This window comes from Scyliorhinus torazame, chromosome X (assembly GCF_047496885.1).
Source record: "Scyliorhinus torazame isolate Kashiwa2021f chromosome X, sScyTor2.1, whole genome shotgun sequence".
In the NCBI taxonomy this organism is placed as follows: domain Eukaryota; kingdom Metazoa; phylum Chordata; class Chondrichthyes; order Carcharhiniformes; family Scyliorhinidae; genus Scyliorhinus; species Scyliorhinus torazame.
In genome coordinates this window covers 10,501,160-10,572,271 of record NC_092738.1, presented here as the reverse complement: position 1 = coordinate 10,572,271, position 71,112 = coordinate 10,501,160, and the positions used below count along the sequence as shown (strand labels likewise).

Genomic DNA, 71,112 nt, shown 5'->3' with positions numbered 1-71,112 from the left:
GTGGGTGGGAAATCTGCCCACACTCCCCACCAGCAGAACTGAAAGGGTCTATCAAGCAGGGTGGTACCACCAGATAACCAGTCCCATCCATGAATCCCTTGCCCTCTCAGTTTGCATCTTCTCTGACCCCAGGTGACCCCATCTCTATTTTTTTTCCAGACATTTGATGCAATGTAGACCAATTTGGATTTGTCACGATCAAAAGGAAGAAACTGGAAATGGCAAATAAGAGAAATTGTGAAGTCATTTCCCAGTCACTATCAATCAGGTAAATAGCCTGCTCGGACTCCACTACAGGAAGCAGTGAGATTCCTACTGCTCTCTTTTAAAAAAAACATTCCCACATCTCATCTGTGACTAAATCTGTATCCCAGATGCTTGGTTCCCTCTCTAATGCCTTTCGCCTGAACAGTTGCTCACTCTCTATGAAGTCCACGTCCTGCCTAAGACTTGAACTCTGCCCCCATATCTGGGAGGCTGGTGCAGCATCACTCTCACTGTATTTCAGCGTAAGCCAGTGTGGGTAACATTCTTGTCTTTTAGCCATTGTACAACGATAGAGAAAAATGTGGAGTCATATATGGAAATATTGGATTTTTAAAAGGACCTGAGTTGTATATTTTTGAACATGGACATGAGATACGGTAGCACAGTGGTTGGCACTGCTGACTCACAGCTCCAGGGTCTCAGGTTCGATTCCGGCTTGGGTCACTGTCTGTGCGGAGTGATGCACCGTCAATTACCACAAAGACGAGAGCAGTGGAATAATCGAGGCTTTATTGAGCAAAGATGTTGTGCCTCCTGTAGCTGGAACCAGAATGGCTGCAGCACCGGCGAGCACACACATTTATACGCCGCCTAGTGGGCGGAGCTAGCAGGCAGGGATTTACCCTTGTACCTCTACTATACGGGCAGTGCCGTAATACATGTAATATACTACTAGTGGTGACTACCACACGGAGTCTGCACGTTCTGCGTGGGTTTCCTCCGGGTGCTCCGGTTTCCTCCCACAGTCCAAAGGTGTGCAGGTTAGGTGGATTGACCATGATAAATTGCCCTTAGTGTCCAAAGATGTGTCTGCAGAAGTCAACTATACTGGAAAGAATCACATCAGACGTAACATGTCATTAGACAATTCCTACAGTTTGCCCTAACCCTCCAAAAGTGCACCCTAGGCCCACGCCCCCACCCCATCCTCGCAACCCCACCTAACCTTTTCGACACTAAGGGACAATTTAGTTCCAGTATGCTGATGATCTCTTACTTTACATGATGGACCCGGTCCCCACCATAGGTAGTGTAATGGGACTACTGGGGCACTTTTTTTTTTTTTAAATCGCTTATTGTCACAAGCAGGCTTCAAATGAAGTTACTGTGAAAAGCCCCTAGTCGTCACATTCCGGCACCTGTTCGGGGAGGCTGGTACGGGAATTGAACCGTGCTGCTGGCCTGCCTTGGTCTGCCTTAACAGCCAACCCTGTGTGCTAAACCAGCTCCTTTTCCAAATATAAGCTAAATTTGGAAGAGTGAGTGTTTTCCATTAAACACCAGTAGGGAAGGGAGCCAATCACAGGGTGCTACCGTTTCGCATGCTGGTTCCAGCTTTAGATATCTGGGGGTCCAAGTGGCTTGGGATTGGGCCTGACTTTGTAAACTGAATTATACCAGTCAGGTAGATAGAGTCAAGACTGACCTGAAAAGGCGGGATAACCTTTCCCTGTCCTTGTTGGGCAGGGTCCAGTCGATCAAGGTGAATATTCTGCCATAATTTTTGTTTTTGCTCCTGTGTCTGCCGGCTTTCCTTCCTAAGGAAGGTCAAGAAGTTAATATCATCCTTTATATGGGCGGGCAAGACCTCGAGGATTGGTAGGGAAATCCGTCAAAGGGATAGGTAGTCAGGGGCCTAATGTTGCCAAACCTGGGCAGCTAATGCAGAGAAAGTGTTGGGTTGGTGTAATGATCCGGGGGCTACGTGGGTACAGATAGAATCCAGGTCATGTAGAGGGTCTGGTCTGGGGGCATTAGTGACGGCCTCATTCCCGTTCTCACTGACAAAATATTTGTCAAATCCAGTGGCTGTTTGGACTTTGAAGATATGGAGACAATTTCGCCAACATTTTAAATTGGGGTCAGTGTGAAGCTGGCTCCCATCTGTGCCAATCATCTGTTCGCGCACGCGAGATTAGATGCCACGTTCGCGTAAAGGGCTGGAGAGAGTGGGCGATTTGTTCCTGGAGGGACGGTTTGCCAGTCTGAAGGAATTGACGGGAGAGTTTGGACTCTCGTCCTCAGATTCATTCAGATATCTTCAAGCTCACAACCCTGCGAAACGGATTTTCCCAACATTCCCCGTGGCCCCGCCAACCTCTCTAATGGACAGGGTCCTTTCCCTCACAGAGTGGGAGGAAGGGGGCACGTGCACTATTTGTGTGCGGATTATGTCGTAGGATTCGGTGTCAGTGGAGGGGGTTAAGGCCAGCTGGGAGAGGTGTTGGGGTCCATAGTGGATGATGAGGTGTGGAGTGAGACCCTTCGCAGAGAAGCTCCATGTCCTCGAGGCTTGGTTTGATCCGACTTAAGGTCGTTTTTCGGGTGCACTTGACCAAGTCCAGAATGAGTTGTTTCTTTCAGGGGTGAAGGACAGGTGCGAGCACTGTTCAAGTGGCCTGGCTAACCACATGCACATGTTCTGGTCTTGTCCCAAGCTCGTGGGTTTCTGACTCTCCTTCTTTAACACCATGTCGACTTCAGAGGTCTGGTGAAAGGTCATTGACCTGAAACATTAACTCTCTCTCTGCACAGGTGCAACCAGTCTCGCTGAATATTTCCAGCATTACACAACGCATCACACAAGCTCGCCACCCTCCCATTGATTCTGTCTACACCTCCTACTGCCTCAGGAAGGCAGACAGAATTGTCAGAGACCCCTCCCACCCAGGCATTGCGTTCTTCCAGACCCTTCCATCAGGCAGAAGGTACAGAAGTCTGAAGACCCGCACATCCAGACACAGGAACAGCTTCTTCCCCACAGCTACAAGACTCCTCAACGACTCCCCCTCGGACTGATCTGTTCCCTGTAAGAACACTATTCACGACGCCCTATGCTGCTCTTGTTTGGCCCCTTGTTTCGCACTGGAACCAATCACTGTTTGTTGATGTCGCATTTGTCAATGTTCTCTGTTTCCTTGGCCGCAGAAAAATACTTTTCACTGTACTTCGGTACATGTGACAATAAATATCAATCAATCAATAAATATCTATCAATCAATCATTATCTGCCCTTATTTCAGAGTTCCACAATCTGCAGTATTTGGCTTTTGTGTTGGCACGGGATTCTCCTGCTCTAACACTCCTTTTGAATCAGGATATTTTTATCTGTTTTAATCGGGGCATTCGAGAGGGCACTCGATGATTACTTGAACAGAAACAATGTGCAGGGGTATCGGGAAAAGGCAAGGGAATGGCACTGAGTCATGATGCTAGTATGGAGAGCTGGTGTGGACACGAGGGGCTGAATGGTCTCCTCCTGCACCGTATTAATTCTGAGATTTATATATTTGAGGTTATCCCAAAGGCCTTTACAGCCAAGGAATACTTTGGAAGAGCCATCACTGTTGTAATATAGGAATATGTAGTAATAGGTTGTGTAACCAGCCCAATACACAAAGATATTAAATATTCTTTCTCTGATATTGCGGGGTAATTTCAAGGTTCTTGTGAAACCGACAGGCAGATTTTTCACCCAATTAACACCCACTCCTGCGGAGAGTAACTCACCTCCTGACCCCCCCAAAGCCTGTCCACCATATACAAGGCACAATTCAGGAGTGTAACGGAATACTCTCCACTTGCCTGGATGAGTGATAGGGTGGAGGCGTGGGCTTAAGCAGGATGCTCTTTCCAAGGGCAGGTGCAGACTTGATGGGCAGAATGGCCTCCTTCTGCACTGTAAATTCTATGATTCTCTGAGGATGCTCGACACCATCCAGGTCAAGGCAGCCCCGCTTGATTGGCACCCCTTCCACAAACATTCAAACCCTCCACCAGCATCTACAAGATGCACTCCAGCAACTCCCCAAGGCTCCTTAGGCAGCACCTTCCAAAGCCACGACCACTATCATCTAAAAAGACAAGGGCAGCAGATACCTGGGAACACCACCACCTGCAAGTTCCCCCAAAGTCACTCACCATCCTGACTTCAAAAGAACAAAGAACGACACAGCACAGGAACAGGCCCTTCGGCCCTCCATGTCTGTACTGGTCATGATACCAACCTTGACCAAAACCCTCAGCACTTCCTTGTGCCGTATCCCTCTGTACCCATCCTATCCGTGTGTTTGTCAAGATGCCTTTTGAACACCGTTAATGTCTTTGCTTCCACAACCTCCCCTGGCAACGCGTTCCAGGCACTCACCACCCTCTGTGTAAACCTGCCTCGCGCATCTCCTCTAAACTTTGCCCCACGGACCTTAAACCTATGTCCCCTGGTGACTGACCCCTCCACCCTGGAGTGCCTGTCCATCCACTCTATCCATGCCCCTCATAATCAAAAGAACAATAAAAGTGGAAATATATCGGCCGTTCCTTCACAGTAGCTGGGCCAAAATCCTGGAGCTCCCTCCCTAACAGCACTGTGGGTGTACCTACACCACATGGACTGCAGCGGCTCAAGAAGGCAGCTCAACATCACCTGCTCAAGAGGAGTTCACAGAAATGTTGCAGTGCAGAAGGAGGCCATTCAGCCCATCGAGTGTGCACGGACCCTCCGAAAGAGTACACAACCTAGGCCCACTCTCCCATCCAATCCCCGTAACCCCACCCAACCCGCTTGTGGTAAACCACTGTGTTCTTATATTAAGGGTTGTACGGTAGAACCTGCTCTACAGGTTCACCTGGGCCCCTGCATGCTAGCTCCGCCCAGGAGCCGGGTTATAAATAGGCGTGGCCTCCAGCTAGCAGTCTGTGCGGAGTCTGCACATCCTCCCCGTGTGTGCGTGGGTTTCCTCCGGGCGCTCCGGTTTCCTCCCACAGTCCAAAGATGTGCAGGTTAGGTGGATCGGTCATGCTAAATTGCCCTTAGTGTCCAAAATTGCCCTTAGTGTTGGGTGGGGTTACTGGGTTATGGGGATAGGGTGGAGGTGTTGACCTTGGGTAGGGTGCTCTTTCCAAGAGCCGGTGCAGACTCGATGGGCCGAATGGCCTCCTTCTGCACTGTAAATTCTATGATTTTGTCAGCTGCTGTGGGAGGCCACACTTCAGATACTAATAAAGCCTCAGTTTGAATTCAACTTCGTCTCCAGCCAAATTGATCGTGCCTCAATTTATTAGTATCTGATTCAGAAGATGGACCTCTGGATGAAACCAGATCGCCTGCAGCTGGATCCACACGCAAGCGACGCCAGAAAGGACTTCCAGCACTGGCTAGCTTGTTTTGAAGCGTATATCAACGCGGCGCCGACCCCTGTTCCAGAGGCTCAGAAGATTCAAATCTTGTACTCCAGACTCAGCTCTAAAGTCTTCCCGCTGATCCAGGATGCGCCCAATTACGCTGATGCTATGACTCGACTCAAAGAAAATTATGAGCAGAAGATGAACACGCTCTTCGCCAGACACGCGCTCGCAACGCAGACTCAACTACCTGGTGAGTCACTCGAGGACTTCTGGAGGGCCCTGATCCCACTAGTTCGGGACTGTGACTGCCAGGACGCTACAGCTAAGGAGCACTCAGATCTCCTTATGAGGGACGCTTTTGTAACTGGAATTGGGTCCGATGTTATCAGGCAGCAGCTCCTAGAAGGGGCCACGCGCGACCTCGCAGAGACTAAAACACGAGCGCTTTCCATGACGGTCGCCCTGCGCAATGCCCAACCGCGCGGCCCACTCCTCCTACGCGTCATGGACCCCACAGGCAGCCGCCCCAGCGGGGGCACTACCCACCCAATACGCCTGCGCTATGCGCCAGCCAGTGATCACGGACAATGGGCGCCGCTATCCTCCCCAGGCCATGTGCGAGCAATGGGCGGCGCCATCTTCTCCCCTGCACAACACGTGCGTTTCATGAGCGCCGCCATTTTGCTCCACCCCCGCAACGTGCGTTCCATGGGCGCCGCCATTTTGTGACCCCCAGGACCTCCGGGCGCCGCCATCTTGTCCACCCCACAGCACATGGAGACCAACGGCGTTTCAGGACCCCGACGTGGCGGCCGCCTCATTGCCCGACGATCAACCACGACTCACATCCATTTCAATCGACCAGTCCCGACCACACACTCTGACCAACGCATCCACCAGCGTGAAAGTCAACGGCCATGTGACCTCCTGCCAACTGGACTCCGGGAGCACCGAGAGCTTTGTACATCCAAATTCGGTAAGGCGCTGCTCCCTTAAAGTACACCCTACCAATCAAAGTATCTCCCTGGCCTCCGGATCCCATCGCGTAGCGATCCGGGGTACTGCACGGTCACGCTCACAGTTCAAGGCCTAGAGTTCCACGGTTTTCGCCTCTACGTCCTCCCTAACCTCTGCGCTGCACTTATCCTTGGCCTGGATTTTCAGTGCAACCTCCAGAGCCTGACCCTTAAATTTGGCGGACCCTTACCACCCCTCACTGTGTGCGGCCTCGCGACCTTAAAGGTCGATCCTCCTTCCCTCTTTGCCAATCTAACTCCAGATTGCAAACCCGTCGCCACCAGGAGCAGACGGTACAGCACCCAGGATAAGGCCTGCATCAGGTCCGAGGTCCAGCGGTTGCTTCAGGAGGGAGTCATCGAGGCCAGCAACAGCCCCTGGAGAGCTCAAGTGATAGTGGTTAAGTCTGGGGAGAAAAATCGAATGGTCGTGGACTACAGCCAGACCATCAACAGGTACACGCAGCTCGACGCGTACCCCCTCCCACGCATATCTGACATGGTTAACCAGATTGCACAGTACTGGGTCTTCTCAACGGTGGACCTGAAATCCGCCGACTACCAGCTCCCCATCCGTAAATCGGACCGTCCATACACGGCCTTCGAGGCAGATATCATTTCCTTAGGGTCCCCTTCGGCGTCACCAATGGGGTTTCGGTCTTCCAAAGGGACATGGACCGAATGGTCGACCGGTACGGCTTGCGGGCCACGTTTCCGTACCTAGACAATGTGACCATCTGCGGCCATGATCAGCAGGACCACAACGCCAACCTCGCTAAATTTCTCCGCACCGCCGCTCTCCTCAACCTCACGTATAACAAGGAGAAGTGCGTGTTCCGTACAAACCGTTTAGCCATCCTCGGCTACGTGGTCCAGAACGGAGTTCTGGGGCCCGATCCCGACCGCATGCGCCCCCTCATGGGGCTCCCCCTCCCCCACTGCCCCAAGGCCCTCAAACGCTGCCTGGGGTTCTTCTCGTATTACGCTCAGTGGGTCCCGAACTATGCGGACAAGGCCTGCCCACTCATACAGTCCACTCATTTCCCCCTGACAGCAGAGGCCCAACAGGCTTTCGCCCGGATCAGAGCTGATATTGCCAAAGCTGGAATGCACGCTGTAGACGAAACATTTCCTTTCCAAGTAGAAAGCGACGCATCGGACGTCGCCCTTGCTGCCACCCTCAACCAGGCAGGCCCGTGGCATTCTTTTCCCGCACCCTCCATGCCTCCGAAATTCGGCACTCATCCGTCGAAAAGGAGGCCCAGGCTATCGTTGAGGCTGTGCGATATTGGAGGCATTACCTGGCCGGCAGGAGATTCACTCTCCTCACTGACCAACGGTCGGTAGCCTTCATGTTCAACAGCACACAGCGGGGCAAGATAAAAAATGACAAAATCTTGTGGTGGAGAATCAAGCTCTCCACCTATAACTACGAGATTAAGTATCGCCCCGGTAAACTCAACGAGCCCCCAGACGCCCTATCCCGAGGTACATGTGCCAGCGCACAGGTAGACTGACTCCGGACCCTGCACGACAGCCTTTGTCACCCAGGGGTCACTCGGTTGTACCACTTCATTAAGGCACAAAATCTGCCCTACTCCGTCGAGGAAGTAAGGACGATCACCAGGGACTGCCAGGTCTGTGTGGAGTGCAAACCGCACTTCTACTGGCTGGACCGCGCGCACCTGGTGAGGGCCTCCCGCCCCTTTGAACGCCTCAGCGTGGATTTCAAAGGCCCCCTCCCCTCCTCCGACCGACACACGTATTTCCTCAGTGTGATCGATGAATACTCCCGGTTTCCCTTCGCCATCCCATGCCCCGACATGACGTCTGCCACCGTCATTAAAGCCCTTAATTCTATCTTCACTCTGTTCGGCTTCCCCGCCTCCATCCACAGTGACAGGGGATCCTCATTCATGAGCGATGAGCTACGCCAGTTCCTGCTCAGCAGGGGTATCGCCTCCAGCAGAACGACGAGCTACAAACCCCGGGGAAACGGACAGGTAGAAAGGGAGAATGGGACAGTATGGAGGGCCGTCCAGCTGGCCCTACAGTCCACAAATCTCCCGGCCTCCCGCTGGCAAGAGGTCCTCCTTGATGCACGACATTCCATTCGCTCATTACTTTGCACTGCTACTAACAGTACACCGCATGAACGGCTATTTGCCTTCCCCAGGAAGTCCACGTCCGGGGTATCACTCCCAACTTGGCTCACAGCTCCGGGAGCCGTGCTTCTCCGTAAACATGTGCGGCTCCACAAGGCGGATCCGTTGGTGGAAAGGGTGCACCTGCTCCACGCAAACCCACAGTACGCCTACGTGGCGTTCCCCGACGGCCGCCAGGATACCGTCTCCCTTAGAGACCTGGCACCAGCAGGTTCCCCCCCCACACCACCCCCGCTGCCCCCGTCGCCCCCCTCCCCTCCCCCGCCGCTCCCATCACCCCCCCTAGGACCGTCCGTCCTCCCCCTGCCCACCCCCGTTGATGAAGAGGATTCTGGCACGCTCCTGGAGTCAACTTCGACCACGACAGCACCAACATCGCCGTCACCACTTTGTCGATCCCAGAGGACGATCAAGGCTCCGGACCGGCTGAACCTCTGACCGGCCCGCCGGATGGCCAGAGACATTTTTTTACCGTTCTGTAAATATTAAAGATTGCGAATTGTATATAGTTATCCACCACCCCCGCCGGACTCAATTTTAACAGGGGGTGAATGTGGTAAACCACTGTGTTCTTATATTAGAGGTTGTACGATAGAACCTGCTCTACAGGTTCACCTGGGCCCCTGCATGCTAGCTCCGCCCAGGAGCCGGGTTATAAATATGCGTGGCCTCCAGCTCGCAGCCATTTCGTCAGCTGCTGTAGGAGGCCACACTTCAGATACTAAGGGAGCCTCAAGCTGTGCGTGGACCCCCGGTATGCAAACACCAAGTGTCACTACATACTGAGGTTCTACCTGTCCCTGATGTTACGAAGGATGGGCCTGGCCTCATTGCCGCGGAATGCTCCAAGTAGTTGGACCGTACCGTACCACCTGTCTCTCATGGAAAAGGTTTTGAAGAAAAACACCTTTGAGCACAAGGCAATGAAGCAGTGGTTAGCACGTAATGTCCTCGAGGCCCTCGGGGAAAAGGAGACTGTGGAGGACGTTGGACGGTTCCCTGAGCAGACTGTCAGAGTCATCTGGCAGAGCGCCTCATCACCAGAACTTACAAACAAGCACCAAGACCTAGCTTGGCTGGTGGTGAGAAGGGCCCTCCCTGTCAGATTCTTCATGCACACCCGAAGGCTCTGCGCCAATGCACGCTGCCCTCGGAGTGGCTGTGGGGGAAATGAGACGGTCACACACCTCCTTGTGGAATGTGCCTTTGCAAAGAAGGTCTGGAGAGAGATGCAGTGGTATTTGTCAAGGTTCATCCCGAGCAGCTCTGTGACACAGGACTCTGTGCTCTACGGACTGTTTCCAGGGGGACACACCGAGACAAATATCAACTGCTGCTGGAAGGTCATCAACTTGGTGAAAGACTCTCTTTGGTCTGCCCGAAACTTGCTGATCTTCCAGTGCAAAGAATTGTCCTCGACTGAGTGTTGCAGACTGGCACATTCCAAGGTCCAGGACTACGTGCTGAGGGGCGCACTCCAGCTTGGGGCAGCCGCCGCCAAGGCGCAATGGGTAAAGGCCACTGTGTAAGGTCTTTCCAGCAAATGTACACCGAGGGGCGGGTAACAGTGTAAACCCCCCTCGGTCTGGGTCATTAACACTCCAATGTATAAAAGAAACATGACAATGTAAATATTTAAGAAGGAATTGTAACGTAAAGAGCGATATGTGTATAATATTATCAAAATTGAATGAAAGAAAGTCAAGGGAATGTGTAACTCTGATGGAAATGTACAGTCAAGACAATTCGAAATGTTCTGTAATGTTTATTTATGATAGATTTTAGGAATAAAGTATATTTTTTGAAAAAAAAAAGCCTCAGTTTGAATTCAACTTCGTCTCCAGCCAAATTGATCGTGCCTCACCTGCTCATCTTTGGACTGTGGGAAGAAACCGGAGCACCCGGAGGAAACCCACGCACACACGGAGAGAACGTGCAGACTCCGCACAGTCACCCAAGGCTGGAATTGAACCCGGGTCCCTGGCGCTGTTAGGCAGCAGTGCTAACCACTGTGCTACAGTGCCGCCCTTTTCAGCGAACCCACAAAAAGGTAGTCCTGTGTAAATGCACTGGGTATTCAGGGCAATAGGACGGATATGGGGGCAAGGTTTATTTTCTGTTGGGGAAGGGGGGGATAATAAAATAAATAGTTCAACGTTTTTCGTTGTTTGTTTCTTCTCAATGTGGAGGGAAGTGGAACTTTAACCACACCTCGACAACGTGCGGGGGGGTGGAACTGCAACATCCGTCTAGACTTAAATGCTTTTGTGAGTGCAACTCTCCCACTTTGGTCCTCCGGAGATCAGGCTCTCGCCGTCATTTCAACTCCATCCGCTCACAGGAACACAGTAGGATGAGAACTGTATAAGGGGGGGAAATGACTTTACGAAGAGTGAAAAAGTTAAGCCGCAAGGAAGATTACGGTAGCGCGGACCCCGGGGCGGACAGCAGCGAAATTTACAAAACGGACACTGCCAGGAACTCCGAACTTTACAAGACCCTCGCCTACTCGGGGGGCACCTTACCTCGCAGTCACAAGCAGGTAGGTAACCAGAGCAATGCAACCCCACAACACACAGCCTCCGCCAGAAGGATACCTCAAATGTTGCTGAGGAACTGAGATTATTCTGACAGTCTCCACATGCAAGGGAGCTTCTGGTCAAAAGTGAAGCCTTTTGTAGTCAAATAACGGGACTTGAGGTGTCTCGATGTGTAAATAGAGGCTCCTATTGCAGGCAAGGAAGCTTCTGGTCAAAAGGGAAGCCTTTTGTAGTCAAATAGCAGGTAGTTACGGTGTCTCGATGTGTAAATATTGCTCTTATTGCAGGACACCAGGAACATCTTCTAATTGAACCCGCCTGTTTTGGATCCCTATTTCCTCTCCAAATGCTTATTTATTTTGTTGTAGTTGTTGCTGATGACCAGAACCATTTACATCACTTCAAACCGATCACTTTTTTGGAGTGATTGGAGAAAAGGCTGCTGACTGGAGAAGGGGGCTCAGCCCGTACCAGCCTCCCCGAACAGGCGCCGGAATGTGGCGACTAGGGGCTTTTCACAGTAACTTCATTTGAAGTCTACTCGTGACAATAAGCGATTTTCATTTCATTTCACTGCTTTGTGAAGAACACCAGGCGTGTGACACACATCCCCTTGTTCAGGCTGACACACAATAGGTGGAACTGCCAAACAAGGATACACGGGTGGAGCAATTTTGATTTGGGAATGTATCGGTTTTCAATTTGTTTTATCTGAAGTTGGGGCCATTTAGGGTTTTGAGAACAAGATTTCCCTGTCATTCGAAGTATTATTTCATTGGGGGAGGGTGGGTGGGGGTGGGGGGGTGGGGGGAGAGCAAGTCACCTCTAGGTAGTCCAGACTCTTAACATTTTCCATTTAGCAGTTTGAGAGCCTGAATGGGAGTCCATGGGTTAAAATAGATTTTCTTTGGGGGGAGCACGACGTGACATCAATGTGAAGTGAAACTTTTCGATGATTCAGTGGATACAGTGAGCTACTGAGAGACGTCTGTTTTTGATGGCGTGAAGATTAGCCACACGATTCATTTAAGACGCAGTTCCCCTTTTCCAGAGTCACTGTTCCTATTTTGTTCCATTCAGTTCCCCCCCACCCCTTAGTACAATGTGTCATCGAATCCCCACAGTGCAGAAGGAGGCTCTTTGGCCCAGTAACTCTGTGCTCACCCTCTGAAAGAGCATTCTATCCAGGACCACTCCTCCGCCCTATCCCCGTAACCCTGTGCATAAATCACGGCCAATCCATCTAACCTGCACATCTTTGGACTGTGGGAGGAAACCCACGCAGGCACGGGGAGAACGTGCAAACTCCACACAGACACCCGAGGCCGGAATCGAACCTAGTCCCTGGTGCTGTGAGGCAGCAGTGCTAACCACTGCACTGGCCCATTGCACAGTGGAAGATGTTAGGGACATATAAACAAGTGGAGGGGGGGGGGGGGATTTATACCTTTTTTAATATAAATTTAGAGTACCCAATTCTTTTTTTCCAATGAAGGGGCAATTTAGCGCGGCCAATCCACCTACCCTGCACATCTTTGGTTTGTGAGGGTGAAACCCACGCAAACACGGGGAGAATGTGCAAACTCCACACGGACAGTGACCCAGAGCCGGGATCGAACCTGGATCCTCAGCGCTGTAAAGCAGCAGTGCTAACCACTGTGCCACCGTGCCGCTCAAAATGGTTTTACACCGTATCAGACCATGATCTAATCAAATGGCGAAACAGATTTAGAGAGGGACTGAATGGCCTCCACTGTTTCTATGGTCGGCTGGACGACAAGAGATTAAATGACCATTTCCAACCACTTGCCTCACCACATTTTGGGAGTTGGGGCCGGGGTGCATTAGTGGATCCCACCCTTCCCCAGAACCACGTTTTAATTTAAGGTTCAGTAAATTTCCTTTTTGATCTGTGTTTTGTTTGCTGTGCTCCTTTTAGGGAAATACCCCATTCAATTTGTTAAATTGTTTAATTTGACAATTTCTTCACATTTACTCTGTTGATGTGGCCCTGAGTTTTCACGGGTCTATTTAAAATACGCACATCCGAGGAGTGGCGAGGGAGGAGGGTTGGGGGGCAGGGGGAGTGGTGAGGGAGGAGGGTTGGGGGGGCAGGGGGAGTGGTGAGGGAGGAGGGTTGGGGGGGCAGGGGGAGTGGTGAGGGGGAGGGTTGGGGGGGCAGGGGGAGTGGTGAGGGAGGAGGGTTGGGGGGGCAGGGGGAGTGGTGAGGGGGAGGGTTGGGGGCAGGGGGAGTGGTGAGGGAGGAGGGTTGGGGGGCAGGGGGAGTGGTGAGGGAGGAGGGTTGGGGGGCAGGGGGAGTGGCGAGGGAGGAGGGTTGGGGGGACAGGGGGAGTGGTGAGGAGGAGGGTTGGGGGGGCAGGAGGAGTGGTGAGGGAGGAGGGTTGGGGGGGCAGGGGGAGTGGTGAGGGGGAGGGTTGGGGGGGCAGGGGGAGTGGTGAGGGGGAGGGTTGGGGGGGCAGGGGGAGTGGTGAGGGAGGAGGGTTGGGGGGGCAGGGGGAGTGGTGAGGGGGAGGGTTGGGGGGCAGGGGGAGTGGTGAGGGGGAGGGTTGGGGGGGCAGGGGGAGTGGTGAGGGAGGAGGGTTGGGGGGGCAGGGGGAGTGGTGAGGGAGGAGGGTTGGGGGGCAGGGGGAGTGGTGAGGGAGGAGGGTTGGGGGGGCAGGGGGAGTGGTGAGGGGGAGGGTTGGGGGGCAGGGGGAGTGGTGAGGGAGGGTTGGGGGGCAGGGGGAGTGGTGAGGGAGGAAGGTTGGGGGGCAGGGGGAGTGGTGAGGGAGGAGGGTTGGGGGGGCAGGGGGAGTGGTGAGGGGGAGGGTTGGGGGTGCAGGGGGAGTGGTGAGGGGGAGGGTTGGGGGGGCAGGGGGAGTGGTGAGGGAGGAGGGTTGGGGGGGGCAGGGGGAGTGGTGAGGGGGAGGGTTGGGGGGCAGGGGGAGTGGTGAGGGGGAGGGTTGGGGGGGCAGGGGGAGTGGTGAGGGGGAGGGTTGGGGGGGCAGGGGGGGTGGTGAGGGGGAGGGTTGGGGGGCAGGGGGAGTGGTGAGGGGGAGGGTTGGGGGGGCAGGGGGAGTGGTGAGGGAGGAGGGTTGGGGGGCAGGGGGAGTGGTGAGGGGGAGGGTTGGGGGGGCAGGGGGAGTGGTGAGGGGGAGGGTTGGGGGGGCAGGGGGAGTGGTGAGGGGGAGGGTTGGGGGGCAGGGGGAGTGGTGAGGGGGAGGGTTGGGGGGGCAGGGGGAGTGGTGAGGGGGAGGGTTGGGGGGCAGGGGGAGTGGTGAGGGAGGAGGGTTGGGGGGGCAGGGGGAGTGGTGAGGGGGAGGGTTGGGGGGCAGGGGGAGTGGTGAGGGGGAGGGTTGGGGGGGCAGGGGGAGTGGTGAGGGAGGAGGGTTGGGGGGGCAGGGGGAGTGGTGAGGGAGGAGGGTTGGGGGGCAGGGGGAGTGGTGAGGGAGGAGGGTTGGGGGGGCATGGGGAGTGGTGAGGGGGAGGGTTGGGGGGCAGGGGGAGTGGTGAGGGAGGAGGGTTGGGGGGCAGGGGGAGTGGTGAGGGAGGAGGGTTGGGGGGGCAGGGGGAGTGGTGAGGGAGGAAGGTTGGGGGGCAGGGGGAGTGGTGAGGGGGGAGGGTTGGGGGCAGGGGGAGTGGCGAGGGAGGAGGGTTGGGGGTGCAGGGGGAGTGGTGAGGGAGGAGCGTTGGGTGTGTAGGGGGAGTGGTGAGGGGGAGGGTTGGGGGGCAGGGGGAGTGGTGGGGGTCAGGGGGAGTGGTGAGGGGGAGGGTTGGGGGGGCAGGGGGAGTGGTGAGGGGGAGGGTTGGGGGGCAGGGGGAGTTGGGGGGGCAAGGGGAGTTGGGGTGGTTGGGGGGGCAGGGGGAGTTGGGGGGGCAGGCGGAGTGGTGGGGGGAGGGTTGGGGGGGCAGGGGGAGTGGTGGGGGGGAGGGTTTGGGGCAGGGGGAGTGGTGGGGGGCAGGGGGAGTGGTTGGGGGCAGGGGAGTGGTGGGGGGAAGGGGGCAGGGTGTGGTGGGGGAGGGTTGGGGAGGGCAGGGCGAATGGTGAGGGAGGAGGGTTGGGGAGGCAGGGAGAGTGGTGGGGGGCAGGGTTGGGGGGGCAGGGAGAGTGGTGGGGGACGGGGGGATGGTGGGGGAGGGTTGGGGGCAGGGGACGTCGTGGGGGGCAGGGTTGTGGGGGCAGGGGGAGTGGTGGGGGAGGGTTTGGGGGGCAGGGGGAGTGGTGGGGGAGGGTTGGGGGGCAGGGGGAGTGGTGGGGGAGGGTTGGGGGGACAGGGGGAATGGTGGGAGGGTTGGGGGGACAGGAGGAGTGGGAGGGTTGGGGGGACGGGGGAATGGTGGGGGAGGGTTGGGGGGACAGGGGGAGTGGTGCGGGAGAGTTGGGGGGCAGGAGGAGTGGTGGGGGAGGGTTGGGGGGCAGGGGGAGTGGTGGGGGAGGGTTGGGGGGACAGGGGGAATGGTGGGGAGGGTTGGGGGGACAGGAGGAGTGGGAGGGTTGGGGGGACAGGGGGAATGGTGGGGGAGGGTTGGGGGGACAGGGGGAGTGGTGGGGGGCAGGGTGAGTGGTGGGGGGGTTGGGGGGCAGGGGGAGTGGTGGGGGGGTTGGGGCGGCAGGTGGAGTGGTGGGGGGTGGGTTGGGGGGGCAGGGGGAATGGTGGGGAGGGTTGGGGGCCAGGAGGAGTGGGGGAGGGTTGGGGGGACTGGGGAATGGTGGGGGAGGGTTGGGGAGACAGGAGGAGTGGGGGGAAGGTTGGGGGGACAGGGGGAGTGGTGGGGTGGCGAGGTTGGGGGGGCAGGGAGAGTGGTGGGGAGGATTGGGGGGCCAGGAGGAGTGGGGGAGTGTTGGGGGGACAGGGGGAATGGTGGAGAGGGTTGGGGGGACAGGGGGTGGTGGGGGGGGCAGGAGGAGTGGGGGAGGGTTGGGGGGACAGGGGGAATGCTGGGGGAGGGTTGGGGGGACAGGGGGAGTGGTGGGGGGGGGGTTGGGGGGCAGGGGGAGTGGTGGGGGGGGTGTTGGGGGGGCAGGGGGAATGGTAGGGAGGGTTACGGGGGCCAGGAGGAGTGGGGGAGGGTTGGGGGAGTGGGGGGGGGAGATGGTTGGGGGGACGGGGGAGTGGTGGGAGAGAGTTGGGGGGCAGGGGGAGTGGTGGGGGGGGGTTGTGGGGGCAGGGGTAGTGGTGGGGGAGGGTTGGGGGGACAGGAGGAGTGGGGGAGGGTTGGGGGGACAGGAGGAGTGGGGGGACAGGAGGAGTGGGGGGGGGGGTTGGGGGGCAGGGGGAGTGGTGGGGGGGGCAGGGGGAATGGTGGGAGGGTTGGGGGGCCAGGTGGAGTGGGGGAGGGTTGGGGGGACAGGGGGAATGGTGGGTGAGGGTTGGGGGAACAGGAGGAGTGGGGGAGGGTTGGGGGGACAGGGGGAGTGGTGGGAGAGAGTTGGGGGGCAGGGGGAGTGGTGGGAGAGAGTTGGGGGGCAGGGGGAGTGGTGGGGGGGTTGGGGGGGCAGGGGGAGTGGTGGGGGGGGGGGGTTGGGGTAGTGGTGTGGGAGGGTTGGGGGGACAGGAGGAGTGGGGGGAGAGTTGGGGGGACAGGAGGAGTGGTGGGGGGGTTGGGGGAGTGGGGGGGAGAGGGTTGGGGGGGACAGGGGGAATGGTGGGGGGGCTGGGGGAGTTTGGTTGGGGGAGGAGGTTGGGGGAATGGTGGGTAGTGAATGGTTTTGGTTTTGTCCTACACGTTAATAAGTTGGGGAGAGGGTTGGTGAACGACATTTGGGGAGAGAGAGCCTGCTTGTGTTTGGGGACCAGGTGGTTGATGTTTGTTTGAGAGCAGAGGGATTTCAACACTAACAACCTGCATTTGTAAGGTGCCGTTGAGCAAGTAAAACACCCCAGGGTGCTTCACAGGAGCAGTATCGAGTCACGCGAGGATTTGACCAAAAGCTTAGGTTTTAAGGGATGTCTGAGGTGAGGCTGGGACAGGTGCATGGCGGGAATTCCAGAGAACAATGGAACCCGGAGCCGCCAATGGTGGAATTGGGAATGTGCGAGAGGCCAGAACTGGAGGAACACACCGAGGTCTTGGAGGGTCGTGGGGCTGAAGGAGGCGGTGGAGAAGCGATTCATTATAACAGCGGCCTTCACTTTCTTTTCGTGCCCCGTAAGCTCCAGCGAAAGAAAACATGAGGAGGGAGGAGCCCAGCTCAGCAACGTCTCGCGTTTGGACAGGCCTGTAAATGGAAACATGCACACAGGGCCCAAGGGGTCCGGAGGTCACAAAGTGAAGGGGACGTGCCCCCACTCACCCCTAACCCACCCTCGGGCCTTGTCCATTGCCTTTACCAACTCCTGCTGCCAGTAAATGATTTTTCTCCCACAGATAATAAATTATGTGGAGGAGACTCCCCAGTGACAGGTCACTGAATTGGTGCCAACTGCCATCTTTAGAAAGGAAATGAGATTCATATCTGCTGAAAAGAGGATTGAGAGTTAACAGCCACACTTCATCTCTTGCTTTTACCCAGAGGAGCAACTTTAAAGCCAGAAGTTACACTTGGTGTTCTGTAATCAGAACACACTTCTTCACACAAAGCAGAATGGAAATCTCGCCCTCGACAAGATATTGAGGTTGGGGACGCCATTGAAAATACCCAAACTGGTATTGTTCATGAGGCAAAGGGGGTTAAGGGTTCGGGAGCCAAGTTTAAGGAGTCAAAATACCGAAGGGCCTAATCAAACTGAATTGGCGGAACAGATTCGATGAGCTGAATGGCCTCCTCCTTGTTCCAATCATCAGTGCTGTTTGAACCCTCCTGAGACCCCGAACGTTGCCAACTGGCCTGAGCTGGTGCACCATGCTGCACCTTTCCCAGTCATTCCCGAATTCTGAACCCATGTGGTATGTTCTTTATATTTAAGAGGAGCTTGCCAAAACAGTCCGTTACATCCAATCATGTAAAGCCTTGATGCCCATATCTAACGGCGCCCCGGGGTATAAATTTGTGAGCTGAGTTTTCCTGCAATACTAATGAATGATTGGAGGTGCTGCTCTTTGTATGAGACTGAATCCTCTATCCACGTGGGTGTATGTTAAGAGAGTTCTGTTCCACAAAGCTCCAGCTATTAATCTTTGAAGCTGACACGGCCAAATATTTTGCTCAGCCAATTGCTATAGAACCTTGGAATGCTGCAGCACACAAGGCCATTCTGGCAGCCCTTTGAATGAGTTATCCAATTCATCCCACTACCACGGTACACATTGGTTAGCACTGTTGCTTCACAGCGCAGGGGTCCCAGGTTCGATTCCCGGCTTGGGTCACTGTCTGTGCGGAGTCTGCACGTTCTCCCCGTGTCTGCGTGGGTTTCCTCCGGGTGCTCCGGTTTCCTCCCACAAGTCCCGAAAGACGTGCTGTTAGGTGAATTGGACATTCTGAATTCTCCCTCTGTGACCCGAACAGGCGCCGGAATGTGGCGACTAGGGGCTTTTCACAGTAACTTCATTGCAGTGTTAGTGTAAGCCTACTTGTGACACTAAAGATTATTATTATTATTGTAAAGAATTGTCACTGTGAGGATAGATTGGAGAGGTTGGGACTGTTTTCTTTGGGGAGAAGACGGCTGAGAGGAGATTTGTTTGAGGTGCTCAAGATTCTGAGGGGAGTGGACAGGGTTAACAGTCAGAAATTGTTCCCTCTCAAGAGAGCATCCAGAACGAGAGGGTGCATATTCAAATGATGGGTAAAAGGAGACAAAGTGATTGAGGAAAAACATTTTAATCCAGAGGGCAGTTGGAGTCTGTATGGAACTTCCCGAGGGTAGTTGAGGCTGGTTCGATCGAGGCATTCAAAAGGGAACTGGATTGCTAGCTGAAAAGAGAGAATGTGCAAGGTTACAGGGATGAGGCAGGGGAGGGAGTTTCAGACTCGATAGGCCGAATGTTTGCCTTCTGCACTGTAAAGGATCACCTTAAATCTGTGCCCTCTGAATGTTAACTTCTGACATGAGGAATAGTTTATCCTTATTTACTCTATCAAATCCTTCCCCCCCCCGCCACCCCTCGTTCAAATCTCCCTTTAACCTTCTCTGCCCTAGCTGTGCCAAAGATATTTTCCCCTATGGCTCTTTTCTCAACCACCTTTAATCGGTCATCTTTGGTTCCTGACTATGTTTCACCTTGTCGACTCTCGATCAAAAGCCTTCAGAATTCGGAAGACCTTGATCAAACTTAACCTTCCCTGCTCCAAGGAGAACAATCCCAGTTTCTTCCGCCTTTCTCCACATCAACTGATGTTCCCCCCTGTCTGGAGTCATTCTGGTCAATCTCTTGCGCACTCTCTCGAAGAGCTTGCTATCTCCGATCTGGAATGCATTCTGTACAAGGATGCTGGGAGCAGGTTCAACAGTAGCTTTCAAAGGGGAAAGTGGACAGCTACTTAAAACGTCAAATATTGTAGGGCTGTAGGGGAAAGAACGGCGGGCGTGGGGCGGATTGGTCGCTCTTTCTCAGAGATCGATCGGCGACACGATGGGCCGAATAGCCTCCTCCTGTGATGCCTCATTCCATGAATGATCCTCCTTCCATTGAGAGTTCTCCGCTGGCTGTGGGAGGCTGCTGACTTGTATGATGCCCACATGACAGTTCTGGCACTTCATTGTGTGGAGCTGGTTTGAGATTCTCTGACGTGATAAGGCAACGTGAAGGTGGGCACCTTCTATTAATGGATTGGCAATGGGGGGGTGGGGGGTGGTCTGCTTTTTCTCGAGAGTGAGCTGCATCGAAACCAAAAGATTGTGCGGTTTTACTGAAGAACTTGGCGCCTGCAACAGGTATTGTTTTCAACAGAAAACACACGAGTTCCTAGAATTAGTACCAGACTACCCCAGAGATCAATGCATTCCTACAATTCTGGCTGCCTGTGTAATCCCATTTCCATTGCTTCACAGTTGGTGCAGTACCTTCAGTTGCCCTACACCCTGGGATATCCTCCTTAAAGATCCCCACCTCGCTACCTCTCCTTGTACCTCCCTGTTTGGCCCAGCGACCAGCTTTGTTGAAGCATTGTGGCGCATTTTACTTTGTTGTAGGTGCTATGTGGATTCGAGGTGTTCCAGCAGTTCGCCAGTGGAGATGTGCCTGACCTCCCATGGTACAACGGGCCACAGTGTTAGAATTGAAACCAAGAGTTGACAGGCCCAGATTAATGTCCCATCAACTGTGGTGTGATGTTTTGAAAGTAGCCCTTCGATCGAGACACTGCTTGGTTAAAAACACTCATGAATAATGTTGAGTTAACATTAATGCATTCTGTTAAAGGGTCAGTGTCTTAAAAGCTCTTAGCTGGTGTAGATCATCCAATCAGTGATTGAAAAAAACAACTATTATGGTTACCACTGCCATTAAAATAATGTGGTCGAAGAGCAGCACGGAGGCGCAGTGGTTAGCACTGCAGCCTCACGGTGCCGAGGTCCCAGGTTCGATCCCGGCTCTGGGTCACTGTCCGTGTGGAGTTTGCACATTCTCCCCGTGTCTGTGTGGGTTTCACCCCCACAACCCAAAGATGTGCAGGTGAGGTGAATTGGCCACGCTAAATTGCCCCGAAATTGGAAAAAAAAGAATTGGGTACTCTGAATTTATTTTTAGAAAAAATAATGTAGTGGTAAAACCTAAGTTACATGTCATTTATAAATATCGGCCAGAATTCTCCGGCCGTTGGGATTCCCTATTCCCGCTGGCAGCGCAGGTTTCCTGGTGACATGGGGGGGGGGGCTTCATTGGGAAATCCCATTGACAAGTGGATGGGGGTAGAGAATCGTGCCGTCAGCAAAGGCGTGCCACCGAGAGACACGCGGCTGGGGGACCGGAGAATCCAGCCCATAATATTGGCGTCTATTGCCCATCTCTAATTCAGAAAATCATTGAATTCCTACAGTGCAGAAAAAGGCCATTCGCCCCATTGATTCTGCAGCGACCCTCTGGAAGAGAACCCTAGCTACGCCCATGCTTCTATGTAATTGGACTGCAACTATACGCCTGACATGTAGAAAGATCAATGTCTGAACGCAGTGGTGGTGCCAGACTCTGTCCAATATTCCAACTTTGAAGCTGCTCCTTCAGACCCTCAGAAGAGGACTATCACTGAACCATTGAAAATGCTGCTGTTCGTGTGTGCAGGGGGATGCGCTCTACACATGTGCAGGGGAGATGCGCTGCACACGTGTGCAGGGGGATGCGCTCTACACGTGTGCAGGGGAGATGCGCTGCACACATGTGCAGGGGGATGCGCTCTACTTGTGTGCATGGGAGAGGCGCTGCACACGTGTGCAGGGGGATGCGCTCTACTTGTGTGCATGGGAGATGCGCTGCACACGTGTGCAGGGGGATGCGCTCTACACGTGTGCAGGGGGATGCGCTCTACTTGTGTGCATGGAAGATGCGCTGCACACGTGTGTAGGGGGATGCGCTCTACTTACGTGCATGGGAGATGCGCTGCACACGTGTGCAGGGGGATGCGCTCTACACGTGTGCAGGGGGATGCGCTCTACATATGTGCAGGGGGATGCGTTCTACACGTGTGCAGGGGGATGCGCTCTACACATGTGCAGGGGATGCGCTCTACACGTGTGCAGGGGGATGCGCTCTACACGTGTGCAGGGGATGCGCTCTACACATGTGCAGCGGGTGCGCTCTACACGTGTGCAGGGGGATGCGCTCTACACATGTGCAGGGGATGCGCTTTACACGTGTGCAGGGGGGGGGTGCTCTACACATGTGCAGGGGATGCGCTCTACATGTGTGCAGGGGGATGCGCTCTACACGTGTGCAGGGGGGATGCGCTCTACACGTGTGCAGGGGGATGCGCTCTACACGTGTGCAGGGGATGCGCTCTACATGTGTGCAGGGGGATGCGCTCTACACGTGTGCAGGGGGGATGCGCTCTACACGTGTGCAGGGGGATGCGCTCTACACGTGTGCAGGGGATGCGCTCTACACGTGTGCAGGGGAATGCGCTCTACACGTGTGCAGGGGGATGCGCTCTACACGTGTGCAGGGGGATGCGCTCTACACGTGTGCAGGGGATGCGCTCTACACGTGTGCATGGGGGATGCACTCTACATGTGTGCATGGGGGATACACGGTACATGTGTGCAGGAGGATGCGCTCTCCACGTGTGCAGGGGAATGCGCTCTACACGTGTGCAGGGGGATGCGCTCTACACGTGTGCAGGGGATGCGCTCTACACGTGTGCATGGGGGATGCGCTCTACATGTGTGCATGGAGGATACACTGTACATGTGTGCAGGAGGATGCGCTCTACACGTGTGCATGGGGGATGTGCTCTACATGTGTGCAGGAGGATGTGCTCTACATGTGTGCAGGGGAATGCGCTCTACACATGTGCAGGGGATGCGCTCTACACGTGTGCATGGGGGATGCGCTCTACATGTGTGCATGGGGGGATGCGCTGTACACGTGTGCATGGGGGAATGCTCTGTACACGTGTGCATGGGGGATGCGCTCTACATGTGTGCATGGGGGGGATGCGCTGTACACGTGTGCATGGGGGATGTGCTCTACACGTGTGCAGGAGGATGCGCTCTACACGTGTGCAGGGGAATGCGCTGTACACATGTGCAGGGGATGCGCTCTACACATGTGCATGGGGATGCGCTCTACATGTGTGCATGGGGAGATGCGCTGTACACGTGTGCATGGGGGGATGCTCTGTACACGTGTGCATGGGGGATGCGCTCTACATGTGTGCATGGGGGGGATGCGCTGTACACGTGTGCATGGGGGGATGCGCTGTACACGTGTGCATGGGGATGTGCTCTACACGTGTGCATGGGGATGCGCTCTACACGTGTGCATGGGGGGATACACTGTACATGTGTGCATGGAGGATGCGCTGTACACGTGTGCATGGAGGATGCGCTGTACACGTGTGCATGGGAGGATGCACTGTACATGTGTGCATGGAGGATGCGCTGTACACATGTGCATGGGGGATGATGCACAGCCGAACTACATGAGCAGGACATCATACAGATTCACCCTTTTTTGTCTCTGGTCACAAAGAAAAAGGAAGCATCCGTAAGGTCTAGAATGCTGAGAACAGACAAAGCCCTTGAAGAATAGAACAAAAGTAGGAAGGAACTTAAGCAAGGAGTTCAGAGGGTTAAAAAGGGTAATGAAACGTCCTTGGCAAACAGGATTAAGGAGAATCCCAAGGCATTTTTGTACATATATAAAGAGCAAGAGGGTAGGGAAAGGGTTGGCCAACTCAAGGACAGAGGAGGGAATCTATGTGTGGAGCCAGAGGAAATGGGCGAGGTACTAAATGAATACTTTGCATCAGTATTCACCAAAGAGAAGAAATTGGTGGATGAGAAGTCTGGGGAAGGGGGTGTAGATATTCTGGGTCATATAGGTATCAAAACGGAGATGGTGTTGGGCGCCTTAAAAACATTAAGACGGATAAGTCAGGATCTGCTTTAAACGCCAGCTATTTAGCCCAGTGTGCTAAACCAGCCTTGGGTTATCAAGCCTAGTGGCGCCCTCCGGGCCGACCTGCGGCAGCTCCTCCCACAAAACTCTGCAAGCATCCTCGCTGGACGGATCTGGAGAGGAGAGAGCGCTGCAGAAGCTTCGAATTTGGGCCTGAACCTCCTCGAGATCCGAGACGATGGCCCCGTCGTTGGCCAGCAGCGTGAGGAGCTGCTGACGGACCCCGAGCCTTTATTCCAGCGAGTAGAAGAAGGGGGAGCCGCGGTCCATGTCCGTAAGGATCTGGATCCGCGACCTCACATACGCACCCTAGGACCCGACAAGTTGCAGGTCCCGCAGCGCGTCCTTCTTCCCTCCGTACACCAGCCGCAGGGCCGGGTCTTCATCGGGCTGACCGAGACCTGACTCCAGGTCGAGCACCTCGTTTTCCAACTCCTTGACCCTGCATTTCCGTCTCTTTGTCGACCCCCTCACGTACTCCTGACAGAAGGTACGCACGTGGGTCTTGCCCACGTCCCACCCATAGCCTCAAGGAGGGGGAGCCTCCCCGCTTCCTTCTCCAGCCGGGCCAGAAGTGACGAAACGAGCCCAGGAACTGCTTGTCCTCCAGCAGCAGGTTGTTAAAATGCCAGTACGCGGACCGCGACTTAGCACGAGATAGGGCGAGCCCCGCCCACACGAGACGGTGGTCCGAGCACAGAGGCCGTCGGGACACGGGGCGGGTACGCCCTTGCAATGTAGAGGCCGTCGATTCTGGACGCTCCAACCCCAGGCCTCACAAAGGTGAGGACGCTGGAGTCAGGATGGAGAGTCCGCCAGACGTCCACCAAGTCAAAGAACCCGACCAGGTTCCTTAACTTTGCCATCGCACAAGAGCTGCACTGGGTACCAAGGCGGTCCTTTGTCCCGAGGGTGCAATTAAACCACCCCTCCAGGACGATGCATTCGCCGCGGCGATGGTGCCAAGATGAGTGGCCACTTGTTTGAAGAAAGCCGTCTGCTGCTGGCCAGCCTGGGGAGCGTGGACATTCACAAAGTGACGTACCTCGTCCCCTCGCGGACCGTCAGGTGCAGCAACCGGCCTGGCACTGGCTCCTTGACCCCCAAGATCTCCGCTGAAAATGTGGGGCCAACAAGATAGCCACCCCGCCTAAACGTGAGGTTAGGTGACTCATGTAGACACCCCCCCCCCCCCCCCCCCCCCCCCCCCCCCCCCCCCCCCGGCCACTCCAGGCGCCATGTGACTTTGTCTCCCGGAGCGTTGTGGGTTTCTCGCAGGTCGCACGCCGCATACGTCCCGTCCCGGAGGGACCGAGAAGTTCTGGAACCTGCGGAGCGCGTCCCTGCTGCCGTTAATGTTGAGGCTGGCTATGGTCACCTCCATGTCAGTAGTAAAGTGCTACCTTCACCTTTTCAGTGCTCGGAAGGAGCAGAGGAGCGCAGGCCCTGCTCCCTCAGGAGTCCGGCGAGGAAAGATTTCTGCCAGCGCTGTTCAGAAGCGTCCGCGTCTCTCGCCTCTTTAACGTAGGCGCGGGAAGACCGGATAAGCAGCGCTACGTCCGACCACCGGTCGAGGGCTAGCTGCGCTTGGTTTCGGCGACCGCGGTTTGACCGTGGTAATGCCAATGGAGGGGGAGGGGCCGGCGGTGCCACTCGCAGCCACCTTGGTGTCAGTGGTAGCTTTGGAAGCGGGGCAGTTCTTCCGCACGTGCCCCACCTTCTTGCAGGCGTGGCACCGCACGCCATCTGCAGACCAGAAGATGCGGAAGGTCTCCCCTAGATGGGAGAACTCTAATCCCCCCCTAATACATCCTCCCAGGCCAAGCGGGTGAAAGCCTGGCGCCGGAAGGAGTAGGTGTGCCTGAGGGGGGCGTCCTTCAGGCCGAGAGGGAGCGGCCCTACCTCAGAACGAACCTCCCCCAGTAGTTGGAGGTGGGGGATGAGGAGCTCGGTAGGGAGGTAGGGTGGGACATTGGACAATATGACCCGCTCGGCAGTGGCCTCAAGAGGGTCCGCCCACCGCGAGCCCCTTTTCAAGGACGAGGTGAACCGCCCTCCCGGCCCTCAGAAAGAACACGACTTTCCCGTACATTCGCGAGGCGGCCGCAAAGGCCGAGGGGCCGAGGACCTGGTGACGGTGGGGTGAGCGTAGCACTTTACGCCCAGCTTTCGGGTCAGCAACCGGAAAGGTGGCAGGGCTGCGGGAGCAGTAGAGGCCGAGGACGCTACCACCCCCGCATAGGAGGCTCTGGTTGACCCCACCACAGGCGTAGGTGGAGGGGCCACAGGGCAAGTGCCAAGCCCACCCCAATGTGGCCTTTGTCGCGTTGGAATTTAATTGACGAAATAGATAGTGGAGAGGGGGTGTTAGGGGAAGAGCGAGGTGGAAGGACGTACTCTCTCCCCTGGAAGGTATACAGGGGAGCAAAGCAGGGAAGAGAAGAGAGAACAAGGAGCACTGTTGGAGGAGGTCAGCAACACAGGAGGGTGGGGCACCGTAGATGGAACTCCTGAGACTCCGGGTGAAGCTGGAGGGTGGGAGGATTGGGGATCTTCAGCCCAGGATGGGGCCCAGCAACGACTCAATGTCCCTGTCCCGGAACAAGCTCACCAAATGGAATGAGGAAGGCCTGACAGTTGGGAGAACTGGGCAGGGCCGGGCCCTCAGCCCGGGAGGGGCCCAGCTGGACAGGGCCGAGCCCTCAGCCCGGGAGGGGCCCAGCTGGGCAGGGGCTCAGCCCGGGAGGGGCCCAGCTGGACAGGGCCGAGCCCTCAGCCCGGGAGGGGCCCAGCTGGACAGGGCCAGGCCCTCAGCCTGGGAGGGGCCCAGCAAACAAACAATACAAAGGGGCTTTACTCCCACCTTGTTTTGCAGCCACCTTCTGTTGTTCTTGTGTTTCTTCTCTCCTTCCTCCCTCCTTCGTCTCTCCCTCATCTCTCCCTCGTCTCTCCTTCTTGCAGGCAAGTCAGCAACAGCCAGCACTGGAAACGGCACTCAGCAACAGAGACAGAGAGCTTGAGTGGCCACTCAAGATGGATTGGCCATGCTAAATTGCCCCTTAATTGCAAACAAATGAATTAGGCACTCTTAAAATTTAAAATAAATAAATAAATAAATAAAAAGGTAGAAGGGATAATCCAGGAAATTATAGGCTGGTGAGCTCTATGTCAGTGGTAGGGAAATTATTGGAAGGCGATCTTAGGGACAGGATTTACTCACATTTGGAAACACGGTTTTGTGAAGGGGAGGTCGTGTCTCACTAACTTGATCAAGATTTTTTGAGAAAGTGATGAAGATGATTGATGCAGGTAGGGCAGTGGATGTTGTCTACATGGACTTCAGTAAGGCCTTTGACAAGGTCCCTCATGGGAGACAGAAGGTGAAGTCACGCGGGATCAGGGGTGAGCTGGCAAGGTGGATACAGAACTGGCTCGGCCATAGAAGACAGAAGGTGCTTTTCTGAATGGAAGGTAGTGACCAGTGGCCTTCCACAGGGATCAGTGCTGGGACCTTTGTTTGTACTCTATATAAATGATTTGGAGGAAAATGACGCTGGTCTGATTAATACGTTTGTGGACAACACAAAGATTGGTGGAGTTGTGGATAGTGAAAACAACCGTCAGAGAGGGCAGCACGGTGGCACAGTGGTTAGCACTGCTGCCTCACGGCGCCGAGGTCCCAGGTTCGATCCCGGCTCTGGGTCACTGTCTGTGTGGAGTTTGCACATTCTCCCCGTGTCTGCGTGGGTCCCACCCCCACAACCCAAAGATGTGCAGGGTAGGTGGATTGGCCACGCTAAATAGCCCCTTAATTGGAAAAAATGAATTGGGTACTCTAAATTTATAGAAAAAAAAAGGACTGTCAGAGGATACAGCAGGATATAGGTCGGTTGGAGACTTGGGTGGAGAGATGGCAGATGGAGCTTAATCCGGACAGATGTGAGGTAATGCATTTTGGAAGGTCTAATGCAGGTCGGGAATATACAGCGAATGGTAGAACCCTCAAGAGTATTGAAAGTCAAAGAGATCTAGGAGTACAGGTCCACAGGTCATTGAAAGGGGCAACACAGGTGGAGAAGGTAGTCAAGAAGGCATACGGCATGCTTGCCTTCATTGGCCGGGGCATTGAGTATAAGAATTGGCAAGTCATGTTGCAGCTGTATAGAACCTTAGTTAGGCCACACTTGGAGTATCGTGTTCAATTCTGGTCGCCACACTACCAGAAGGATGTGGAGGCTTTAGAGAGGGTGCAGAAGAGATTTACCAGAATGTTGCCTGGTATGGAGGGCATTAGCTATGAGGAGCGGTTGAATAAACTCGGTTTGTTCTCACTGGAACGACGGAGGTTGAGGGGCGACCTGATAGAGGTATACAAAATTATGGGCCTGTACTGCGCTGTAATGTCCTATGTTCTATGTTCTATGTACTAGGGGGCATAGGTTTAAGGTGAGAGGGGCAAGGTTTAGAGTAGCTGTACGAGGCAAGTTTTTTACGCAGAGGGTAGTGGGTGCCTGGAACTCGCTACCGGAGGAGGTGGTGGAAGCAGGGGCGATAGGGACATTTAAGGGGCATCTTGACAAATACACGAATAGGATGGGAATAGAGGGATACGGACCCAGGAAGTGTGGAAGATTTTAGTTTAGACGGGCAGCACAATCCCAAGCAAAGAGGCTGAGAAAATGGCTGACACATAAAATGGGCAATGCCACATTGGCACAGCTGGAAGATCCCTTTTGTGGGTTGGGAGTCAGGCATCTTTTTGGGGGCAGAGGAGAGACAGACTTGTTTTGCATTTATCGATGCTGGTTCGTACCTGGGAAGGAAAGTGCCCAAACTGGGAAGGGTTTTGGATGGATAAGCACACACGTTCACGTAGGAATTGGGCTGACCTCCATGTCTATATCATAGTGTGACATGGAAGCAACATCTCGAATAATCAAAGGGAGCAGGATTCTGAGTGCGAGCGGCCTGCCTCTCCACTTAATGTTTCTGGAAATACGATAGTGAACCCAGTGGCTTTGTCTTCTCCCCGTCTCATGGGCCATTCAAAGTGTGCATGGTCCACCGCTTCTGAGCACATGACACAAGCGCCAGACAATGACCATCTCCTACAAGAGAGAATCTAACCATTGCCCCTTGACATTCAATGGCATTCCCATCGCTGAATCCCCCACAATCGACATCCTGGGGGTTACCATTGATCAGAAACTGAACTGGACCCAGCCATATAAATACTGTGGCTACCAGAGCAGGTCAAAGGCTGGGAATCCTGCGGAGAGTAACTCACCTCCTGACCCCCCAAAGCCTGTCCACCATCTACAAGGAACAAGTCAGGAGTGTGATGGAATACTCTCCACTTGCCTGGATGAGCGCAGCTCCAACAACACTCAAGAAGCTCAACATCATCCAGGACAAAGCAGCCCCGCTTGATTGCTCCCCTTCCACAAACATTCCCTCCCTCCACCATCGACGCACAGGGGCAGCCGTGTGTACCATCTACAAGATGCACTGCAGCAACTCACCAAGGTTCCTTAGGCAACACCTTACAAACCCACAACCTCTCCCACCGACAAGGACAAGAGCAGCAGATACCTGGGACCCCCACCACCTGGAGGTCCCCCTCCGAGTCACTCACCACCCTGACTTGGAAATATATCGGCTGTTCCTTCACTGTCACTGGGGCAACATCCTGGAACTCTCTCCCTAACAGCACTGTGGGTGTACCTACACCACAGGGACTGCAGCGGTTCAAGAAGGCAGCTCACCTTCACCTTCTCAAGGGGCAATTAGGGATGGGCAATAAATGCTGGTCTACCCAGCGACGCCCACATCCCGTAAATGGATCAAAAAAATTCACCAGCACAAGGAGCCGATGCAGCTGAATGTTTACCCATCTCCATAAAAGACTGAGCACCATGTAGTGAGGAATAGAGAAGTGTCCCTGCAGAAGCCAGCTCGTGACCCATGACTGAGTCAGAGTTACCAACAATTTTGCAGAAGAGTGTTATTTTCTTTTTCTGTCTCGCTGCCATCTCTAACTGCCACGCTTGTTCGTTGACACCTTCACGCCAGCCAGTTTGTGTGCCCGTTTAGCACCTCCCCCCACCCCTCCGGGCCTTCTTCCCCGAGCTGGGGTCGAGGGCTGAGGGACAACCCACCTACAAGCGTTGGGTAAAGGGCAAGCCAGCCTTTAGACATCGTAGCAGGCCAGCTGCCTGAATGCTGCCTCCCAGTGGCAGACTGAGGGAGGGTGTCTGTGACTTCCCCGCCGAACTTGCCGAGTGGCCATTTTCAAATTCGACAGGTTTTAAAACGTTGCGGATGGAACCACTCCAGATGGAAGCGCCCTCTATCTCCCTTCACTTGCAATGGCAGCCTGCAGCCCCTTCCACACTGGAGGACCTCCGTTTGGCCCCTCCAGCTTCAAGAGCCCACGCGCTACCCTTAATCGGACAGCGGGCATGTCCTTGGATCACGAATCAGCCAATCCGGGTGAAACCGCTCCCGACAAGAGTGTGGGGCCGGGGCCCCCATTTGACCCCAGCAAAATGCTGCCCGAGCTGATCTGGCCTCAGTCCAGTTCTTCATTACACCACTCAAAGGGGCACTTACCAGCATGGCCACTGGGGGCACTCTCCGAGCAAGACTGCTCCCATTTCCCAAGCCCACACACCAACTCCCATTGCAACAGGCCAGCGGCGACACTCAGGCCACATATATATACAGCGATATGAATCAGTCTCGCTTCAAAATCGGCCTTAAAAAAAACTCCAGCTCCCTACAGAATAGACAGTCAGCGTGACTGGGCTGCAAGCGTGCAACCAATGGAAACTTATTGAGCGGTGCATGGGGAGTAAGAGTGTGCAGACAGATCTAACCATGATAAAGATCAGAAAGGGGATGCATTTGGTGAAGTTAGCGTGTGGCTGGAGTGGGAGGCGGGGGCGAGGTTGTGGAGAGAGGTTTTGTGTTTGGAAAACTAGGCTTGAGGAAATTGCGTTGTCTTTCAGTTGGTTTTTCAAAAGAGTGCAAAGTCCTTTTAAGTGCCGATTTCAATCTGCTGCCAGTTAAAATAAAATCTAATGTAAACCAGGAGCATCAATGTTTATGACGTTATAAATCATACCCCCCCCCCCCCCACCCCCCCTCATTCCCAACCAATCAGCCATGACTTTCAACAGGGCGATGGACTGCAGTGGAACTGTTGAAATCTGTTGGCAATCTTCACACACAAATATTCCGCCATCCTTTATCGGATGGGGGCCACTGGATTTTTAAAAATTACATAGCCAGGCCACAATTTGCAGCTTGCATTAACTGATTGCACCCATTAGCACGGTGCTCATGTTAGCAGCCTTTCCGGCACGGTAGCACAGTGGTTAGCACTGTTGCTTCACAGCTCCAGGTCCCAGGTTCGATTCCTGGCTTGGGTCACTGTCTGTGCGGGGTCTGCACGTTCTCCCCGTGTGTTCGTGGTTTCCTCCGGATGCTCCGGTTTCCTCCCACAGTCCAAAGACGTGCTGTTAGGTGAATTGGACATTCTGAATTCTCCCTCTGTGACCCGAACAGGCGCCGGAGTGTGGCGACTAGGGGATTTTCACAGTAATTTCATTGCAGTGCTAATGTAAGCCTACTTGTGACAATAATAAAGATTGTTATTGTGTCGCTCACGTGTTTGCTGCCTGGGAGCAACCCTCGTGGAATTATATTCCCTCTTACAGTGCTGTACTGGGTGGCACTGTAGATCCAGTTGCTCAAATGCTGTAAATACATGGAGCTAGTTGTCTGCTTTTACTGAAACTCCCACGACCCTGTCACTTTGTGCTCTCTGATCTACATTGGCAACATCTCAATTTTAAAATTCTAACCCCTCCCGCGCAGCCTGTTTGAATTTCTCCATACCCTTGCCCCTCCCTAATGCTCTAACCTCCTGCACTCCCACAACCCTCCGAGATCTTTGAGCTCCTCTAATTCTGGCCTCTCGAGCCTTCCCCGATTTTTAAATCACTCCGCCATTGGTGGTTTGTGCACCAAGCTCTGGAATTCCCTCCCTAAACCTCCTCGGCTCCTCCAACACTCCTCCTTCATGATGGCTCCTTGAAATTTGTCTGTTTGACCAGGCGTTTGATCACCTGCCCCTAAAATATCTCCTAAAGTGGTTCAGTGTCAGTTGTGCCTGTGATGTGCTTTGGGGTATTCAGCGATGTTGCGGGTGCTATATAAATGCAAGTTGCTAAAAAAAATTCCGGAAAGTACATGGTGGGACAGTGGTTAGCACTGTTGCTTCACAGCTCCAGGGTCCCGGGTTCGATTCGGCCTCGGGTAACTGTGTGTGTGGAGTTTGTACGTTCTCCCTGTGTGTGCGTGGGTTTCCTCCACAGTTCAAAGATGTGCAGGTTAGGTGGGTTGGCCATGCTAAATTGCCCTTAGTGTCCAAAGATGTGCGGATTAGGTGGATTGGCCGTGATAAATTGTCCCTTAGTCTCCAAAGATGTGCAGGTTAGGTGGATTGGCCATGCTAAGTTGTCCCTCAGTGCCCAAAGATGTGCAGGTTAGGTGGATTGGCCATGATAAATTGCCCCTTAGTGTCCAAAGATGTGCAGGTTAGGTGGATTGGCCATGATAAATTGTCCCTTCGTGTCCAAAGATGTACAGGTTAGGTGGATTGGCCATGATAAATTGCCCCATAGTGTCCAAAGATGTGCAGGTTAGGTGGATTGGCCATGCTAAATTGTCCCTTAGTGTCCAAAGATGTGCAGATTAGGTGGATTGGCCATGCTAAATTGTCCCTTAGTGTCCAAAGATGTGCAGGTTAGGTGGATTGGCCATGTTAAATTGTCCCTTAGTGTCCAAAGATGTGCAGGTTAGGTGGATTGGCCCTGCTAAATTGTCCCTTAGTGTCCAAAGATGTACAGGTTAGGTGGATTGGCCATGATAAATTGCCCTTAGTGTCCAAAGATGTGCAGGTTAGGTGGATTGGCCATGCTAAATTGTCCCTTAGTGTCCAAAGATGTGCAGGTTAGGTGGATTGGCCATGCTAAATTGCCCCTTAGTGTCCAAAGATGTGCAGGTTAGGTGGATTGGCCATGCTAAATTGCCCCTTAGTGTCCAAAGATGTGCAGGTTAGGTGGATTGGCCATGATAAATTGCTCCTTTGTGTCCAAAGGTTTGGTGGTGTTATGGGGCTCGAGCAGGGTTTGGGCCTAGGCAGCGTGCTGGTTTGGACGGTTGGTGCAGACTTGATGGACCGAATGGCTTACTTCTGCACTATAGGGATTCTATGATATGATTCCATGAGAATTGGTTTACGACAGCAGGTGCTGTAAAAAGGGGGTGTGGCAAATTGACTGCAATCGCCACTCCACACTTGCCCTGGTCCGAGATGTTGTCTTGTCAAGATTTGGAATTCCAGTTGGGTTGGGACTGCTGTGGTTTTTTTTTATATTACCTCATCGGTCTCCCCCCACCCTGCCCCAGTTAGGGTGTGGCTGAACTCTCGAAAAGGGAACAAAGTAACAAGATAATTAACAAGCTTTGAATCAAGATTGACGCGAGTGTCAAGAGATCCAAATCAGCACATCAAAGCACTAGGCCAAATGTAAACAATTCACTCAGCCTCAGGCCTGACTTGCGACTGAGAGAGTTAATCAGAGGCCTTGGCCATGTTGATGGACCTGGTTGTTGTTATTCTTCCTGACTTGTTCTGCTCTTAGCCATATAGATGGAATGCCACAACTGGATAAACAACAATTACATTCCCTTGCCGTCTCCTTTGAAGATGACTGGCAATTTGTCGACGCAGTCTCCAGCTTCAACATGTTTGCCGCATATGGTGCATGGATAGCTTAAAGATCTGTGCTGAATTAAAACAGCCATTTTCTGCTGTCTGTCTTTCTTTATGAAGACTGCCGATAACGCTGTTGGGTGCAATCACGTGTCAGCCAGGCCCTGTCGTCTGCATTGCGTTAACAATTCTCCACGGCGACTGCATGCGAAAGGGCTGGAATTGGCCAAGCAACCATGGGCTCGAGGAAGGAAAATGCCTCCGCCAGGATTCCCATTCGGGGTTGCTTACCTGGCGTAGGATAGTATGTGCCTGATATCTCAGGCAAATGGAGCGGCCACCAGCAGTTTGACTGACACAGCAGAGACAACCCAGTGGAATGAACCCCACGTTTATTGTGCCTGCGGTGGGGGGGGCAAAGAGCTAGCTTTGGAATGTCCCTATGCATGAAATCAGCTCCTACTCTTTGTCTCGGTTGCCGTGTGGTTGCTTTGGTGAGGGCACCATTGGGTAGCTCGTGAAAAGTATTTCCCCAGCGATTGGTACCTGCGCCTGGTGCCAGCGGGGCAAACAAGTGTTCACTAATCACTGACTGGTCTAGCATTTACCCGTTTTTCTATCTGACACATAAAGCAGAGATGTTTTGCAAGGTTCAGGCACCCCGAGGTGAAGAACAATGGCTGGAATTCTCCGCCGTCGGGAGTCTCTGTTCCCGCCGGCAGTGAACCCCCTGCCCAGGAGTTTCCCAGCAGCGTTGGGTGGCCACAATGGGAAATCCCATTGACAAGGAGCGGGAACAGAGAGTCCCACCGCCAGCGAGAAACACGCAGCACTGACTGGCGAGCGACCCCTTTCCTCTTAACGTGGAATGGTGTCGACACCCATTGCTGAGCACAAACCACCTTGGCTCAGTGCCATCGTGCTGACTGAGGCGGGGGGGGGGGGGGGGGGGCGGTGGGGGGGGGGGGGGGGGGCGGTGGGGGGGGGGGGGGGGGGGGGGCGGTGGGGGGGGGGGGGGGGGGGCGGTGGGGGGGGGGGAATGGCATTGGCTAAATCCTGATCAATAAACATTATGCGTGGATCTTGAACTTTCTTTGCTTTTTGGATCTTGGGAGGGGAAAGAAAATAATGTTTGTTCAGGGCAGATGTGCCAGGTGTCAAACATGGAGTGGTTGAGGTGAATAACAGATTTAAGAAGCTAACTAAACTGGGAGAAAGGAACTGAAGGATATGCTGAGCGAGCTAGGGATGGGAGGAGATTTGTGGTCAGCATGAATGCACGAGTACAGACCAGTTGGATCTAAGTAGGCCAATTCTGACCACATCCCCAACCCCACCGCCTTGTTGATCCCATGCGGAGGCCAATGAACGTTGGACAAGTGAGCCTCTTGAGAGCTCGTAAAACGCATTGAAGGCAGATATTTGCCCCCAGTATCCTGTCATGGCTGAATTAAACCACCTGGCCCCTGAGGTGAGCAGACAGCATTCACCATCTTGGTCAAAAATAACTGCGCTCCTTAAAGCAAATCCAATCTCGCGTTTGACGATGTCACTTCATCCAGCGGGACCCATGCCAGAGCAGAGACGTGGCCAGGAAGCACGTTGAGCTGATGAGGAGCTAAAGAATTTCCTGTGAAAAGATAAGGGCTGATTTGCTGTGGAGATTTAATTTGGGAGCATTGAAGGCCCAGTCATTGTCTTTGATGTATTAACCCCATGTAGGGTTGCCAACCCTCAAGGAATTAAAGATTAAGCTCTTTGCACTGCTTCCAGCATCTCTAGAGAAAAATCAAAGGGGTCTCCAAAACATTGTGCTTTGCATCAATATTGGAGACAAAGCGTCAAGGATCACTCAATTGGTAACAAGGGGAAGGATTGATCCTGTGGGCCAAATGGAGGTCATGACCTTCCGTGAATTGGCCAATTAGTGGTCAGAGGGCAGGTTCAGTGTCCAATTAAGGACAGCAGGCTATCGGAGCTGCAGGGCCTTCCAGCTCCGAGGAAACAGCAGCCTGCCTTTTCAGGTAAGAGAGAGAACATTGTCCCTCAAGATGGAGTTGTCCTCTCTGTAACTTAATCAAAATATAAACAGCCTGAGCAGCTGGACTGCCCTTGTAAGGAGGAGTGAGCCCCGATACAGAACGGCCTGTGGCTGCCACTGAAAGCTGGTGGGCAGGGAAGGCCTCAAAGCCTGCCTGGAGCACCAGCTCCCCTTCTGCTACTTGGAGGCTGCCTCCAGGCAGCTACACCTATCTCCCAATAACCAGCTAGAGGCTGGCTAGAAAATTCTTCACGGGCCTTTAATGAAGTCAGTTTGCTACCTGTCACATGCGGGCGGGGTAGTGCTGTTACCAACCTCTGGGGAGAAATGGCTCAGGTGGAGGGGTGGAACTGGGGATTTAATGCAAATTCATACACCTGTCTGCCTCCATATCCACACCCATCAAGGCCGATAATCTCATCCCACTGAGCCCGTTAGCTCTCCAATTGATATAGGGAGGTGGGGATGGACATGTTGGGCTGCCAGTAGCAGGAACATGGGCTTCATGTGATGATATCTTCAGGGATATGTCCAACTGCAGCTGGCAAAACCTATGGTGTGATCAAGGGGATCATTACAGCTTCCCCAGTTACCCAGTAGCAGTCAAGCCACACAAGAGTTAAGAAGGCCTTTGCTTTAATCTCCTACCTCATCCAACTCTACCAGCATTTTGCATTCTCTGGTCAATAAATGACCAATGCAGGTGAATAAGTGAGCATGTGGGTGTAATCAACAAAAAAAAATGAGGGGCCAGCATCAATAGTTGAATAAAAATGGGAAATACAGAAATTAGTATTTGAGCAAGCGAGAGAGTCCACCACGAAACGGGATTAAACACCACGCAGGGCAAATCTTAGGGGAGTAAATTGAACTGGAAATTCACTAACTCCTGTTTCGTCCCACCACTGTAATAGTTCTGATCAGGGACGGGACAGTGGTTAGCACTGCTGCCTCACAGCGCCAGGGACCCCGGTTTGATTCCGGCCTTGGGTGACTGTGTGGAGTTTGCACGTTCTCCCCCGTGTCTGTGTAGGTTTCCTCCGGGTGCTCCGGTTTCCTCTCAGTCCAAAGATGTACAGGTTAGGTGGATTGGCCATGATTAATTGCCCCTTGGTGTCCAAAGATGTGCAGGTTAGGTGGGGTTACGGGGTAGGGTGGGGGAGTGGGCCTCGGCAGGATGCTCTTTCAGAGGGTCAGTGCAGAACCAATGAACCTAATGTCCTCCTTCTGCAGTGTTGTGATTCTATGATCATATGATCTCCAGTGGACTTGATGAGACCGTAGGATGGTATTGGCTAAATGTGTTCACCCAAACTCCCACGCTACACGACTTCAGAAAAGTCATTGGTCTATTTTAATTAAGGGGGTTAAGGGTCGGGTTAAGGCCAGGGGTGGAGAATATGGGTAGACGCGAACAGTTGGATAACGAGGACAGGAGCTACCGATCGGTGTATTAGGTGCACTTGAATATTTTATATTCTCGGGGGCTGCTGTTGATCAGAAGCCTACCCTGCTTGATGCAGAATTGCCAATTCATTCACTACGCAGGTGGTCAAAGGCAGTTCTTATTGTACTCCATTGCTAACCGCTTGGGAATCCTGATCCCACTTTGATTTTGAAATCTAATTGCCTGATCTTTCTCATAGAGGTCGCTCATGAAATGGAAGACATTGACGGACTCTCCAGACCATGAAAGGTAGGAATCACGTGTCGATGTGTGTACACGAGCTGGAAGCTTGTGTTTGCTTCTGCTCACTATCCAGCGGATCCTGGTGGAAGACGCATGTGGGCGGGATGTCTGGGAGAAGAGAGAATGAGGCTTGATTGCAATGGACATTGAAAAGCCTGTAGCTATTCCCGACTGGGACTCATAAGACATAGGGGGAGCAGAATTAGGCCACTCGGCCCATCGAGTCTGCTCCGCCATTCAATCATGGCTGATATTTTCTCATCCCCATTCTCCTATAAGACAGGATACATGGCTGCTTGGGCCTGGCTGGAAATGGTACTTTACACCAGCTACGGGACAATACCTACACATACATGCCTTTGGGGTAGGAGGGGTGGGGACAATTGGAGAGGGGAAAATATAGCATAATAAATTGGTGGCACGGTAGTTGCGAGTATGGGGCGGGGGAGTGGGTCTAGGTAGGGTGCTCTTTCAGAGGGCAGGTGCAGACTCGATGGGCCGAATGACCTCCTTCCGCACTGTCGGGATTCTATGTAATGTATATAAAATGCACAATCAATATTGGATGGGATTCTCCGGTCCCTCAGTCATGTGTTTCCCGGGTGAGCTATCCGCTGCCTGCGGAGTTCTATCTTCCCGCTGATTGTCCGGGACTTCCCATTGTAACCACCTGATGGTGCCACAACATCGGCCCGCGAGGGTGCGCTGCCGCGGGGGGGTGCGATGCCGGCGGGGGGGGGTGCGATGCCGGCGGGGGGGGGTGCGATGCCGGGGGGGGGTGCGCTGCCGCGGGGGGGGTGCGATGCCGGCGAGGGTGCGATGTCGGCGAGGGTGCGCTGCCGGGGGGGGTGCGATGCCGGGGGGGGTGCGATGCCGGGGGGGGGTGCGATGCCGGGGGGGGTGCGATGCCGGCGGGGGGGGGTGCGATGCCGGGGGGGGGTGCGATGCCGGGGGGGGGTGCGATGCCGGGGGGGGTGCGATGTCGGCGAGGGTGCGCTGCCGGGGGGGGTGCGATGCCGGCGGGGGGGGGTGCGATGCCGGGGGGGGTGCGATGCTGGCGGGGGGGGGTGCGATGCCGGGGGGGGGTGCGATGCCGGGGGGGGGGGTGCGATGCCGGGGGGGGTGCGATGCCGGCGGGGGGGGGTGCGATGCCGGGGGGGGGTGCGATGCCGGGGGGGGGTGCGATGCCGGCGGGGGTGCGATGCCGGCGGGGGGGAGTGCGATGCCGGGGGGGGGTGCGATGCCGGGGGGGGGGTGCGATGCCGGGGGGGGGGTGCGATGCCGGGGGGGGGGTGCGATGCCGGGGGGGGTGCGATGCTGGGGGGGGTGCGATGCCGGGGGGGGGTGCGCTGCCGGGGGGGGGGGGGTGTGATGCCGTGGGGGGTGCGATGCAGGGGGGGGTGTGATGCCGTGGGGGGTGCGATGCCGGGGGGGGGGTGCGATGCCGGGGGGGGGTGCAATGCCGGGGGGGGGGTGCGATGCCGGGGGGGGGGTGCGATGACGGCGGGGGTGCGATGCCGTGGGGGGTGCGATGCCGGGGGGGGGTGCGATGCCGGGGGGGGGTGCGATGCTGGGGGGGGTGCGATGACGGCGGGGGTGCGATGCCGGGGGGGGGTGCGATGCCGGGGGGGGTGCGATGCCGGCGAGGGTGCGATGTCGGCGAGGGTGCGCTGCCGGGGGGGGTGCGATGCCGGGGGGGGGTGCGATGCCGGGGGGGGTGCGATGCCGGCGGGGGGGGGTGCGATGCCGGGGGGGGGTGCGATGCCGGGGGGGGGTGCGATGCCGGGGGGGGTGCGATGTCGGCGAGGGTGCGCTGCCGGGGGGGGTGCGATGCCGGCGGGGGGGGGTGCGATGCCGGGGGGGGTGCGATGCCGGCGGGGGGGGGTGCGATGCCGGGGGGGGGTGCGATGCCGGGGGGGGGGTGCGATGCCGGGGGGGGTGCGATGCCGGCGGGGGGGGGTGCGATGCCGGGGGGGGTGCGATGCCGGGGGGGGGTGCGATGCCGGCGGGGGTGCGATGCCGGCGGGGGGGAGTGCGATGCCGGGGGGGGGTGCGATGCCGGGGGGGGGTGCGATGCCGGGGGGGGGGTGCGATGCTGGGGGGGGTGCGATGCCGGGGGGGGGTGCGCTGCCGGGGGGGGGGGTGTGATGCCGTGGGGGGTGCGATGCAGGGGGGGGTGTGATGCCGTGGGGGGTGCGATGCCGGGGGGGGGTGCGATGCCGGGGGGGGGTGCGATGCCGGGGGGGGGGGGGTGCGATGCTGGGGGGGGTGCGATGACGGCGGGGGTGCGATGCCGTGGGGGGTGCGATGCCGGGGGGGGGTGCGATGCCGGGGGGGGGGTGCGATGCCGGGGGGGGTGCGATGCCGGGGGGGGGTGCGATGCCGGGGGGGGTGCGATGACGGCGGGGGTGCGATGCCGTGGGGGGTGCGATGCCGGGGGGGGGGGGGTGCGATGCCGGGGGGGGGTGCGATGCCGGGGGGGGGGGTGCGATGCTGGGGGGGGTGCGATGACGGCGGGGGTGCGATGCCGTGGGGGGTGCGATGCCGGGGGGGGGTGCGATGCCGGGGGGGGGTGCGATGCCGTGGGGGGTGCGATGCCGGGGGGGGGTGCGATGCCGGGGGGGGGGTGCGATGCCGGGGGGGGTGCGATGCTGGGGGGGTGCGATGCCGGGGGGGGGTGCGATGTCGGCGGGGGGTGCGATGTCGGCGGGGGGGCGATGCCGGGGGGGGTGCGATGTCGGCGGGGGGGGGTGCGATGCCGTGGGGGGTGCGATGCCGTGGGGGGGTGCGATGCCGGGGGGGGGTGCGATGCCGGGGGGGGTGCGATGTCGGCGGGGGTGCGATGCCTGCGGGGGTGCGATGTCTGCGGGGGTGCGATGTCGGCGGGGGTGCGATGCCGGGGGGGGTGCGATGCTGGGGTGGGGGTGCAATGTCGGCGGGGGTGCGATGCCGGGGGGGGGTGCAATGCCGGGGGGGGGGCGATGCCGGCGGGGGGGGGCGATGCCGGGGGGGGTGCGATGCCGGCGGGGGGGGGGGGCGATGCCGGGGGGGGGTGCGATGCCAGGGGGGGTGCGATGCTGGGGTGGGGGTGCGATGTCGGCAGGGGGGGGGTGCGATGTCGGCGGGGGGTGCGATGCCGGGGGGGGTGCGATGCCGGCGGGGGGGTGCGATGCCAGGGGGGGTGCGATGCCGGCGGGGGGGGTGCGATGCCGGGGTGGGGGGGCGATGTCGGCGGGGGTGCGATGTCGGCGGGGGTGCGATGCCTGCGGGGGTGCGATGTCGGCGGGGGTGCGATGCCTGCGGGGGTGCGATGCCTGCGGGGGTGCGATGTCGGCGGGGGTGCGATGCCGGGGGGGGTGCGATGCTGGGGTGGGGGTGCAATGTCGGCGGGGGTGCGATGCCGGGGGGGGTGCAATGCCGGGGGGGGGGCGATGCCGGCGGGGGGGGGCGATGCCGGGGGGGGTGCGATGCCGGCGGGGGGGGGGCGATGCCGGGGGGGTGCGATGCCAGGGGGGGTGCGATGCTGGGGTGGGGGTGCGATGTCGGCAGGGGGGGTGCGATGTCGGCGGGTGTGCGATGCCGGCGGGGGGGGGCGATGCCGGCAGGGGGGGGGGCGATGCCGGCGGGGGTGCGATGCTGGGGTGGGGGTGCAATGCTGGGGTGGGGGTGCAATGTCGGCGGGGGTGCGATGCCGGGGGGGGGGGGGTGCGATGCCGGGGGGGGGGTGCGATGCCGGGGGGGGGTGCGATGCCGGGGGGGGTGCGATGCCGGCGGGGGGGTGCGATGCCGGGGGGGGTGCGATGCCGGCGGGGGGGGTGCGATGCCGGGGTGGGGGGGGTGCGATGTCGGTGGGGGTGCGATGCCGGGGGGGGGGGGGGTGATGTCGGCGGGGGTGCGATGCCGGGGGGGGGGGGTGATGTCGGCGGGGGTGCGATGCCGGGGGGGTGCGATGCCGGGGAGGGTGCGCTGCCGGGGGGGTGCGATGCCGGGGTGGGGGTGCGATGTCGGCGGGGGGGGGGTGCGATGTCGGCGGGGGGGGTGCGATGTCGGCGGGGGGGGTGCGATGTCGGCGGGGGGGGTGCGATGTCGGCGGGGGGGGGGTGCGATGCCGGGGGGGGGGTGCGATGCCGGGGGGGGGTGCGATGCCGGCGGGGGGGTGCGATGCCGGGGGGGGTGCGATGCCGGCGGGGGGGGTGCGATGCCGGGGTGGAGGGGGGTGCGATGTCGGTGGGGGTGCGATGCCGGGGGGGGGGAGGTGATGTCAGCGGGGGTGCGATGCCGGGGGGGGGGTGATGTCGGCGGGGGTGCGATGCCGGGGGGGTGCGATGCCGGGGGGGGTGCGCTGCCGGGGGGGTGCGATGCCGGGGTGGGGGTGCGATGTCGGCGGGGGGGGGGTGCGATGTCGGCGGGGGGGGTGCGATGTCGGCGGGGGGGGTGCGATGTCGGCGGGGGGGGTGCGATGTCGGCGGGGGGGGTGCGATGTCGGCGGGGGGGGGGTGCGATGTCGGCGGGGGTGCGATGCCGGGGGGGGTGCGATGCCAGGGGGTGTGATGTCGGGGGGGGGTGCGATGCCGGGGGGGGGGTGCGATGCCGGGGGGGGGTGCGATGCCGGGGGGGGGTGCGATGTCGGCGGGGGTGCGATGCCAGGGGGGGTGCGATGCTGGGGGGGGGTGCGATGCTGAAGGGGGGGTGCGATGCTGAAGGGGGTGCGATGCCGGCGGGGGTGCGATGGCGGGGGGGGGTGCGATGCCGGGAGGGGGGGGTGCGAAGCCGGGGGGGGGTGCGATGCTGGGGGGGTGCGATGCCGGGGGGGGGTGCGATGTCGGCGGGGGTGCGATGCCGGGGGGGGGGCGCGATGCCGGGGGGGGGTGCGATGCCGCGGCGGGGGTGCGATGCTGGGGGGGGGGGTGCGATGTCGGCGGGGGTGCGATGCTGGGGGGGGGGGGGTGCGATGTCGGTGGGGGTGCGATGCCGGGGTGGGGGTTGCGATGTCGGCGGGGGTGCGATGCCGGCGGGGGTGCGATGCCGGGGGGGGGGGTGATGTCGGCGGGGGTGCGATGCCGGGGGGGTGCGATGCCGGGGGGGTGCGATGCCGGGGTGGGGGTGCGATGTCGGCGGGGGGGGGTGCGATGCCGGCGGGGGGGGGGGGGTGCGATGCTGGGGGGGGGTGCGGTGCTGGGGGGGAGCGATGCTGGGGGGGGGTGCGATGCTGGGGGGGGGTGCGATGTCGGCGGGGGTGCGATGCCAGGGGGGGTGCGATGTCGGTGGGGGTGCGATGCCGGGGTGGGGGTTGCGATGTCGGCGGGGGTGCGATGCCGGCGGGGGTGCGATGCCGGGGGGGGGGGTGATGTCGGCGGGGGTGCGATGCCGGGGGGGTGCGATGCCGGGGGGGTGCGATGCCGGGGTGGGGGTGCGATGTCGGCGGGGGGGGGTGCGATGCCGGCGGGGGGGGGGGGGTGCGATGCTGGGGGGGGGTGCGATGCTGGGGGGGAGCGATGCTGGGGGGGGGTGCGATGCTGGGGGGGGGTGCGATGTCGGCGGGGGTGCGATGCCAGGGGGGGTGCGATGTCGGTGGGGGTGCGATGCGGGCGGGGGGGGGTGCGATGCCGGCGGTGGGGGGGGGGGGTGCGATGCTGGGGGGGGGTGCGATGCTGGGGGGGGGGTGCGATGCTGGGGGGGAGCGATGCTGGGGGGGGGGGGTGCGATGCTGGGGGGGGGGGTGCGATGTCGGCGGGGGTGCGATGCCGGCGGGGGGGGTGCGATGCCGGCGGGGGGGGGGGGTGCGATGCTGGGGGGGGTTGCGATGCTGGGGGGGAGTGATGCTGGGGGGGGGGGTGCGATGCTGGGGGGGGGGTGCGATGTCGGCGGGGGTGCGATGCCAGGGGGGTGCGATGTCGGTGGGGGTGCGATGCGGGCGGGAAAATTGAATCCCAACAATCGGAGAATTCCCACCTTTATCTCTTGTTAATGGCATATCTTTTCTGCTGGTTTGTTTTAAGGAGGATTATTACTTTAGAAAAACATGATGGCGAAGCCTTCGGATTTGAAATTCAGGTAGGATTTATTTTACTTTGACTTTTATCATCCGCAAGTATCTTACGGGGTGGGAACAATTAACTTGGCCGTGAATCTTGCAGAATACGAGCTGCCTGTTAAGAAGGCGGGGGACCTTGAAACAGTGTCTAGTTGTAGGGTATATGAAGCCAGCCAGTTAAGACACCGGTAAGGCAGATCAAGTTGGGATCTACCGTGTGGTGTATTGAATAGAGATTGTAAATAAACTAAGTTTCTTTGAACCACTTGGTGTTGACCCCTTCATGGCCTTCTAAAAGTTACTTTGGAGCTCCCGAAGTGTTTGCGAGGAGTCGGTGAGTTGGGAGTAGGTGAATTAGCAGTCTGCAGTTCCTGAAGCCAAGGTTGCAATTTGCTGCCTCGATGTCGGGACAATGGCCGTTGCTGTTGTGTGAGACAGTTCCACACTACCCTCTGCGCTCCCCCTGCTCTCTCCCCTCCCCTTGTGGGCCATTATACCCCTGTCCATCTGCTCCTAGAACGGAACAACGTAATGCAAAGCCCTCTTGCATCAATGTTTGTTTTTCATGTTCATCTACTGAAACCCCCTCCTACTTTTTATTCATAAGACCAGGAGGAATAGGAACAGGACGAGGCCATTCAGCCCATCAAGCCTACTCCACCATTTGGTAAGATTCTGGCTGATTTAACACTCACTAAATCCACTTTCCCGCCTTCTCTCCGTAACCTTTAATTCCCCGACTGATTAGAAACCGATCGATCTCGGCCTTGAAGATGTTCAAGGACTCGGCTTCCACAGCTTCCTGAGGTAAAGAATTCCGAAGATTCTCCAGTCTTTGAGAGAAGAAATTCTTCCTCAAAACCGTCTGAAATGAGCTCCCCACTTATTTTACGACGATTCAGTCCTTTTATTTTTGTTTCTCTGCGTGTGTTTGCAGACGTATGGCCTCCATCATCGAGATGAGAACGCAATGGAAATGTGCACCTTTGTGTGTCGGGTCCGGGAAAACACTCCTGCTGAGCTGGGAGGATTGAGACAAGGTAACAAAAGGCCACTTGTGAATCTATCTCACTGTATCTGCATAGCTAGCCTGTCTAACCTCCCTTTGTATCATAAATATCTTTCACTACCTTCTCTCCTCTGTGGCGAATGTGGTGTCTTCAGAGGGATTCTTGGGTTAACTATGCTGTAGTAGTTGACTCCCAAACGCTGCTGTGTTTCGTTTTCTGGAATAAGGCAGTCAAAAGACTTAACCTCCAAGACTGGGAGCCAGTACATGTGAACTGGAATCCTCCTGACTACATCAGGGAAATTGTAGGGATAAGGTGATTAAAGATATATCAATTGTAGCCTCCACTGTATTTGTTGTCTCTTCAGGCCTGAGCTGGAGTACCGTGTCCAGTGCTGGGCCTTGCACTTTAGGAGGGATGTCACGGCCTTGGAGAGGGTGGGGAGGAGATTTGCCAGACTGGGCCCAGGGTTGAGGGAATTTGATTCCTGTGATTGGACTAGAGAAGTAGTTTTCCTTCCAGGCGGTGAAGGATAATGGGAGATTTGGTAGAGAGGCGTTCAAAATTATGAAGGGTTTGGACCCAATAGATGAGGCGAAACTATTTCCAGTAGCAGCAGTCCGTAACCAGAAAACACACTTTTATAACCTGCCTGCTTACCACTGGCTGGGGACCAATGACAATCCCACAATTAAGGTGACAGTACGGGTCAATGGTCACCCACTTGAGATGGAGTTGGACACTGGCGCAGCGGTCTCCGTGATCGCCCAGAGGACATTCGACCGTATCAAGCAGGGTATACAGACCCTTACATTAACCGACACACAGGCCAGGTTGGCCACCTACACGGGGGAACCATTGGACATTGCAGGAACTATGATGACCCCTGTTGTTTATGGATGCCAGGAGGGGCGTTTCCCACTTATCGTGGTGCGCAGCCATGGGCCCAGCCTGTTGGGTCGGGACTGGTTGCGCCATTTGCGCTTGCAATGGCAGCACATCCTCCAAACAGTTTCTGGAGGGTTGACTGAGGTGCTAGGACGATACCCAGATGTATTCCAGCCTGGTTTGGGGAAAATAAAAAGGGCCGGAGCCCAGATCCAAATCGACCCAGGACCCACGCCGCGCTGTTTCCGGGCGTGCCCGGTGCCTTACGCCTTGCTCGAGAAGGTAGAAGAGGAGCTCACTCGTTTGGAGTCCTTGGGTATTATCAGGCCCATCCGTTTCGCTGACTGGGCAGCACCAATTGTACCTGTAATGAAGCCAGATGCCACAGTTCGCTTGTGCGGCGACTATAAACTTACAGTGAATATGGCTTCCCGACTCGACCGATATCCAATGCCTCGCATAGAGGATCTCTACGCGAAGCTTGCAGGTGAACTCTCGTTCATAATATTAGATATGAGTCATGCCTACCTGCAGTTAGAACATAGAACATAGAACGATACAGCGCAGTACAGGCCCTTCGGCCCACGATGTTGCACCGAAACAAAAGCCATCTAACCTACACTGTGCCATTATCATCCATATGTTTATCCAATAAACTTTTAAATGCGCTCAATGTTGGCGAGTTCACTACTGTAGCAGGTAGGGCATTCCACGGCCTCACTACTCTTTGCGTAAAGAACCTACCTCTGACCTCTGTCCTATATCTATTACCCCTCAGTTTAAAGCTATGTCCCCTCGTGCCAGCCATTTCCATCCGCGGGAGAAGGCTCTCACTGTCCACCCTATCTAACCCCCTGATCATTTTGTATGCCTCTATTAAGTCTCCTCTTAACCTTCTTCTCTCCAACGAAAACAACCTCAAGTCCATCAGCCTTTCTTCATAAGATTTTCCCTCCATACCAGGCAACATCCTGGTAAATCTCCTCTGCACCCGCTCCAAAGCCTCCACGTGCTTCCTATAATGCGGTGACCAGAACTGTACGCAATACTCCAAATGCGGCCGTACCAGAGTTCTGTACAGCTGCAACATGACCTCCTGACTCCGGAACTCAATCCCTCTACCAATAAAGGCCAACACTCCATAGGCCTTCTTCACAACCCTATCAACCTGGGTGGCAACTTTCAGGGATCTATGTACATGGACACCTAGATCCCTCTGCTCATCCACACTTCCAAGAACTTTACCATTATCCAAATATTCCGCATTCCTGTTATTCCTTCCAAAGTGAATCACCTCACACTTCTCTACATTAAACTCCATTTGCCACCTCTCAGCCCAGCTCTGCAGCTTATCTATATCCCTCTGTAACCTGCTACATCCTTCCACACTATCGACAACACCACCGACTTTAGTATCGTCTGCAAATTTACTCACCCACCCTTCTGCGCCTTCCTCTAGGTCATTGATAAAAATGACAAACAGCAAAGGCCCCAGAACAGATCCTTGTGGTACTCCACTTGTAACTGAACTCTATTCTGAACATTTCCCATCAACCACCACCCTCTGTCTTCTTTCAGCTAGCCAATTTCTGATCCACATCTCTAAATCACCCTCAATCCCCAGCCTCCGTATTTTCAGCAATAGCCTACCGTGGGGAACCTTATCAAACGCTGGACCCTGCCTCCCGGCCATATGTAACTATGAATACACACCGGGGCCTGTATGAATATACACGGTTGCCCTTTGGGGTATCCTCTGCCTGCGCTATCTTTCAATGCGTCATGGAGGGCATCTTGAGAGGTTTACCGCGTGTCGCTGTCTACTGAGATGACGTTTTGATTACAGGGACATCGGAGCAGGAACATTTGGAAAATCTGGAGGCTGTCCTTAGACGCTTTTCAGAGGCTGAAGTCTGTTTACGTCGCACAAAGTGCGTCTTTCAGGAGAAGGAAGTAGTCTACCTGGGTTATCGGGTGGACCGCGAAGGTTTGCACCCCGTTGCAGAGAAGGTGCGTGCGATTCAACAGGCCCCCGCCCCGACTGACACTTCGCATCTTCGTCCTTTTCTCGGTCTCGTAAACTATTACGGGAAGTTCCTCCCCAATCTGGCAACTACGCTGGCCCCGTTGCATCTTCTGCTAAAGAAGGATCACACCTGGGTTGGGGTCAGCCGCAAGAAACCGCTTTCCGGCGGGTAAAACAACAATTGTCGTCGTCTGGGTTACTAACCCACTATGATCCTGGAAAGCCTTTGCTCATCATGTGTGATGCATCCCCGTATAGTATTGGGGCCGTCCTGTCCCACAAGATGGAGAACGGGGCCGAACGGCCGATAGCTTTTGCCTCCTGCACATTGACTGCAGCGGAGAAAAAGTACGCGCAGATCGAGAAGGAGGGCCTGGCAGTGGTTTTCGCGGTGAAACGTTTCCACCAGTACGTGTATGGCCGCCACTTCACTATCGTGACTGATCATAAGCCTCTGCTGGGACTTTTCAGAGAGGATAAGCCAATACCGCCCATTGCTTCCACACGAATCCAGCGCTGGGCTTTATTGCTTGCTGCATACGAGTATTCTCTGGAGCACAAACCAGGAACCCTCCTTCGCCAGGGTCTTGGGTGGACTCCTTGGACTTTGGGGGGGAGGGATGTTATAACCTGCCTGCTTACCACTGGCTGGGGACTAATGGCAATCCCACAATCCTTAGGGAGTATGAGCTTCCCCAATGAGGGGGGCGGAGAAATCATTAGCAGATTCCCTGCATAAATAGAGCTGGCCAGTTTGGAACCAGCTAGAGGAGAGGGAGCAGCAAGGGAGTTACTGCTGATGTATATATATGTTATTGTAGATAAATGTTATTTCTTTCTATCCTTCAACTCGTGCTGGATTCTTCGTGGCCCTCACAAAACACACATTTTGTGTAAAAGAACCAAAGGTGGGATGAGGAGAATATGTTTTACATAATGAGTTGTTCTGGCCTGGAAGGTGCTGCCTGAAAGGGCGGTAGAAGCAGATTCGATGGGAACTTTCAAAAGAGAATTGGATAAGTATTTGAGAAGGAAACAATTGCGGCGCTATTGGAAAGAACAAGGGAGTGGGGAACGAATTGGATAGCTCTCTCAAAGAGCTGATGGGCCAAATGGCCTCCTTCTGTGTTACATGATTCTAAAAGGCCATACATTTAGGATTTAGATGCTAAAAGGAAGTTTGTTTTCACACTGAGGGATCCTCAGATGTGGCTTTTTCCTCACAAGGCAGGATCTGAAGGCATACCAGTTGCAACATTTTAAACGGCGATTTGGTCAGACAAAAGCCAAATGCTGTGGAAATTTGAAATAAAGACGAGGGGCGAAATTCTCCCCAAACGGCGCTATGTCCGCCGACTGGCGCCCAAACCGGCGCCAATCAGACGGGCATCGCGCCGCCCCAAAGGTGCGGAATGCTCCGCATCTTTGGGGGCCGAGCCCCAACATTGAGGGGCTAGGCCGACGTCGGAGGAATTTCCGCCCCGCCAGCTGGCGGAAACGGCCTTTGTTGCCCCGCCAGCTGGCGCGGAAATGACATCTCCGGGCAGCGCATGCGCGGGAGCATCAGCGGCCGCTGACAGTTTCCCACGCATGCGCAGTGCTGGGAGTCTCTTCCGCCTCCGCCATGGTGGAGACCGTGGCGGAGGCGGAAGGGAAAGAGTGCCCACACGGCACAGGCCCGCCCGCGGATCGGTGGGCCCCGATCGCGGGCCAGGCCACTGTGGGGGCACCCCCCGGGGTCAGATCGCCCCGCCCCCCCCCCCCCCCCCAGGACCCCCCCCCAGGCCCATGCCCTGGGGACACAGGTTCGGACCCCACCACGGCAACTGGTGGAGCTTAAATTCAATCAGGAATTGAAAGCTAGTTTCAGTAATGGTGACCGGGAAACTATCATCGATTATCTTAAAAAAAAAACGTTTTAGTTCACTAATGTCCTTCAGCGAAGGAAATCTGTCCTCAACCCCAGTACAAGATGGCAGTAAATATTAGATATTGTGCTCCCTGACCTATACTACTTGGGAACCATGCCTCTAACCCCTGTTTATGTTTAAACTTAATTTGTTCATTTTTACCAGGATCCCAAATTCTGTGGGGGCAATTTTAAGTGAACCCACCCACCAGAAACTGACGGATTTGGGTGGAGCACTGATTTTACACCACAACTGATTTTATACTCCACTGGGACAGAAGAGCGGTGTTCCACCCAATCCCATGTGTCCCCACTTGACCCTCATTGTATTTTGAAATGCGGTCTTTTTTTAAAATACAAATTTAGAGTACCCAATTATTTTTGTCAATTAAGGGGCAATTTAGCGTGGCCAATCCACCTATCCTGCAGGTCTTTGGGTTGTGGGGGTGAGACCCACACAAACACGGGGAGAATATGCAAACTCCACACGGACAGTGACCCAGAGCCGGGATTCGAACCCGGCTCCTCAGCGCCGTGAGGCAGCAGTGCTGACTACTGCTCCATCGTGCCGCCCCCGAAATGCCGCCTGCTCGTTCTATATACTACATTGATCTCCCTTGTCCGTTTAGCTCTTTTACCTTCACAAGGATCAGTTTTGATTCCAGCCTCTTGAACTCCCCCTCAAACACTTGCTTCACTAATGCCCTTTTGGGAAGGAAATTTGCCGTCCTTACCTGGTCTGGCCTACATGTGACTCCAGACCCACGACGATGTGGTCGACTCTTAACTGCCGTCTCTGAAATGGCTGAGTGAGCCACTCATTTCAAGGGCAATTAGGGATGGGCAACAAATGCTGGCCCAGCCCAGCGACACCCACTTTCTGTGAAAAGTTCCTCCTGGTTATTAATATCGACGCTGCTGCATCAAGGCGAGTTTCTTTCTGTCTTTGTGAAGCGTTTTCATTGTCCTCCTCGGAATGTTGGCGATTTGAGAGTTGGAAAAACAGGACCCAGCGGGCATTTGGCGATACGGACATCGTGTCCAGTCCATCGAAGTTCCTTAACTGGCACCACCAAATAAAAAAGACGTTCAGATCTTCTTTGTTGTGGGATCATGCCATGCACAATTCTCAGTTGCCGAAAAGGTAGCAGGGCCGACATTTGAAATTCATTGACTGGGAGCTGTTTTATAGACACAAGATGAGGCGCACATGCATGTCTGCGGTGGGTAGCCATTTTGCCCTATGGAAATGCTTACTTTGTTAAGCCACCTAGTCCTTTTGTTTGTTATACCATTCCTTCCAAGGTTCCTGGGCATCGGTCTCGGGCAGTTCTTTCTTCTCAATTTCATTTCCTCCGGCTGAACCTCAAGCCCCTTCCTCTCCAGGAGCTGGCCACAATCCTGTAACGGTTGTGACAAGTTTGTGCCCATCCCCTCCTGCCTCTGTGGTAATCCACGTCAGCCTTCTTCACATCTGATTTTATACAGTGAGTACCGGCAGATTGGGGAATTGGTAAACAAAGGCCTAATCCTGTCTGGTGACCAAAGGATGGGACCGCTTAGTTTCTCTGACCCGTCCTTACATTTGAGTCATGGCCGATCCACCAGCGAGAAACATGAGGCTGGGAGATAGGCGAATCCCACCCGTGTCTTTCGAATGAGCTCTGCCCCCTCAATGGATGTGAAAGACCCCATGGCGCTATTCAAAGAAGAGCAGGTCTCCTGATCCCTATTTATCCCTCAAACCAACTCTTAAAACTCTGATTATCTGGTCATTTATTGGCCATTTGTTTTTATAAAATATTTGTTTATGGGATGTGGGCTTCGCTGGCTAGGCCAGCATTTAGTACCCATCCCTAGTAGCCCTTGGGAAAGTGGTGGTGATCCATATGGTGTAGGTACACCCACAGCGCTGTTGGGAACAGAATTCAACCTAGCGACAGTGAAGGAACGGCCGATTATATTTCCAAGTCAGGATGGTGTGTGAGGAGGGGAACCTCCAGGTAGTGGTGTTCCCTCGGTTTGGAAGGTGCTGCCGAAGGAGTCCTTGTGGGATCTTGCTGTGTAACATTTGGCTGCTGCGATACCAACACGGCAACAGTGACTGCACTTCAAAAAAAAGTGTTTCGTTTGGTGTAAAACACTTTGGGTTGTCCAGAGAGCCCCATGAGGGTGCGATAGAAATACAAAGCCTTTCTTCTGCATCTGGCACACAGATGTGTTGCTTTGTGCAGCTGGGATGCTTGGATAGTGATTCTCTCCTGCCCAGCAATGTTCGAGAGTGTGGGAGTGGGGTCGGGGGGTGGTTATTGTGTCTGTACTGTCCTCCACACTTGAGGGGAGGGCCTTATTTCGGGCCTTCCTGCTCTGTATGGGTTGGTTCCACACCTGGTAATTCAGCTGCTCGACTAAGCTCACTGTGCCATCACTTTTAGTCTCTTCAACCCCAACCTCAACACACTTCAAGTGACTTCCTTTTTGCTGCATTTTCCATTTCTAGTGCAGATTTCCTGTCTTGATAGAAAGAGTTTTGCCTCATGTGCAGGTCACCAAATGGCAGGACGCTTTTGAGCGGAAGGCTCAATGCGGTTACTTGGCGACTGAACAGGGCTGTGCTTTCTTTCCCAGGTGACACAATCACCAGCATCAATGGGACGCCCGTCAATGGATTCCGTCACCGAGATATTGTGGATCTTATCAAGTCATCGGGAAATTGCCTGAGGTAATCAAACAAAACAAATGGTGACACAATGTGTGGGTTTTCTGCTTGAGCTTTCCGAGGGCTGATTCTCAGGCTATATCAGCAATTATTTTCTTGTCTGCTTTAACAATAGGAATTTAGAGGAAAGCACGGGATTGGAGGAAGGCCTGTAATTCAAGGCCACAAAATGGCGGCGTCGCAGGGTGACCTTAGTCAGACAGTGTTTAGTGATCAGTGCTAAAATGTAATTTAAAAAAAACGTCTTTCCCCCCATCTTTTGTTTAAGATGCCCATTGTTGCTGAGGTGGGTTTCTATGACAACTCTGTAGGGATCGCCTGTGCGCCTAAACAATGAGCGTTGGCAGAATCATAGAATTGAGTGCTGAAGGAAGCCATTCGGCCCATCGAGTCTGCACCGGCCCTTGGAAAGAGCACCCTACCCAAGCCCACACCTCCACCCTATTCCCGTAACCCAGTAACCCCACTTAACCTTTTTGGTCACTGAGGGCAATTTATCATGGCCAATCCACTTATCCTGCACATCTTTGGACAGTGGTTATAACTGTGGCTTCACCGCGCCAGGGTCCCAGGTTCGATTCCCGGCTTGGGTCACTGTCCGTGCAGAGTCTGCACATCCTCCCCGTGTGTGAGTGGGTTTCCTCCGGGTGCTCCGGTTTCCTCCCACAGTCCAAAGACGTGCAGGTTAGGTGGATTGGCCATGTTAAGTTGCCCTTAGTGACCAAAAAGGTTAGCAGGGGTTATTGGGTTATAGGGATAGGGTGGAAGTGAGGGTTTAAGTGGGTTGGTGCAGACTTGATGGGCCGAATGGCCTCCTTCTGCACTGTATGTTCTACCATTCCAGCTAGGATCACTCAACACAGACCATGAGTCTTCCTGGTCTCTGTGCCTCAGTGCCACATTGGGTGGTAAATCTCCTCACTGAATCACTGGCGGAGCTGGGGGGAATGGAGGGGGAGACAATAAGTAAACACGTGGAGCATTTTAAAAAAATTTAACTGAAACATTCCCACTGACAGGCTGGAGACTGTGTATGGAACCTCCATCAGACGAGCAGAATTGGAAACCAGGCTGCAGTACCTGAAGGTAAGCTACCATTCTGCCTGCTGTCACGCTTTGGGCCCCGAACGTTTATCTAATGGGAATGGTGTATGCAGAATTCGAGGAAACTAAAGGGCCAAATTAACGGATTGACTACTGGATTGGCCTCCGGGTACCTGACTTCACCGGCCACTAAAGGCCTTTGAAGTGGTCTGGATGGGATCCATGGCAGATCAGGATTAGCTGTGGCCTACGTAGGACTAGGCATGATGGGTCTTGTTCCGTTATTTAAAAAAAAACGGGTTAATCTTTGAGGCACGGGCTGTTTGTCAGAAGCCTTGCCACAAAAAGTCAAAAGTCCCACTCCAGAAAATTGAGCGTAAACGTCAGCGCCGATCAAGGGTCCTATCTTTTGGTATAAGGCCTCATTTGCTCTTTCGGGGGATGCTTAAGATCCCGTATTTTGAAGTTGAGCCGGAAGGTTATCTCCCGTGGCCCGCCCAACATTTCTCCCTCAATCGACATCATAGATGAACTGGCTGGCCTTTGTCCTATTGCTGTGTTTGGGATCTTGCTGTGCGCAACGTGGCTGCCGTCTTTCCTGCATTGTAACACAGGCTACAGTTCAAAAAAGTGCTTTCAAGGCTTAAGTGGGTCGGTGCAGACTCGATGGGCCGAATGGCCTCCTTCTGCACTGTATGTTCTATGATCTAAGGCATCCTGAGGTTTGTGAAAAGCGCTATCGTCTTCGTCCTGTTGAAGGGCCTCGTTCTTCTTTACCCCCACATGACCCGCTGTGAAGTTGCCTGTCCTTCCCCAGGGGCCCACAACCTCCAATCCTGGCTTTGCCTGCATTTGGTCCGTTCATTTGTCGCAGGCTGATTATTGTTATTCACTTCCAGCAAACACTGCAGGAGAAGTGGGAGGAATACAGATCGCTCATGGTCCAGGAACAGAGACTGGTGCATGGTGAGTGACCTCCTCAGTGGTGGGGCCCACAAACAGGGAGGTGTGGGTTTCTGGCGATCAGACCGTATTCGGGTTTTCTAGAGCGAGTGGCTTTGTATTTCTTGACAGCGTTGGGCTAATCCCAGTGTTAAATCCGCACTGAAAACAAAGCACTGGTCATAAAATAAACAGGGTCAAGCGTAACCTTTTTAAAAACACCTTGGGCGAGATTCTCCGACCGCCCGCCGGGTCGGAGAATCGCCGGGGGCTGGCGTGAATCCCGCCCCCGCCGGTTGCCGAAGTCTCCGGCACCGGAGATTCGGCGGGGGCGGGAATCGCGGCGCGCCGGTTGGCGGGCCCCCCCGCTCGATTCCCCGGCCCGGATGGGCCGAAGTCCCGCCGCTAAAATGCCTGTCCCGCCGGCGTAGATTAAACCACCTACCTTACCGGCGGGACAAGGCGGCGCGGGCGGGCTCCGGGGTCCTGGGGGGGGGTGCGGGGCGATCTGGTCCCGGGGGGTGCTACCACGGTGGCATGGCCCGCGATCGGGGCCCACCGATCCGCGGGCGGGCCTGTGCCGTGGGGGCACTCTTTTCCTTCCGCCTTCGCCACGATCTCCACCATGGCGGAGGCAGAAGAGACTCCCTCCACTGCGCATGCGCAGGAATGCCGTCAGCGGCCGCTGACGCTCCCGCGCATGCGCCGCCCGGAGATGTCATTTCCGCGCCAGCTGGCGGGGCACCAAAGGCCTTTTCCGCCAGCTGGCGGGGCGGAAATTTGTCCGGCGCCGACCTAGCCCCTCAAGGTTGGGGCTCGGCCCCCAAAGATGCGGAACATTCCGCACCTTTGGGGCGGCGCGATGCCCGACTGATTTGCGCCGTATTGGGCGCCAGTCGGCGGACATCGTGCCGTTTCCGGAGAATTTCGCCCCTCGTTCTGGCATTGGGACCACTCTGAGCAAGTCTGAACCTGGATCATCCAGTCTGTTCCCCCTGACTTTATTCACGTAGCTTTTTGGATCAAGAGATGAAGGCAGTTTTGAGCAGACATGAAGCGCTTGGACTTTCCTCCCTTTTAAAGGCATTAATACAATCCTTGACCTTCTACCGGACGCATTGGTGCCAATGCACATTTGCGTCTGCGTGATTTTTGCGCCGGCAAAACCTTTAGCACGATGGGACCCTTCATCTTTGCACGTTCCCGCTCTGTCCAAATGCCCCCCACAATTATCCCGCGGCTTGCTGAGCGTCACTTGCACTGTTGGGAGGGCTGCGGGGCGCAGCGGCATTGAAATAAGGCGCGAAAAGCTGCTTGACTGGCCCGCAAATGTTGGCGCACTTAATACGCTTCACTTTGTCATTGCTGTCTCTGGGTGATGGCGGATGATCAACGGACTTTGCTCACAATAGGTGCCTGTCCATGATATGAGGAGACAGTATAAGTGGTGGGGGCAGCATTGCATACTGCACACTATATACAGGCACGATTGCTCACGTCTCCTCCTTCAGAAATGCCGCACCGTTGCCTTCCTGCGTTTTGCTGCAAGAAGTTAAGTTTTTGTTTTCATGATTTACGCCCTACCCCCCCCCCCCGAAGGCTCTGCGATCGATGCACTGTTTTTGAGTGCTGACCAACTAATGGCCATAATCGTTCCCAACACCCCAGCTCATCAGATTGATCTAGATTCCAGTTTCCCAACTGGACATGGCGGGATTTGAACGCCCGGCTGATCGAGTGACCTGGACAGGTTGGCTCTCTTTATCCTGCACACTCAACCAGGGGTTGAAATTTGGGGCTTCTTTCGTGGTTGGTTTGACAGGGTAAACCCACTGAGATAAGTTATCGCCCTGATGGTGTGCTGTGCCCAGGCCTTGCAAACTAAATTGTCCTGGTCAGGCAGTCCCATTTTCATCCCTGACCTGACTTGTTTGAGGTTGGCAACGTGGTACCACAGTCGGCCTCTCAATCTCTGGCAAATGGAGGTGGGGGAGGGGTGGCACTGTGTTGTCCTAGTCTTGGCCCTGCTCTTCTTTTGCCCTGTCTAGTTCACCTACTATCCCAACCATGGCATTGTTGACCAATCATGCATCAACTGGTGCACAATCCACATGAGATGTGAGGAAAAAGACACCCACTCTCCACCCCCTGACTCCACCCCCCACACCACACACCGTGTCCCTGATTCGACTGTTTTGGACAAGGTGAAAGACATTTTCATGGTCTACGTTATCTAATGTCTGTGGAATCCTAACCATTATATCACCTCTTGATCTACTCTCCTCCAGTGAGAACATGTCCAGTTTGCTTCCTTGCCCTCTTAATCCAATATTTCCAGACACTTTCCTCCATCCTATTGGTAACTACCTGCAGTGATCAAAACATTCAAAATGTTTGGTTGCACCAATAATTGATAAATTAGCAGCATTTTCTCACTCTATTGAGTTATATTATTATTATTATTATTAATAACGTGGAACTCTTAATATACCCAACGTCTCATTTGGTTAACTCACTGCCATTGAGCCTTGTTGCAGCCAGATAGCTTGCCAATTCTCCCTGTTTAGGCTCACACATAAAGAATGGGCACTTATATGTAGGTGGCACCAAAGAGATGCCAGTGTCTATGGACTTGTGTCCGGGTGTGCAGTCCAAGGCCTGGCCTGGGCTCCCTGGCACCTATGTATAGACCACCTTGAGTTTAAGGGTCCAAGTCCACTTTCCACCAAGTTCCTTTTAAGATGCCCCTATTTGATCATATCGGGCTGGGTGAGCTTCATCCGTAAGATGGTTCTCCAAGCTTCCTCTGCTAAAGCTGGCTTCCTCTCTCTTTCCAGTGGCAGAATTGTAGATCTGGTGGAGAAACTGGGTCTACGGGCTTGCCACAAAGATAATGGAGATGGATTTTGGTTGTATGAGTGGAAGTGCTAGAATGCCAGTCTCCTGCAACCTACATGCCAACGTAAAAGCGGCGAACCTTCTAGCCTGTCGACCTCACCGCCTGGTATTTTTGCCCTCTTTCCAGGGATTGTGTCAAAAGATCCGAGTGTTTATGATGCTATCGAATCGGTCAGAGCCAGCCTCTTTGGTCAAGGCCACAACCCCAGCCCTTCCACCAGGAGACAGCCTCGCTGCACTGGCAGTACCTGCAGCAGCGCCATGGAGGGCGACAGTGAGCCCATTTATCAGACTTGTATCTTTGACCCATTAGACGCGGGCAGCAACGACAGCCACAGCACGCACAGCAGTGAGGTGGTGCTCGCCAAGAAGGCGCTGACGAGGAGCGTGAGCGCCAAGGCTGGTCATAACGGAGTCACCTCTTCCTCTTCCTGGGAAAAATGCAACAACCAGAGCACCTTTGGGACACTGCCGAGAAAGTCCAGGAGAAAGAGCTTGCGAAAGAGGCTGCTGAAGTTTATCCCTGGACTCAACCGGTCTGTGGAGGAGGAAGAAAGTCAACTATAGGCCAAGTGACAGCGCGTTTATTTATTGTGTTCCTTAGTTTCAACGCTAAAATTATACATTACAGTCGCCAGAAGTATTAAGGACAGGGTACCAGGAGAGGCGAGGTGCCCGGAACTGCTCACGTTTAAGGTCTTTGCACAGCAGCTGGTGAATGGGTTGCACAGATTGCCCAAGGAGGCGGGGCTGTTGGACACTCAGCAAATCCTATAGCAGACGGGACAATGTCTCTGCTGAGAGAAGTGATGGGGGTGGGGGAATTGTGAGAGTTGAGTGTAATCGTTGTTGACCTTCAGGATAAGGGTGGGCTCCAATGGTTCTGCGCATATCTAATGTCAGAGATTACTTTAACTTTTTTTTTCCATAAGACATAGGAGCAGAATTAGGCCACTCGGCCCATCGAGTCTGCTCCGCCATTAAATCATGGCTGATATTTTCTCATCTCCATTCTCCTGCCTTCTCCCCATAACCCCTGATCCCCTTATTAATCAAAAACCTATCTATCTCTGTCTTAAAGACACTCAGTGATTTGGCCTCCACAGCCTTCTGCGGTAAAGAGTTCCACAGATTCACCACCCACTGGCTGAAGAAATTCCTCCTCATCTCTGTTTTAAAGGATCGTCCCTTCAGTCTGAGATGGTGTCCTCTGGTTCTAGTTTTTCCTACAAGTGGAAACATCCTCTCCACGTCCACTCTATCCAGGCCTCGCAGTATCCTGTAAGTTTCAATAAGATCCCCCCTCATCCATCTAAACTCCAACAAGGACAGACCCAGAGTCCTCAAACGTTCCTCATACGACAAGCTCTTCATTCCAGGGATTATTGAATCTCCTCTGAACCCTTTCCAAGGCCAGCACCTCCTTCCTTAGATACGGGGCCCAAAACTGCTCACAATACTCCAAATGGGGTCTGACCAGAGCCTTATACAGCCTCAGAAGTACATCCCTGGTCTTGTATTCTAGCCCTCTTGACATGAATGCTCAACATGAATGTCTTCCTCCCCAGACTACAAGAGAGAAAAATTGTTGAGCTAAGCCGGGGGAACGCACAGGGGAGTGGGGCGAGTTGGATAACTCTTTGTAAGTCCCACAGGTGCCAGTGACCCTCTTTGGCATATTGCTGAGCTGGCCATTCTTCCGAGTGTGGGTTTGGGCAACGCATGCGGCCTTCCAGCTACAGCAGGTACACATCCTGGTCTCGCCTGAGCTCTGCACGTACTCCAGCGACTTTGTACACAGTGACTATGAACAGGCTCCCTTCACATTGTTGGGAGAGCTGTAAACAGTTTGTCTCTCGGTTTCTAGACCACACCATTCCACTTTCAGTTCCGCATGAGGCAAAGGAACTGGATAATTGGTGGCTGTTTTAATGTTGCTCTCAGATCACCTGCATGTCAGCTTTTCCTCATTTTCCCTCACTACAGCCTTGCCCCCCCCTCCCTTTTTATTGGCCTGACAGTCCAAATGAATTCTCCCGCAGTGGGAAAGGATTAACCGCCGTTTGCAGCCTTTGGGTGAGAAAAACAAATGTCCCAAGATGCTTTGCAGGGGCGCAAGTCCGAAAGGATATGATGGATCTCTGTGTCTATTCGGAACCCTGGATATCCGTTATCCCTTCAGTTCCCAAATAACAGAGGTCAAGTCTGTGCTTTTTGGCAAAGTCCACTTGTACTTTATTTGTCAGCTGTGCCCACTGGCAAACTTACTTTCAATACAACATTTAGAAAGTTTCCAACTAGCCCAGCAGCAAGCCAGTCAGATTGATTGTCTTCAGTGAATACAGTAGTTGAGTTTTCATTCAATTACAGATTGTGGTAATTCATCAAATCATAATACACAGGATAAAATAACTAAGTAATTTAAACAAAAGAAAGATGCCGATTAGCAAAAGCAAGCAGCAAAGGAAATAGGTTTCAGAAATATAGATGGGATGATCCCGGGATCAATTTTTCCATCCCGGTAAGTGATTCTTAAGGCGAATATTATCTTAAAGTCTAGCCTTCTTTTTACATCTGATTGGCTTTAACTAATTTATGATTCACTCAATTCGGCCAAAATGTCCGTCGATCAATTCAAGAGATATATGTATTTAAATGTATTGGGGCAAATTTCCCATTCCATCACTTGCCAATTTTCCAAATTATCCACACCTGCATCTAACATTAATTAGAAAAACACAGTTTTCGTTAAGACATTTATCACCCTAGACTGGCTGTTACCATAGAAACGGGACTACTCTTTCTTAGGACAGCAGCACCAATTCTTACAATACAATGGGACCTTTTAGCTTGTTGACGTCACTGACCTTGCAGATGTGAAACCTAAGAAATTAAAGAGTATGATCTGGATTAACCCTTGGTGGATTCCCAGCTATTGTTGCACTCAAGTAATGCTTAATATGATTATCTTAATTAGTCTTAATGCGTTCTCATTTAACCCTTTTACCTCTATCACCTTCCCTTACTCTCATGGTTATAGCTGACTAGAAAAGTCAATTTCTATCAGGATATTAATGGCGGGATTTTCCGTTCACTTCATGCGGCAGCACGGTAGCATTGTGGATAGCACAATTGCTTCACAGCTCCAGGGTCCCAGGTTCGATTCCGGCTTGGATCACTGTCTGTGCGGAGTCTGCACATCCTCCCCGTGTGTGCGTGGGTTTCCTCCGGGTGCTCCGGTTTCCTCCCACAGTCCAAAGATGTGCGGGTTAGGTGGATTGGCCATGATCAATTGCCCTTAGTGTCCAAAATTGCCCTTAGTGTTGGGTGGGGTTACTGGGTTATGGGGATAGGATGGGTAGGGTGCTCTCTCCAAGAGCCGGTGCAGACTCGATGGGCCGAATGGCCTCCTTCAGCACTGTAAATTCTATGATAATCTATTCTATGACGCGGCAAGCCAGCCAAAAGTCCATTGACGTTGGGAATGGAAGATTCTGCCAGGGCCGGAAAATCCCACTCGAGTGAGCTCACTCAGAGATTGGGCCTGTGCGGAGAAAGTGGATCCTAGGCCATGTGGGAACTCTGGAGAGCCACCTATTTGTTTTCGGCAGGCTACAGCTTCACAATTAAATTTCTCCATTTCAATGTCCGCATTGATGGAAGCCTTTTGTCAGCGTCCAATTTTAATCGTGCGCCTGGCCATTAGGAGGGGGAAAAAAATAACACCCCAAAGAGACACTGCCAATTTGCCAGCTCCACTAATCAACCACCGTGCTATCCCAGCCTCCAGTCTGAATTCCAGTCTTTCAACACATTTAAGTTCACTGAAGTTGAATGTATTTCAAAACTCTTCAATTTAATGGGAGACCCACAAGCAATGAGATGTAGATACTATAATTGAACTCCAAACCGACCATTGGCATAAATCTGTGCAGCGAATCCCCATGGGTATGGCTTTTTGCCAGATCTGTCTAAGATCCAGCACGCCTACCTCTCAATTTTCTTCTTGTTTTATTCCCCCCTCTTTTCGATCGTTATTTTTCTTTTTTTTGTCAGCACCAAATGAAATCACCCGGGTTCTATAGCGGGCAGGTGACCCGTTCTGCAACATAACCACCCGGGCAGTAATGACCAAGAAACACTCCAGTGACTCCGATTGGAGCCCCCAGTTGTTGACCGACCCCCTTCCACGTGGTGCCTCAGCCGAAGGACCATTCGTCATGCACATTGCTGGATGGTGATTGCCAACCAGGCCTCCTCCTCGCATCCCCCCACCCCTAGCCTCAATAATCTGTCGGAGATTAGGTTTGCCCAGTGGGGATCAATGGGAGCTCTGGCTGACTTTGTCCTTTACAAAAACTGAAAATGCTGGTTAAACCCAGTAGGATTGGCAGCATCAGAGGAGAGAGAGAAATGGGGTTAACATGTTGTGTGTGACTCCTTCAGAGGTCCTTTCACTGGGCTTTTGCCCTTTTATCCCTGGCCCGGGGCACTGAGGCCAATTGCCATAATGCCACCCTGGCTGATACCAAGACTACTGGGGGCAGCGCGGTAGCACAGTGGTTAGCACTGTTGCTTCACAGCTCCAGGGTCCCAGGTTCGATTCCCGGCCTGGGTTACTGTCTGTGCGGAGTCTGTGCTAGGAGAACGCCCCATGTGTGCGTGGGTTTCCTCCGGGTGCTCCGGTTTCCTCCCACAGTCCAAAGATGTGCAGGTTAGGTGCATTGGCCATGATAAATTGCCCTTAGTGTCCAAAAAGGTTAGATAGGGTTACTGGGTTACGGGGAAAGGGTGGAGGTGAGGGCTTAAGTAGGCTGCTCTTTCAAGAGCCGGTGGAGACTCGATGGGCCGAATGGCCTCCTTCTGCACTGCAAATTCCATGATACACGGAAGAGATCCTCCACAATTAAGTTGTATCCCAAACGCAGCCTTCTAGATGGAGAGAGAGAGAGAGAATGTAGATTGGTTGCCTTCTCCAAGTTTAGCAATCAAATTAGTTGCAGTTCAAGCAGCAAGACTAGTTTGGTGGGGCTCAACAAAGGTCATGGATCTATCTCATTGAGTGATAGCCACTATAAATGGAACAGCAGGTCGTGCCATGGTAAGAGCTTGAGTTTATTGTGGGAACGAAGGAGTTAAAAGTACTAATTGAAGGGAGCGGGTCAGTGCTGCTTTAAATGGGTTTGTACTGCAATGCCTACACTGACCACACCAGAGCTGGTCTGTAAATGTCCGGCAGTAGTGCCTTGCTCATTACAGTGACCACAAAGGCTTACAAGAAATCAGTTGTGTGAAAAATAAATATGTTGCTGACAGTTCATGCTGCGTTGGGTTTGAGACCAGAATCTTTCAACACATTAGCCGCAGTCAAGACAGGAAGTAGAATGGAGGAGGAGGTGGGTGGGGGTTGGATGCCAAATTTGGATGCGACAGGCTATAAACAGCCCACGCTCAGCAAAAAGGAAGCCTTACTGTTGCACAAACCAAGACATTGCTTGAAGGATGGCTGCATCCTCGTTCGGACTGGAGCTAATCTGAAAGGTTAGGTTTGTCTATTATCGTGAATCCCCAAGGCCTTCGGGGCCAATGACCAGCTACCTTTGAACACCCCATGTATTCATGAACATTGACTGACGGCAGCCTAATACCTGGCATTATCTGAGGAATTTGGAAAGGAAAAATCTCATTATTTGGATTCTGGGGACGTATTCGGTGTTATAAAGTTTTTAAAAAATTTAGAGTACCCAATTCATTTTTTCCAATGAAGGGGCAATTTAGCGTGGCCAATCCACCTACCCTGCACATCTTTGGGTTGTGGGGGTGAAACAGTGACCCAGAGCTGGGATCGAACCTGGGACCTCGGCGCCATGAGGCAGCTGTGCTACCCACTGTGCTGCCCTCGGTGTTATAAAGTTGACCATTTTTGCCCTTTTGTGGTTGGACAAGACAAGGCAAACTTTCTCCAGACTTGATGGGCCGAATGGCCTCCTTCTGCACTGTAAATTCTATGATAATCTATGAAAATGCAATGGAATGTTTCACTGTTTCGGAACCCAGAATGACCAGTTCTGGATAATATCAAACAAGCCCTGTTAACGGTCTAGATATTTGGCTCACTCATTAACACCACTTCCCCCCTCTTGAGGCCGAATGCCTGCATTGTCAGAGGTACTGTCTTTTCGATTAAACATTGAACAAAGGTCCCCTCCCCCCTCAGTGGGCGCAAACGATCCCATGAAGAAGTGCAACAGCCAATATTTATCCCTCGAACAACACCACAAAAATAGATTATTTGTTCATGATCTCTCTGCTTGCGGGGACTTGCTGTGTACAAATTGGTTGGTGCCTTTCCTATATTAGATCAGTAACTGCACTTCCAAGAGTGTTTCATTTGCGGTGAATACCGGCGGCACGGAGGCGCAGTGGTTAGCACTGCTGCCTCACGGCGCCGAGGTCCCAGGTTCGATCCCGGCCGTGGGTCACTGTCCGTGTGGAGTTTGCACATTCTCCCCGTGTCTGTGTGGGTCTCATCCCCACAACCCAAAGATGTGTAGGGTAAGTGGATTGGCCACGCTAAATTGCCCCTTAATTGGAAACAAAAGAATAGGTACTCTAAATTTATATTTTAAAAAATAAAAATAATTGGCGGTGTTTATGACACAAGAAGGTAATCTGGCCTCGCTCTTCTCTGCTTCCTTTGCAGGCACAAAGGGCTTAGCTTGTGAGGAAAGGTTTAACAGGTTGGGCTTGTACCCATTGGAGTTTAGAAGATTGAGAGATGATCTTATTGAAACATAGGATCCTGAGGGGACTTGACAGGGTGGATAGGAGAAGAATGTTTCCATTTGTGGGGGAGACTAAAACTAGCAGACACAGTTTAACAATAAGAGGTCTCCCTTTTAAGACAGAGATGAGGAGAATGTTTTTTCTCTCTGTGGGTCGTTCGTTTTTCTCTCTCTCACAAAGTAATGGAGGCTGGACCATTGAGTTTATTCAAGGTTGATTTGGACATGTTTTTGATGGGCAAAAAATCAAAGGTTGTGGGGGAGCAGCCAGGAAAGTGGCATTGAGACCACAACCAGCTCAGCCATGATCTTATCCAGTGGCGGAGTAGGCTCGAAGGGCTGAATGGCCTACTCCAAATATTCCTAAACCAGTATTTGTGTTCCACCCGAGCTTTATCCCACCCCGTTTTGTCTCACCTTATCAGTATACCCTTCAATTCCTTTTCTCCCTCGGTTAACTTGCTTCCCCTGAAAGGCATCTGTGTGATTCACCTCGGCCATTCCCTGTGGTAGGGAGTTCCGTCTTCCAATTGCTCCCTGGGTAAAGCAGATGCTCTTGAATTTCTTTATGGATGTATCCTACATTTACATCTCGAACCCTCCCACACCCCCCAACACAAAAGCGGAAACATTTTCTGCTCTCGGATATAGTCCGATGGCCAAATAATTAAAAAGGAGGGGAGAGATGGAGAGATATAGGCCGGGATTCTCTGACCGTTTGCTGGCGGTGGGATTCTCTGGTCCAGCCGGAAGCGCATCCTCCACCCACAGGTTTCCCGCGTGGCGTGGAGTGGCTTCAGGATTTCCCATTGGCAGTGGTGGGAGCAGAGAATCCTGCCACCGGCGAATGGAGCGTTTCCTCTCGCTGCCGAGAAATACGTGGGCTGGGAGGCCGGAGAATCCATCCCATAGTCAGGTTTCCCGGGGTGGGGAATTGGGTGGGATTCTGCGCTCCCCCAGCCGCAGATTTCCCGTCTGCTTGCCTTTCGCCTGCGGCGGGTGTCTATCTTCCCGCCACTTGTCAATGGGATTGTAACCATCCCATGCTGCCGGGAAATCCTCAGGCGGATGTGTGCTGCCGGCGGGAAAAGTGAATTGCAACAACCTGAGAATTCCGGCCCTTGTGAACATGATATATGAACCATATTTTAGTCTGGAATTACATTCGTGACACTTCACAAATTCTGCCTTGCTGCCTTCGAGGAAGAATGGACAGACAGAAGCTGGCCATAGTTCAGTTTTAAAGAGGTGCCTTTGTATCAAGTCCAAAGTTGATAGATATTTATACTGTAAGAGTATTAGGGGATATGGAACAGGCTCGAGGGCCCTAATGATTCTCCCGTTCCTAAATTAGCTTTAAACCTCTGCACCAGATGGAGATACATATTTAAACAGCAGCTTTATTTTAAGAGCAGTGATTTTTATGATACAAGTTTTATGTCCAAGAACCTTCAGCTAAATCACATTCAAGTATTCTGTTTAGGTATGTTTCTGGAGCAATGCGGTCTAAAGTTAACACCCTTGTGGGCTTAAAACAAGTGCAACAAATTTACTGGTGAACTCTGACCTACTCATTGTGATACTTCATCACTGTGCCACTCTGGAATCAGGGCTGGTTAAGGACAGCAACAAAGCTAGGCCCCAGAGTTCAGGCAACCATAGAGTTGACTGTTTAATGATTACGCTACAAATCCTCAAACATGTCTCTTTGCCTTCTATCTTCATATCCTGGAAAGGAATTCAATTCAAATATGTTAAGGACTTGTAAAATAACTGAACAGCATGATATCTAGGCTTTAGTTAACAGCTTGTTTAATCCAAAATAATTGCATAGTGTATTTAAACATACACTGAGTCGATTGTCTTCATGCGAGTAAAATGTAATATTTTGTAAATACTTTTTTCCTGATATGTCTAATGTTCTACTAATATTTATTTTAATATTCTATTTTGCTAAGGTTGTGTTAAGTTGTATAAAAAAGTCTGTCATTAAAAGCAGCCAGTGTCCTTGAAACAACATTGTGGAGTTTGTTTGAAAAATAAAAGATTTGACATGATAAATGTTGACATGTTTGGTGTTTTTTTCGTTTGTGGTCAACAGCAGGGGGGGGCGAACAAGGAGGCCATTTTGGTGAGGCACCTTGGAAGGGCTCGCCCCAACATCCGCAAAATCTGCTTCTGTCACCATTGAGCTGACTCGAGTGGGAAGTTGAAACCTTTTAGCAATCTATTCATTTGCACCAACTCTACTGGGTCTGTAGAACTATGAAGAAGTGCAGCACATGGGCCCTGACCAGGCAGCTCTTGGCGTCCAGTTAGTCAGAACAATTCCAACTTGCTAATTAAAAAAAATAAATTTAGAGTACCCAATAATTTTTTCCAATTAAGGGGCAATTTAGCATGGCCAATCCACCTAACTTGCACATGGGTTGTGAGGGTGAAACCCACACAGACACGGGGAGAATGTGCAAACTCCACACGGACAGTGACCCAGGGCTGGGATTTGAACCCGGGTCCTCAGCGCCGTAGGCAGCAATGCTAACCACTGCGCCACCGTGCTGCCCTTCCAGTTCATTACTTAACCAATCTTTAAGTGAAAGGATTCTATGTTATAAGACTTTGAAGCAGAAGTAGGCCATTCATCCCATCAACTTTGCTCCATCATTCAATGAGATCATGACCGATCTGATTGCTCAGTAAACATGGCGGAGGGCAACCTTGAAGGGTGATAATGTATGGTCCAGAGTTGGTTCATTATGAGGCATTTAGGGAAAGTGCTGCATGGATTAGTACTGATGTACGGACTGATGCGAGAACAGGTGGGTGGCACAGTAGCACAGTGGTTAGCACTGTTGCTCCACAGCGCCAGTGTCCCAGGTTCGATTCCCGGCTTGGGTCACTGTCTGTGCGGAGTCTGCACGTTCTCCCCGTGTCTGCGTGGGTTTCCTCCGGGCGCTCCGGTTTCCTCCCACAAGTCCCGAAAGACGTGCTTGTTAGGTGAATCGGACATTCTGAATTCTCCCTCTGTGACCCGAACAGGCGCCGGAATGTGGCGACTAGGGGATTTTCACAGTAACGTCATTGTGGTGTTAATGTAACCCTACTTGTGACAATAATGAAGGTAAAGATTAAGTAGCCCAGAGGAGAGTTGTACATGGGCTGGCAACGGGCAGCTATTGGTTATGCGTAGCTTGGCACAGGACCAACATGGCGGTGATTGATTCTGTGGCACCAGTAGCTTCTGCTGTCTCCATACAAGAGAAGCATCGCTCCACAGGAGACTGTGGCATCAGTTGGTCACTCTCATTATGCAACATTTCAACGTTATTTACTAAAGCTTCAAGTGAAGAGCAGATGCATGGTTCAACTCACAAATCCAAAAGTTGCTCCATGTCCGAATTGCATCATTCCACTATTGAGTGTCGCACTGTCTGCCTCACTGTTGAAACGCATTGAGCCGCATGAAGTTACTGCACTTACGAGGTTGCAACCGATTAACCTCGTCACAGAAAGTTAAACCGTACCCGTTTCAGGCTTGATGCTATTTATTTGTGGGGTCCACCGATGATTTACTTAACTGCGTGGCCCCTTTAAATGTCCTTGCGCAGCTCTGCACGTGTGGCAATTTAAAGGGGCCAACTTGCTGCACAGGGGGAGCAGCTTAAACATTACCGCCAGTCGACTTCTCCAGCACTGAAAATGAACTAATAACTGTGACGTCTCATTCCTTCAGTTTTTAATTGTTTTTTGAGATTTTCAATCCTGTTTCCTTTCTCTTTGAATCCAATTTTTCTTTCTCTCTCTTTCTACACCTGACTTGCTGTTGAATTCACCACTCTACTTTACACAGGCTAACTAACGGAAAATGTCAAACGCAAAATACTGCAGATGCTGGACGTCTGAATTTAAATCTGCAAACGCTGAAATTCCTCTCTGGAGAGACAGAGTTAACATTTCAGGTCAATGACTTTCTGTTAGAGTTTTTTAATGAGAAGTCACAGACCTGGGCCTGAATTCTCCAGCCATTCGCTGGCGGCTGGATTCTCTGGTCCCACCGGCAGTGCCCCCCCCCCCCCTGGTTTCGCGGTGACTTCAATGGGAATTCCCATGGACAGCGGCAGGAGCAGAGAATCTCGCCGCCAGCGAATGGTGCTCGGCCTGCTGCCACCAGGAAACAACGCAGCTGGGAGGCTGGAGAATCCCACCCCTGAACCGTGAACTCCGTCGGTCTGGCAACGTCTGAAGTGAGGAATAGGATCATTCTAGTTTCCTCATAGCTAATAACATCTATAGATGCCCGGCTGTAGCGATGATGGCTCATTGAATTCAACACCATCTTGGGGGTGGGGGGAGGAAGGGAGGGGAGTGTGATTTGACTTTCTTTGGCATCCCCTCCCCACCAACCCAATGGGCGGGACTCTCCCTTCCCCCAGCCGCATGTTTCTCGGCGGAGTTGGCAGGTGGTGGCCCCGCCCGGTCTCTGAAGCTGTTGCCACCCTGGCTGAGATCCAGATCCATGGGAACTCGAACTGTTGGGGGGGGGGCTGTGTTTTTGTCTAATTCTCTGTCTTAGTGATAAGCTCAGGAGCGGGAGGGCTCGGGAGCGCGGGGGGGGGGGGGGGGGGGGGGGGAAGAGAGAGGATTACCAACCACCACCAATGACAAAGTGAAGGCGAGATGAAGCATATGTTCTCATTAAGTAACTTGCTGCCTCCTTTTGAACGGGGTCAGTGTTGGGTAACTCAGGCATGACTAAGCATTCCAGTTCAGCTACAGGCACAGGCGAGCAGCACAGACTGATAGCTCACTGCTGACTTCCTGTTGAGATTGTTCCTGGAAAATGAGTTCTGTGACCTGCTTTTTTTTTTCTTTTTGTTTCCTCTGAGGAAACAACTGTGTGGAAAATCAGCAGCTTTTTTGTGCCCAAGTGTTTGACAGGACCCATGGTTAACTGGACAGCCTTTTTGGGTTGAAGAAATACTCCTGATCCCTTGAATTTGTCTTGTAATGAGATAATGAGGCAATGATTTATTTTCAAAGTGATGAGCCCTGGGGTACACTCATTTGCTGGGAGACTTGGGAGGGCCCAGCCCTCTGGAATTGTAGAAGATGACATCAGTTTTTCAGTGAGCTTCACCCAGCAGGAAAGGCATGTAATATGTCGAGGAAGAACGGTGCCTTCACTCTCTGATAGCTCAGCCAAGGTCAGTGGATTGTGTGCCCACTTGAGTTACAAATTTTAATCAAGGCTGATCTTCAAAATGTATTCTTCCATGGGATGTGGCCGTCGCTGGCTCGGTCAGCATTTATTTTCCATTCCTAATTGCCCCTTGGGAAGGTGGTGGTGAGCTGCCTCCTTGAATCACTGCAGTCCGTGTGGTGTAGGTACACCCACTGTGCTGTTAGGGAGGGAGTTCCAGGATGTTGCCACAGCGACAGTGAAGGGACAGCCGATATATTTCCCAGTCGGGGCGGTGAATGACTTGGAGGGGAACCTCCGGGTGGTGGGGTTCCCAGGTATCTGCTGCTCTTGTCCTTCTAGATGGTAGCAGTTGTGGGTTTGGAAGGTGCTGCTGAAGGAGCCTTGGTGAGTTACTGCAGTGCATCTTGTAGATGGTACACACGGCTGCCCCTGTGCGTCGGTGGTGGAGGGAGTGAATGTTTGTGGATGGGGCTCCAATCAAGCGGGACCGCTTTGTCCTGGATGGTGTTGAGCTTCTTGAGTGTTGTTGGAGCTGCGCTCATCCAGGCAAGTGGAGAGTATTCCATCACACCCCTGACTTGTGCCTTGTAGATGGTGGACAGACTTTGGGGGGTCAGGAGGTGAGTTACTCACCAAGGATTCCCAGCCTCTGACCTGCTCTTGTAGCGCAATAGCAAGACTCCATATGGTTGCCGCTTCTTAGTGATAATGTAAATACAATGGGAATATTCCCACTGGTCACTGTGTCCTAGTGACATCGTAAACACAATGGGCGGTTTCTCTCTGGTCACTGTGCACTAGTGACATCGTAAACACAGTGCTTGGTTTACCTCGGGTCACTGTGTCCTAGTGACATCGTAATCACAGTGGGCACTTTCCCTCTGGTCACTGTGTCTTACTAACATCGTAAACACAGTTGGCACTTTCTCGCTGGTCACTGTGTCTTACTAACATCGTAAACACAGTGGGCACTTTCCCTCTGGTCACTGTGTCTTACTAACATCGTAATCACAGTGGGCACTTTCTCTCTGGTCACTGTGTCTTACTAACATCGTAAACACAGTGGGCACTTTCTCTCTGGTCACTGTGTCTTATTGACACCGTAAATAGAGTGGGCGGTTTACCTCGGGTCACTGTGTCTTACTAACATCGTAAACACAGTGGGCACTTTCCCTCTGGTCACTGTGTCTTACTAAGATCGTAAACACAGTGGGCACTTTCCCTCTGGTCACTGTGTCTTACTAACATCGTAATCAGAGTGGGCACTTTCTCTCTGGTCACTGTATCTTACTGACACCGTAAATAGAGTGGGCGGTTTACCTCGGGTCACTGTGTCTTACTAAGATCGTAAACACAGTGGGCACTTTCCCTCTGGTCACTGTGTCTTACTAACATCGTAAACACAGTGGGCACTTTCCCTCTGGTCACTGTGTCTTACTAACACCGTAAACACAGTGGGCACTTTCCCTCTGGTCACTGTGTCTTACTAAGATCGTAAACACAGTGGGCACTTTCCCTCTGGTCACTATGTCTTACTAAGATCGTAAACACAGTGGGCACTTTCTCTCTGGTCACTGTGTCTTACTAACATCATAATCACAGTGGGCACTTTCCCTCTGGTCACTGTGTCTTACTAACATTGCAAACACAGTGGGCACTTTCTCTCTGGTCACTGTGTCTTACTAACATCGTAAACACAGTGGGCACTTTCTCTCTGGTCACTGTGTCTTACTAAGATCGTAAACACAGTGGGCACTTTCCCTCTGGTCACTGTGTCTTACTAACATCGTAAACACAGTGGGCACTTTCCCTCTGGTCACTGTGTCTTTCTAACATCGTATCACAGTGGGCACTTTCCCTCTGGTCACTGTGTCTTACTAACATCGTAAACACAGTGGCCACTTTCTCTCTGGTCACTGTGTCTTTCTAACATCGTATCACAGTGGGCACTTTCCCTCTGGTCACTGTGTCTTACTAACATCGTAAACACTGTGGGCACTTTCTCTCTGGTCACTCTGCCTTAGTGACACCATAAGCACAGTGCTGGTTTTTCTCTGGTCTTGTTGTCCTGGAGAGTTTATGAATACAATGGACAGATTTTATCTGCTCTTACTTTTACTAATTGTAATGATTTACATGAAAACCTACCCAATGGGAATTTGGATTTGACCTCCTGGGTTGTAACATACATTTTGAGAATGGTTTAGCTGTCCTGTACCGTGACTCTTTTTGGATACTGAAATGTTAAAAACTGACTGATGCAGATAATTAAATATATATGAAACTTTCCATAATTTGTTGTCTGAAAACCCGGTATTAATATTAATGCATAAATCTCATGTTTTACACCACACAAGTCTCAATGAGAACAGGAAGCAAGCTTCCAGAAATTAGCTGCAGTCTGCACATCTATCTCAAGTTAGAAGCCATGAACGGTATTGATATAACAGGATATGTCACCCTTCTGGGGTGAAATTCTCCGGAAACGGCGCGATGTCCGCCGACTGGCGCCCAAAACGGCGCAAATCAGAC

The 71,112-nt window shown here is 53.8% G+C and overlaps 1 protein-coding gene across 1 annotated transcript; it reads left to right on the top strand.

Moving 5' to 3' along the window:
* Nucleotides 1-10,871: 10,871 nt before the first annotated feature.
* Nucleotides 10,872-65,438, top strand: tamalin (trafficking regulator and scaffold protein tamalin). Its single transcript, XM_072493705.1, has 8 exons — nt 10,872-11,114; nt 37,079-37,128; nt 43,122-43,176; nt 44,094-44,196; nt 51,618-51,711; nt 52,728-52,794; nt 53,652-53,718; nt 56,720-65,438. The coding sequence occupies exons 1-8, from the start codon at nt 10,950-10,952 to the stop codon at nt 57,157-57,159; spliced, it is 1,041 nt and encodes a 346-aa protein (XP_072349806.1). The 5' UTR covers nt 10,872-10,949; the 3' UTR covers nt 57,160-65,438.
* The last annotated feature ends 5,674 nt before the right edge of the window (nt 65,439-71,112 follow it).

Bases quoted from the DNA above. Each gene is read 5' to 3' on its own strand.
- tamalin (XM_072493705.1), top strand. From the start codon at position 10,950: ATGACTTTACGAAGAGTGAAAAAGTTAAGCCGCAAGGAAGATTACGGT. The intron at 11,115-37,078 runs GTAGGTAACCAG...TCTTTCTCATAG, and splicing joins TACCTCGCAGTCACAAGCAG to AGGTCGCTCATGAAATGGAA. The intron at 52,795-53,651 runs GTAAGCTACCAT...ATTCACTTCCAG, and splicing joins CCAGGCTGCAGTACCTGAAG to CAAACACTGCAGGAGAAGTG.